The sequence below is a fragment of the Mustela putorius genome, unplaced genomic scaffold (genome assembly GCF_011764305.1).
Source record: "Mustela putorius furo isolate JIRA1106 unplaced genomic scaffold, ASM1176430v1.1 tig00003850_pilon_pilon_pilon, whole genome shotgun sequence".
Taxonomy (NCBI): Eukaryota; Metazoa; Chordata; class Mammalia; order Carnivora; family Mustelidae; genus Mustela; species Mustela putorius.
This window is the reverse complement of record NW_025422002.1, coordinates 9,177,358-9,238,131: the sequence shown is the minus strand read 5'-3', so window position 1 is coordinate 9,238,131 and position 60,774 is coordinate 9,177,358. Positions and strand designations below refer to the sequence as shown.

At 50.1% G+C, this 60,774-nt stretch overlaps 2 protein-coding genes across 2 annotated transcripts; one reads left to right on the top strand and one right to left on the bottom strand.

The window, feature by feature from the left end:
- The first annotated feature begins 22,861 nt into the window (after positions 1-22,861).
- On the top strand, positions 22,862-49,854 carry SSUH2 (ssu-2 homolog). The gene is made up of 12 exons (XM_004738428.3): positions 22,862-22,962; positions 32,543-32,641; positions 33,037-33,118; positions 34,639-34,768; positions 35,923-35,983; positions 36,982-37,106; positions 38,128-38,190; positions 39,726-39,811; positions 41,159-41,251; positions 41,819-41,924; positions 43,718-43,825; positions 48,314-49,854. Exons 1-12 carry the CDS (start codon positions 22,935-22,937, stop codon positions 48,458-48,460), a joined length of 1,128 nt encoding a protein of 375 aa, XP_004738485.1. The 5' UTR covers positions 22,862-22,934; the 3' UTR covers positions 48,461-49,854.
- Positions 49,855-53,009: 3,155 nt separating this feature from the next.
- LOC101683700 (protein phosphatase 1 regulatory subunit 14B-like) lies at positions 53,010-56,294 on the bottom strand. The gene is made up of 2 exons (XM_045063244.1): positions 56,243-56,294; positions 53,010-53,500 (listed from the first exon to the last, which is right to left on the bottom strand). The coding sequence occupies exons 1-2, from the start codon at positions 56,292-56,294 to the stop codon at positions 53,217-53,219; spliced, it is 336 nt and encodes a 111-aa protein (XP_044919179.1). The 3' UTR covers positions 53,010-53,216.
- Positions 56,295-60,774: the final 4,480 nt, after the last annotated feature.

Here is a 60,774-nt window from a genome sequence, read left to right as displayed (position 1 = left end):
CTTTGGAAGAAAAACAATATTGCATCTAATGTGTTTGCTGGTAAACTCAGGATATACACAATTTTTTTTTTTCTGATATTGTGGCTAAAAAGCACACTTGAAACTTTCCTCCCTAGTGCTCAGTCTTTGCCAGATCTCCAAAGGTGTTTTTGGAAGTCAAGCTTGACCTCGTGGCCAAGTCCATCAGTTACATCAAATGGACTTTAAAGATTTGTGGGAACAAATTATCTCTCTCATTTACTAAAAGCAAGTAAGCATTTTTGGTAAATTATTTTCCATTTTCATTAAAAAAATAAAAAAAGACAGCCTTGATGTTGCAAGTGATCTTGGATTTGTTTTGATGCCATTCTTGACCCAAGAGGGAAAAACTGGGGTAGGCAAGTGGATTGATACCATGTGAATAAAATGAAGATTCAATTTCCCTTGCAGGGGGGAAACCAAATTATTTTCATCTACAAGGCCATCGTCTTGCTTTGTTTTTGCTGATGTATAATCTGTTTATATATTCCAGGTGACATTAGAGGAAGCTGGTGTTTTTGGTTTGTTTCGTTTTGGTTAATGGCTTGAAGATGAGCACTGAAGGTTGTGAGAGCTCTTGTAGGCATCTCTGTGGTCTTGCCCCTCTCTGGTATCCTTGGATCATAAGATTTTCTTTTCTTTTAGCTAAGATTTGTCTCTGAATCAGAATCCCCTCTTCCCCAATTAAAGGATGTTGTGGAAGTTCCATTAGAGTTTGGTTTCAGTCCCAAACATGGAGGGTAAGAGACTGCAGAGTGAAAACCCTCCTGTCTCAACAGACGTTACCAACAAACACTGTCCTCGTTGGCTCTTCTGGATCCCTCGGATGGGGAACTAAGTAGATGAGTGTGGTCCTTATTAGCAACCCATTCTCCCTGCCTCCTTTTCCTCCCTGCTCCGCCCTCGATCCTCCCTTCTCTCCCTTTTCCTTCTCCCCATTTCTTCTCTTCCTCTTCCCTCTCTTTCAGTGGCTTTTCCTTTATGATTTATTTTTCTTTCTTACTCATTCCCCCCCACCCCTTTCTGTTGTGGCAACTGAAACACACCCAAGCTGAAGACATTGCAGCCAGCTTCTTCCCTTTTTGACAAGAAATGTTCCAGAGCATTGACTTAAAACACCGCCCCCACCCCCTCAGCCCTCAGTTGGATGTGAATCAGAATATCCGTGGGTGAGTGGTGGGGAGTGGGGTGGCTGTAGAGGTAGGGACCATGTGTGAGGGCTGCTCCTATGGAAGGCACTTGTAAAGGTGGGGTCATAGGTGCTAGATGCTAGAGAGAGTACAAGCTCAGTGTTTTTGTGATTGGCATCTAGAGAGGACTTGCAGGAATCAGAAGATATGTCTTTCTTGAGAAATGTTAAAAAGTCAAATGAGTGGTCATCTGACAACTTGTCTAGGTTTTCTTCTGGATGCCGTAATTTGCTGTTCTGTGAAATGGGAACAGTGGTCTTGGCTCCTTTCCTCAGGTCAGAGATATTATGAGGGTCTTCATCATGCTGCCCTTTGGAGGGCAACATGGTGAAGACTGTGCCAGGAGCCAGAACACTTGGGCCTTAGTCCCAGCTCTGCTATTTTCTTAGTTTGTCATCATCAGTGTGTAAATAGCTTCTGAAGCTCTCAGTTTCCTCATCTGTGAAATGGAAAGGTTGGGTTTCTCAAAATGGGATGCATTTTCTCAATTGAAAACTGTCTCCCCATCACTAGTGCTCTTGGCTTGTGTTTTTCAAAAGCAGGGCCTACCATTGGATCTGAAAAAAAGGAATTGCTTGAAAATATTGCTGAATGAATGAATGCTCACACTCAGGGACCCCAAGTATGGCTGTACTATATGCAACTCCAAGGGAAGAGGGCCACCGCTCGTGAAGACTACGACGGGAATCGGGTCCCTGTAGTTGGGCAACATGGTGGCCTGCTCCCAGTGGACAAGATTTCGGTGACCTGAAGTTGTCAGGAAGGTGAGACTCGTAGAAAATATAACACCCCTTATGCCCCTCTGACTAGTTTCCTTTTCTAGGTGCTACAGAACCACCTACCTGAGCTCTTCATCTCTCTCACCTTACAGAAACAGGCTCATTAATGCTTTCTCGATTAGCAGCAGCCATGGGGCTCTGTGACAGGACAGCTCAATGAACACAAACTTTGCATTGATACGGGCCAGAAGAGCTTATGAAATAATCTGACTCCTCAGTTCCTTCTGTTAGAAGCTACATTTTAGAAGTTAAAGAGTCCCTTACTTTCCAACCAAGGAAAATAGTGACAGCTTAGTCAGAAAGCAAATCCTCCCCCCCTTTTTTGGCCAAATACATTTACAAGAAAGCTAAATTTTCTCAGAAGATACACAATTATTAAATTTCCTATAAGTTCATCTGTGTGTCTTGTATAGATTACCTCATGCGTCCCCAGGGGTACCCATGGGAGCCACTGTCTGGGAAACCCTCCTAGAGTAAGGGCTTCCTGGGGAATTTTGGATCAAGGATTAGGTGACCGGTTAACAAATTCGTAGCGCCCCCTCGTGGAAGTTGCTTCTCTAGTTGACTGAGGAATATCTTGGATTCAGCTGAATTGGAGTTGTAGCCTTCCCTGCCACATGGCCATGGTTCTCGCTCCACAACTACCTTCTTCATTTTCTCTGCTTAATTTTCTTTCTTTTTTTTTAATTTTTAAAAATTTTTATTTATTTATTTGACAGAGAGAGAGAGATCACAAGTAGGCAGAGAGGCAGGCTGAGAGAGAGGACGAAGCAGACTCCCTGCTGAGCAGAGAGCTCGATACGGGACTTGATCCCAGGACCCTGAGATCATGACCTGAGCCAAAGGCAGAGGCTTTAAACCACTGAGCCTCCCAAGCAACCCTCTGCTTAATTTTCTTAATTTTCTCTTGACTTTATGTTCTTTTCTGTGTGTGTTTCTCACAAAGTCGCGGTGATGCTAGCAGAGAACAAAGGATCGGAGTACAGAGATCTGGACCTGGAATTAGTGCTCAGTGAAGGCACTTTCTAGGACTCTGCATGTGCCATTGCTATTCTGAGGGCCTCCGTTCTTCCGTCTGCCAAACGTGAGGGGGAAGGTGATTTCCAAGGCTCCTTGTAGCAGTGTGGTGCCTGTGCTGAAGCTTGGGCTTCATGGTCCGGCTGGTCTGGGTTTGCAGCAGAGCTTGACACTTGAGGCAAGTTCCTTTGGCTCCATGACCTTTAGCTTCTGATCTGTTAATTGGGGCTGATGATAATGGCAGTCCCTGGAGTTCAGGTGACTTTCAAATAGGAGCATCTTTTTTTTTTAATAATAAAATTTTTTTTTATAAACATTTAATGTGTTATTAGCCCCAAGGGTACAGGTCTGTGAATCGCCAGGTTTACACACTTCACAGCACTTATCATAGCACATACCCTCCTCAATGTCCATAATCCCACCACCCTCTCCTTACCCCCTCCCCCCAGACACCCTCAGTTTGTTTTGTGACATTAAGAGTCTCTTATGGTTTGTCTCCTTCCTGATCCCATCTTGTTTCATTTTCAAATAGGAGCATCTTTGCAGAGGCCTGGCTCAGGGCCTGGCACTTAACTTGCACTCTCAGTGGCTATCTTCATTAATACCATTGTGATCTTCCCAAGGTTTGGTCCATGGGATGGCCGCTGAAAGGAGCCAATCAGTTTCTAAGTGAGAGCTGCTAATATAACAGCGTGAATGTTGCCCCAGTACTTATTTTGCATTTGGAAAGATTCGAAAATGATTTGTTTATATCTATTTTTTAGTGGGGAATAATCGGTCCCAAACCAGCTCTCTCCAGAGCCTGGGGCCACCCTCCGCCATGTGGATATCATCAAGTCCCATCTGTGGATGAAGAGGCCGGCCGGAGACCAGAGTCAATGGTGTACGAAATCACATCGCCTGAGTGCGCAGTCAGAGCCGGGGGGTGGGGGGTGGGGGGGTGGGGATAGGAAGGGCGGTGGGTAATGATGTTGTCTCCTTTCACCGCCAAGGTTCTGCTCCCTATTCAGGAGCAGGGCAGACCATTCCAACCCACCCGCTCAGCCTTGCCCTTCTTCTGCACATCTGTTCCTCTTTCCTTCCTTCTTTTTCTCTAACAAAGAGAGTGCTGACGGTGTGTCAGCCCAAGTAGCTCACATGAATGAATTCATTTCACTCTCCCAACTGCCCCATGAGCTAGTTACTGTTACTGTGCCCCTTTTAAGATGGGGAAAGTGAGGCTCAGAAGTGAATTCCATGACTTGCCATAGGCAGCCAGCTGGTAAGAGATAAGATTGGACCAGGGCAGGCTTCTCTGGGTCCTCCACAGTCTACTGCCTTTGCTTGATTCTGTCTCTACCCCCCATGCATGGCTGAGAGCCCCCTGGATTTGGGGGAACCAGTCAGATTCTTTATTACCCATCAACTCCCCAACACCCCCCCCAACCCAAAGTATGACTGTGAGTCCAGGCACCCACTGGAAGGGAGTCCCCAGGAAGGACTGGGTCAGGCCTCCGACTGGATACTCAACCCTGATGTTTGTTAGCAGGAGGGCAGAGTGATGCTTGTGTCACATTCAGTGGGCACCCCCCAGGTTCCACTGTGGGGAGATTCTCCTTGGGCCTCCAGTGTTTCCTCATGCTTTGCCAGCAGAGGCCCTGTCTGTGCTTTATTCTGGATTGTCTTTCCCAGGATGCTGGTGCAGTGGACTTCCTTGGGAGGCAGAGATCGTGTCTTTCTCAAGAACAAAGAGCTTACTGCCCACTATACAACATTTGGGTTTCCTAAGCTCAGCATTGCTCTCCAGTAATGCAACCCAGTGCATGAATAGGGGTTACCTGGTTCTCTTTATGTAGTCCTGTGGGAATTGGGGTTCTGGGAACTGGGGCAAACATGCTGATTGTCTGGTTACCACTATTCCTGTGAGTAACAGAGTCCTTTGTCTCTGATCCAGGAATCTTGTGTCTTCTGCCAGCATCCATGAAACTGGAGGGCTACCTCATGAACTTGTAGCTAGGGTACCCTTCACAGTTCTTGCAAGATTTCAGGTTCATGATGCAGAGGAGGCAAAGATATAGGGTTTTAAAAATGAATCAGCCACAAGCCCTGCCCTTTAAGGGGTAGAGGGAAAAGACACATGGGAGAATGATGCAGGTGCTAAAAGGCAAACCGTTTCTGAGTAGATAAGGAAAACACTGTCTGGGACACAGCCTGTGAGTGTGGCTTGAGGGAGGCATTGGATTTTGATGAGGTCAGAAGCTGAGCTAGGAGTTCCAGGCAGAGGGAACAGAATGAGCAAAGGCACAGAGGTGTGAAGGTCAAGGGTGGTTCCGGGGATAGCAATCATTCCAAGTGTGCTGGAGCCAGGGATGCACGGCTGGAGCCAGAGATGCAGGCTGGCTGGGCTGGGCACTTTGTCTGCTCCGCTGGAATCCCCTGAACCCTTCCCCACCCTGCTGTTTGTTCTGGCTGGGTTGGCCAGCGGGAGGTACAGCAGGAGGTACAGCAGGAGATCAGTGAGTGGGAGGAGAGTGAGGTCAGGGGCAGCTCCTCTTGGCTCCCTGCCTGCACGGTGACCTTGGGCTGCCTGTCACTGCTCAGCAAAGTCACTCTTCCTCTTCCGGGCCTTGACCCAAGTCTCTGCTTCCAGATTTTTTCTGGACTCTCCCTTCCTCACCCTCTCAGGCCTAGGGGGTGGTGACAGCTCCGATACCACTAACCAGGTGACCACACTGACCCATGTGGTCCCTTTCTGTGTAACTGTTCCCATGAAAAGAAACGCTTCTTGTGTGAGATCCTGACTTGAGTGAGCCAGCCTTCCCTCTGGGGACCCAAATGATACAGTGGTCGATGGGGGCCGAGATGTCAGGTCAGCCCATGGAGGGAGTGCCTAAAGCCTATGAGACTGGTTGAGTGTATCCACTGAGCCTCCGTTCTTCCTTTGAGGTCCAACTCAGGTGTCCCCTTACCTGGCAAGACTCCCGGGACCTCTGAGCCTTCCCTTCCACAGCACTGAGTGCCTTATTTCACGTGTCTCCTTCCCTGTGTCGCACCCCTCTGACTGGGGGTCTCTAACTGACTTCTGTATCTCTTATGTTGCACACAGTAACATTGGATGAGTGGATAAAAATAGGGATGGGTGATGCCTGGATAGAGGGATGAAGGTGATCCCATGCCATTGAAGATTTGGGGACTAGGGACTGATGAGAACAGGCAGAAGCACAGATGGAGACCCTGCCTTCCAGCAGCTTCTAACCCACGTGGGAAAATACAACATGGACAGGGGACATCTCCAATCCCAAAAGGCCACTTCTGCAGAGGTACCCCGGGCCCAAGACAGTGGGTGTGATATGCAGCAGGAAGGAGCTCATTCTGCTTTGGACAGGGAGATCAGGGAAGGCTGCCTGGAAGAGGCAAGGTAGAGCTGGGCACCAAAAAATGGTGCCTCAGTTTGCTCAGGCTGCTAAACCAAAAACATAGACTGGGTGGCTTAAACAATATTTATTTCTCACAGTTCTGGAAGGTGGGAAGTCCAAGTTCAAGGCACTGGCAGATCTGGTGTTTCGTGAGGCCTTCCTCCTGCCTGTGTCCTCATATGGCAGAGAGAGGAAGTTGTGTTGTCTCTTATAAAGGCATGAATCCCATGACCTAATCACCTCCCAAAGGCCCCATTATCTAACACCGTCATGTTGGGGGTTAGGATTTTGAACTGGGGATTTTGTGGGGGGATGAAAATAAGGTAGGGAGATCTAGACTTCAAGAGGCTTTGAATTTGAAGGTCATGCTCAGGAGTTCATAATTTATCTTGAAGGACCTGGAACACCATTGAAATGGCCCCAGTGTGGTTTCTTAAAACAAAGCAAGGAAAACCAATGAAAGGTCGTGCTTGTTTTTTTGTTTTTTAGTTTTTTTTTGTTTTTTTTTTTTTTTAGTAACACATTAGGAGAAGATATTCTGGAAGAAAGAGCATAGATTTCAGAGTCAGGTAGACCTGGGATTGAACCCTGACCTCCCTGATGGCTAGCTGTGTGAGCTTGGACAAGGTACTTCACCTCTCTGAGCCTCAGTTTCTTTTTCTAGAAAATGAGGCTTGTAATAGGCAGCTCCTAGGGCTGCTGCGAATGACCAGATGAAAGCAACCTGCTTATCACACTGCTTTGTGGGTGGTAAACACTCTATTACTATTGTTACTATTAATTAGTATTCCTATGGCAGCCTTTTGGGTTTTGTTTTGTTTGTGAGAATTTGGCCTTGAGGGTCATGTGCATTGTCTGCGATGGTTTTGCCAGCTGTGTTTGTGGGTAACAGAAGGACGAATCTTGCAGCCACAGAGCTTTTTTTCTTGTTTCTTCTTCTTCTCTCTTTTTTCTGGCCCGAAAGCCCGAGATAGTGGAATATTAATATCGGTCTCTGGGGGCTTGACTCTGGGGCCTGGCGGGGCTTGTTTGTACAGCCTGAAATAGTCTGGCATTTGCCTTTCCAGTGGGCAGACTGCCAGGCCAAGGAGTGTGTCACCGCCCAGCCTAACAAAGCAGAACTATTTTTACCTTGGGGGGCCCAAGAATGCAGCCCCACCCGGCGCGGCGGCCGGAGCCAGTTGCAGGCAAAGGACGGTCTCCTGTAGGTGGCACTGGGAAGCCAACAGCTGGGCCCCTTGGGGACCAGCTTCCATGGCAGGCAGGCCAGGTGTCCCAGAAAGTCCTGGAGCGCCCCGCCCCTGCCTTCTTCTCTCAGCTGGGAAGTAGGAGACCAGAATTCTCACTCAGAGGGTTTCTGAAGTCGTCAGACGAGAAGTAATAGGGTTTAGTTTTATCCTCTAATATAATCTGACTGAAAGTAATACTGTGGCTAATAGGAATGACTTCCGCTTTCTGAGACTCGATCAGGCATTGAGCACTGTGTTGATTTCTTTACATACACCAGCTCTTGTCGTATCTCCATGAGGAACGGCCCCATTTTCCAGATGTGGAAACTGAGGCTCAGGGAGGTTAAGTGACTTGCTCAGGGTTAACCAGCTGGGAAGTGCTTTGGATCTCAAGCTTACTGGTTGCAGAGTAGATCCACCCCTCACCACGCCCCTTGCCTGTCCGCACAGTGGAACAAGAACGGGGAGGAGTCAGGGAGTCTTGGTCTTCCCTCTGACTTGGACAGCGAATCTGTGGCTCCTTCAAGCCTTGGAGTTCCTGCGGGGGAAATCATGCCTGTGTCCTTGGCCATGCAGGCCTGTGAGATCAGGGAGGATGGAAAGAGATTTGGAGAGCCCCAACAGCATGTTCATGCCAGCCGGTAATGCCCGCATACTCAAGGCTGAGTGTGTCACCATGCCAGTTCTCCCTGGAGCAAGGGGCAGGCTGGGGATCAGGATCGTGCAGAGCTGAATCCTCCATAAGTCACCTTAGAGGAAGCTTGTGTTCCCACCTTCCCACTCTCCCACCCTCCTCCCTCTGTCTCTCTCTTTTTGTCCATCTCTGTCTCTCTCCTTCCTTTCTCCCTCTCTTCCTTCTGTACTCACCTCTTGGTAGGATATAGCAGAAAGAGCCTGGTCTTTGGAGTCAGCCTTTGTTCTCTCCTCCTCTCCATCCATCTAACTCTCCCCATCCTTGTGTCCAGCTCCAGTCCCTCCTCCTCCAAGCAGCTTTCCATGACTTCCTTTGCTGCCCAGAGCCACGCACGTGGGATGCCTCTAGTCTGACCTCCCGTCTCCCTCGTTCTGTCTGTAAATATGGGGCCCCTCAGCAGAAGTGGCATCTCAGTGTTAGAAGACATTTCGAGTGTCCATGCCAAGTCTACCCAACTGGGCTGGAAGCTGCTTGAGGGTAGGGGCGGAGCCTTGTGCTTCTTTATATCACTTTGCATCACTCCCCTGCACACGGGCTCCAGGGTCTGTCCATCCACCCACTCAGCACATATGGAGGTGTCTTAGCTTAGGAAGGAAGCAGTTATAGTCCTACAGAGTGGTAAATCCGGGGAAAGAGGAGGTAGAAAGGTTTGGGGAGGCCAAGAAACCCACATTCGAGTCATGGCTCTGCCATTTCCCAGCTGTGGGAGCTTGGTCAAGTCACTTCCCTCCCTGTGTGCCTCAGCTTCCAAATCTATAAAACGGAGACAGTCATAATCCCTCCTACAAGGTCGTAGTGAGCAGTAGATGAGATGGTGTGTGTCAGGCACCCGGCACTTTCCCCTTTCTGTCACAGCTCTCCTACTCGGGCAGGGACACGGCGGTGGCCGGATGACTCTGGAATGACCCTTTCTGCATCCCTGGGTGTCTCTGGCTGGTCATGGAGAGCGGAGAGCCTGGGAGCTGAAATGATCAGGTTTGTGCCACTTTGGTCCTAAATGGGCTCTGCATCAAACTTCCAATCAGTTGACCTTTTCCATTTCTCTCTCACCTCTGGTCTGTATGGGGGCATACAGTTTCTATATGCTTCTCGGGGCAGTTTCTTAGGGTCTCCTTTCCTGCGACCAGCCCCCAGCCTCGTCTCTTGAGCAGAGAAACTGAAGGCCAGAGAAAGGGAACAGAGCCAGCCAGGTCATGTTTCAAGTTTGGATCCAAATCTTAGTTCAACTGATTGCTTTGGCTCTCCTGATGAAGATGGCATGGGGCCTGGCTGCATCCCTGACCTTCCCATTTTCCAAAGGACCCTCCTCCCCCGGCCTGCACACCCCGCTGCAAGAGGTCTCATTCCTCACGTGTTGTGGGACTACAAATACTACAATCTGTCCTGTGCCAGACCTTTTGTTCCCTTTCCTGCAGACTTACTGGTGGGAAAAGTAGCTGTTTAGTAGGAGATAAAAAAGAGGGAGGGTGTGTTGCCAAGAGATTTGGGTTTCTCAATTCTGAGCCTAAATATGAAGCCTTTTAAGTTGTGTGCTCTGTTTGAGATTTGCACTAACCCCGTCTTTCTCTCTCTTCAATTCTTATTTCCTTGGTCATTGTTGAAGTGGGACATGGATTATTAAAAACAAAAACAAAACCTTGCTTTCATAGCAGCACAAGCTTATATTTAGTTAGGAAAAAATTCCTTTGAAATTTGATTTCCCCTGCTCCACAGTTGTGCAAGGGGAAGGAGAAAAGTGGAAAAATCTGAAACGTTCCCCAGCGTCTTGAACTTGGAACAGAACAGAGAAGGGCTTTCAAAATCTTGGTTTGTGTCTGTCTGCCTGCGCTGCCCCCACCATGAGCCAGTGATCCAAGTTTTGGGCTTCAGAAACCATCAAGTGTGACCTCTGACAGACGCTGTATGGGGCTGCGGCTGCATTATTAGGCCGCCTGATTTGCTCTCAACAAAGAAGGGGCCAGCAGCCCTGTTGTCTCTCTGCACACTCAGCGTGAGGGGGCAGTCAGGAAACTGGCCTGAGGCTTGTTTGGGATTCCAAGGAGTTTGTGTGCGTAACTAATTCCAAGGGACTATTTTCAAGGTAGATGGAGTGCGGACTCATGGGGCCGGCAGGGCAACTCAGGAAAGCATGTTGGTGGTGCTGCTTCTGCTCCCCACTCACTGTGACCTTGAGGAGGACACTCAGTGTGACCTTGGGAAGAGCATTCACTTAATGTAACCTTGGGAAGCCCATTCAGTGCCTGTGACCTTATAAAGCGGTCACCCAGTGACCTTCAGACGCTTCACTGTAACTTGCAGAGACCACTCAGTGTGACCTTGGAGTGACAAGGTCGGAGACCTGCAGAGACAACTCATTCATGTTAGCCTCTGTGAACGTGGGCAAGTCATGCGCTGAAACAGTGAGGTGCTCACATCTCCCTCTGAGCCCCAGCATCTGTCTGTAAAATGAGGCAGTTATGGCAGTCCTGTTTTTCTGAATCTACCCTGGAGAGACACGCACACACCTGCAGGCATATCCACAAGGAAATTCTTTTTTAAAATCACAATGCTTTTTGTAATTACAAAAAATAGGAAACAATCTGGGAGTCCATCAAAAGGAGCATAGTTGAATGTGTCACGGCACCTTCCTACCATGGGATGCCGGGACATATTGGAAGGGGTGGGGCTGGGATACGGGGGACAATTCCCATAAATGTAATATTGAATGAAAGAAGCCAAGCACAAGAAAGGCAGCTGTGCCTTACGTTATAGCCCCCCAAGTCCATCCTCTGAAGCCCTAACCCATGGTGTGATGGTATTGGGAGGTATTACCTTGAGGAGGTGACTGTGCTAGATGAGATCTTGAGGGTGGGGCCCCCACAATTGGATTAGTGCCCTTATAAAACCAGAGAGCTCCCTGGAGCTAATCCCTGCCTTCTCTCCTCTCCCCATGTGAAGACACACCAAGTAGGTGGCTGTCTGCATGCCAGGGAGAGCCTCTCACCAGAGCCCACTATACTGGCACCCTGATCCTGGACTTCCAGCCTCTAGAACTTGCTCTTATTTAAGCCACCAGCTTCTTGTTAGGCCAGCCCGAGCTGACTAACGTAAGTACCTAGTCTATGAAGTTCAACAGCTTCCAAGTATATCAAGTTCATCAACAAACAAAACTGACCCCTGGACCAGTTACGGGAGTGGTTGCTCTTAGGGTGGGAGCAGGGGCAGTGGGTGGGTACTGGAAAGAGGCACAAGAGGGCTTCAGGGTCTAGTCACATTCTATCCTTGATCTTACCGCTATCACAGGAGTGCCTTTTCTTTGTGAAAACTTATCATTCATGCTTGAGATTGGTGCATTTTTATGATATGTGTTATACTTCAAGAAAATTTATGAAAAGAAAAGAACCCATTCAAATAAAAAACAATGATTATCAATAAAAAACAAAGGCTCATGAACAATATTTCAGTCATTTTTCTCTTATTGGTGTCCAGACCAGTACCTGCACTCAAGTCCTTTACATATACACTAAGAGTAAAATTTGCTACAAAATTTATAAAAGTGAACCTAATAAAACTATATATGCTGACACAGAAAGTTATCCATGATATGTTTTGTGCTTAATAAAAGGTGTCGAGTGATATTTATAGTGGTATTATATGATCTCATTTGCGGTTTTAAAAATTCTCAGTGTATGTACATGAATACATGTACATACTGTATGATACATTACTGATGACACTCTGTAAATCTGGGGACATTTAGGTGGGGAGGCATTAATTTTTCACTTTTATCTTGTGGGTTTGATTTTTTTCATAGTATTAAGGTATTTCTTTTTTAAGTATTAAAAAAGATCATTGGAGAGAATTAAAAGGGTGAGAGGAAACAAAGGGTTTGGAGCAGATGATGTCTAAGATCCCCTCGTCCTGCTCTGGGGTCTGTGATTAACACTGAACGCCCATGGGTCCAACAATATTGATGGCCAGGTTTGAATTGTATGGCACTGAATCTCTATTTGTGGTTTTTTATTTAGATCCACAAAGGCATTTAGCTTTGTCCATTCCTGTGGCTCTTTTTTTAGGTGTTTGTTGTGGATGCTTTCGCCAAGTCAAGATGGAGACCTGGAAGCAAGGTATAATGGACATGCCTCGGGATGGCCCTTCAGGGAGCAATTCCCACCTCAGAGAGACGCTGTTCACATGCTCATATCCATAAATAATGGCTGCCAGAAGAGTGGTTTGGAGACATGGGGGAGAGAACATTTGGTTCTGCCCAGGGAAATCAGGGAGGACTTCCCACAAGAGGGGGCATCTGAGGTGGTCCTTGGGGGACTGAGTAGAAGTTTGACAGGCAGAGAACAGAGGAAGGGAATGTTCCAAAGGGAGGGAAGTGCACACAAGGGTTTGGAGTCATGATGGCTTAGATGTTGGGGTCATGTAAGAGCATAGGATAGCTGAGAACTCATGGGTGGATCAGGGGAAAGTGTGACGGTTAAGGCTGGAAAAGCTGTTTGGAGCCAGACTGGAGATTTGGACTTCATTGTGATGGTAATAAGGAGCCATAGATGATTTGAAGCAGGAGATTTATGCACACTGAAGGAGGGAGCTTTTCTTTTCTCTCTCTCACCTTCCTTCTAGAAAGGGAGCCTCCAACCAGTAGCAATAAAGGACAGTCTTCATAGACATTGTAAATGGTCAGGATTATGTTGTGAGAGGTGGCAGACAGAAAGGTTTGCCAGTCTTGTGGATGTTTTATGTGGAGAAATGGAGAGTTGGTGAAGTCCTGCATGTTCCCGGTCCAGAGCTTGCCAGTGCGACTCAACGAAGGCCCAATTAATTACTTCACTTCTGGGATCCTCAGTGCCAAGTGTGAAGCATGTCTGTCGTGGAAGAAATCCTAGACTGGGGCTTGCTACTCACTGCCGTGTGACTGTGGGCTTGTCCCTTCCCTTAGTTTGGCCTTGGTTTCCCCAGGTGTACAGTGTGGCCGTAGAACAAAGGGATTTCTGAGGTGCCGGCACGTGTTCGTCACCAGCGATGATGACACTCTTCTGGCTGCTTGCCTTCCTTGCTGGGTGGCGGAGGGGGCAAGGGCTGATGATCGAGCACCCCTCTGTGTCCCAGGGCTAGGGGTTAGTGCTGTCCCGAGGCCTGAGAAGGCTGACCGTGCCTTGCAAAGCAAATCGAATTTATGTCTGAAAATTGCAGTGGCCAGATAGACTGGCCTTTTCAAGTTCCAAATTGGGTTTGGAGACCAATGGATTGGATTAGCCGGAAGAGAGGAAGAAATGGAGGAATGACTCGACACACGCGGACTTGCTGGCGGGCAGCCTTGCTCCTTGGGAGATTAGCATCTCTGACTGTTGCTGGAAACACAGTTTTGTCCTACCTGCCCTCCAGGAGCCAGGAAAGAAAACCTCCCCCAGGTTTTAGCCCAGAGAGGCCAGCAGCCAGATCACAGAAATGGTCCTTGTTGTTGAACCTGATGTACTTGGGGGTGGGCATCACCTTGGATCTGCTTGGGAACCCTGTGAGATGTGCCTTCCAGGGTCGTGGCTGGGGGCTGGACCCTCACCTGTTACCCGTCAATTTTCTGACCCTTTGGGGACAGAGCTCCCCCTTGTTGTCCACTTCTGAGGAAGCACTCTTAGCTCAGCATGAGAGCCTCAGGGTCATGGTGGATTCCCTCCTGCTGTCCCTCTAATGAGGCACGTAAAGACTGGGTTCCTCTGTTCTTGAAATCGTCAAAGTCGAGAAACAGAAACAAATGGATTTTTAAAAATTACTGATGATCTTTCTGTCTCTGCCTCCCTCTTTCTCTTCACAGATGGAACAAACTCATCTTTGGAGAAGTCTGCGCAAAAGTCCAGGATCAGGCTGATGAAGTCCCTGCGTGAGAATGTAGACTGTGAATTATGATCATCACATATTTCTAAAGCACCTGGTATTTGCCAGTGCCCATTCAGGGTGCTAAGCAGGCAGCAGGGAACAAAATGGACAAAAATCTGTCTTCACGGAGCCTACACCCTGATCTTAGGGTGATTAGAGAGATGTTAAACAGAGTAAATAGTAAGACAGTTGATGTGTTGGATAGTCATAAGTGCTATGAAGAGAAACAAACCAGGAACTGGGAATGGAAAGGTAGAGATTTGCTGGTGGTGATGGTGTGTGTATATGTGTGTGTGTGTGTGTGTGTGTGTGTGTGTGTGAGAGAGAGAGAGAGAGAGGTGTTCGATTTTAAATTGAGGGCCAGGGATGGCCTTATTGGGAAGGTGACACTTGAGCAAAGGATGGGAGAGGCAAGGGAGTGAATTGTATGGAGATCTGGAAGGGAATTCCAGGTAGTGGGAACAGCCAGTGCAAAGGCCCTGAGGTGGGAGTGTGCTTGGTGTGCTCCCAGCAGAAAGGAGGCTGGTGAGGCTGGAATAGGGGTGATGAGGGAGCAGGGCAGTGACAGTGGTAGGGAGAGGTTGCCCCTCACAGACCCTGGCAACGGCTTGGTTTTCAGTACTAGAGACATGGCAGCCAGGGAGGGTATTGAAAGAGGAGAGCTGTTCCGTGACTGGCTGTTATCAATGCATCAGTCTGAGGGCTCTGTTGACACGGGCTCTGGGGTTTAGGGGAGGAGAGGGCAACAGGAAGAACCACAGAGGAAGCCCCTGCCATGACCCAGATGAGAGGAGAGGGGGCTCGGGCATCAGTGGGAGCGAGCCATCAGAGAGTCATGTTGCTGAGACAACGGATGTGTCCGGTTGATGCAGCAGGGTTGTGGGGGAGGGGGTGAGGAAAAGAGAGGAATCAAGGGATGGGCATTAGGAGTTCAGTGTTGGACATGTGGGCTTTGAGACGTCTGTCAGACACCCGAGTGGATCCGTTTAGACACCCTCGTGGGGCAGAGGGTCTGGAGTTCAGGATGCTGTAGAGGTTGTCTCCCCAGGTACGGCTGTGGTGTGAAGGGATTCAGCATTGCTGCCATCTTCATGACCCACAGGGGCTGTGGGGCCCTGGCAGGGTGACATGGTGAGGAAGCCTGTCTAGGCTGCTTCTGGGGAAGATTTGCATGTGGGAGGTCAGTGGGGTGCTCTTGGGATCAAGCTGTATGAGGGAAAGTAAAGCTGCAGGGCAATCCCAACAGAGGCCTCAGCCAATGCCAGGAGCAGCTTGGGAGCCGGGTGGCCCTTCAGCGGCGACCTGGAGAAGGTCCCAGCTTTAGGCCTTGAGTAGTCAGTGCTACCTGAGCTGGCTCCTTGGGCAACCCTGGGGGGTGCAACCTGGCGCCCGCCCCTTGAAGCACCCTCTGCACGAAGTGTGCAGGCCCTTATAAGATGGTAGCAGGCCAGGGTCTGTTCAGAAAGTTGGTGAGTTTGGGGTTCCCTGGGGAGTCAAGATTGGTGGAATCTGGAAGCGGTGATGTGCCCATGATCCAGGTTATGTTTCTCTTGTGTTCCATATTTCCCCAGCTGAGTTCTGTGAAGTGAGTCTGCCTGGTTCTAGAGACTTAAATGTCCCCGACAGGCCCACCTCAATAACGTCCGCAGGGGGAAGGGGGAGGAAAAAAGGAGCAGAAGCCTGGAGGCGGTGAAAGAGAGAAGGAGAGGTCAGACCAAAGTGGCAAGGGACAACACACTCGGTGAATATTAGTGCCATGCTGAGCATTCCTCAGAACTTCCAGAAAGAGCTAGAAGGGATGCTGGTGGAAGTGTGGCTCTCCTGTTGTCAAGGAGACAGCGGTTCAGACTATTATCACTCAGTCAGAGAAGGGAAGGGTGGCAGGCTGACCTTCTAAAAGGACAAGGAATTACAACCATCAATTTCATAACTCCTCCATTGTTTCCCTGGTCAGCCAGGAAAAACACTGGGTAGCCAGACTTACAGGGACCAAGCTGTTTTCTAGCTTAGTGTTTGCAAACCCTGTGGCTCTGTTTTCCCCCAACTCCTTACAATGACATATAACAATGCACAGAAGTGTTTGTAGTTTCTGCATTAGGACCTTACTGCCAACAGAGCTTGCTCAAATCCTGGCTTTGCCACACATAAGCTGTGTGGCCTTGCTTAGGTCACCTTACCCTCTCTGAGCCCCTGCTTTTATATCCATAAGGAACTAAGGTAGGTAGGGGTTTTTGTAAAGGGTGAGGCAGGAAGGCACCCATGAAAGCATCTCCCTTCACTGTTGGCATTTGGGAGACATCGGTAGACCACAGCCTCACTTATTCGTCTTTGTGGTTAGGAGCCCATGCCTTTGAACCTGATATGTCAGTTTCCCAGGAGGGGGCTTGGATGCTGTGTTCCAGGAACCGCCCACTCGGGCAAGTTTCTTATTTGTGTCAAGACCATTCTCTTCCACTCCATCCTTGATTCCTGCCATGGAGACCACTGGTCTCCAGCCACCCAGCCTGCAGATAAGCCAGGAACAATGTTATCGCGACTGCCAGGCTCTCCTGGGCAGAATTCCTTTGTTGGGCAGTCTTGGCTTCTGCGGGGGTTCTGGGTGGATCCAGGGTTAGATGAAGGGCTGAGAGAGCCTGGGACAGGGCCTGGCTCCTAGTAGATGCTTAGTGTGGGTTCACTGGATGAACAAGTGATGGAGAGCTCTATGAGATGGTGGATGAGAATGTCACCTGAAAAGAGCAAGATGGCACTCACATATCCCCGCGTGGCATGGTGTGGGGATTGGGGGGCAGGAGGACAAGGCCGTCCCAGGAGTTAGGAGGCTCCAGATTGACTGCTAACTATGTGATCCTGGGCAACTCACTTCATCTCTTTGAGCCTTTTAAAAACATCTGTCATGTGGAACTAGGAATACCAATTTGTAAACTGTCAAGGGCTGTATAAATAGAAAAAACAAGTGTTGGTGAGGATATGGAGCAGCTGGGACCCTTGTGCCTTGTTGGTGGGAATGCAAAATGGTGCAGCTGCTGTGGAAAATAGTAGAGCGGTTCTTCAAAAAATTAAAAATAGAGCCACCAGGGCGCCTGGGTGGCTCAGTGGGTTAAGCCGCTGCCTTCGGCTCAGGTCATGATCTCAGGGTCCTGGGATTGAGTCCCGCATCAGGCTCTCTGCTCAGCAGGGAGCCTGCTTCCCTATCTCTCTCTCTCTCTCTGGCTGCCTCTCCGTCTACTTGTGATTTCTCTCTGTCAAATTAATAAATAAAAGCTTTTAAAAAAAAAATAGAGCCACCAGCAATTTTGCTTCTGGGCATAGACCCAAAAGACCTGAAGGTAGGGTCTTGAGGAAATATTTATAAACCCATGTTCCTAGCAGCAGGATTCATGGTAGCCAAAGGGCTAGAAGCAACCAGATGTCTATCGATGGGTGAAAGGGGAAAGAAAACGTGGTCTGTACATACAAAGGAATGTTATTCAGCTTTTTTTTTTTTAAAGGATTTTATTTATTTATTTGACAGCAAGGGCAAGCTAGCAGAAGCAGGGTGAGTGGCAGAGGGAGAGGGGGAAGCAGGCTCCCCAATGAGCAGGGAGTCTGATGCTAGACTTGATCCCAGGACTCTGAGATCATGACCTGAGCTGAAGGCAGATGCTTAACCAGCTGAGCTGACCAAGCATCCCACCCTATTCAGCCTTAAAAAGGAAGAAAATTCTACAACATAGCGTATAGATGAAACTTGATGAAGAAAGCCAGTCACCAAAGAACAAGTACTGTATGATTTCACTTACGAGGTACCTAGGGTCCTCAAATTCCTAGAGACAGGAAGTAGAATGGTGGGTGTCAGGGGCTGACAGAGAGGGGAACGAGGAGTTAGTGTTTAAAGGGGGCAGAGTTTCTGAGGATGAAGAAAAAGTTCTGGAGATGGAGGGTGGTGGATGGTTGTACAGTGTGAATATACTCAATGCCACTGAACCATCTACTTAAAAATGGTAAAGATGGTCAATGTTATGTTGTGTGAAGTTTTCTAAAACTACATCTTTAAAGTGCTATGCGACCACTACCATCTTTGTGACAACAACTTGCCTTCACTGGATTTGAGCCTTTTCATTTGCCTATATGAAAAATGGCTGAATCCTGAATAATTTAAAATTCTGGGTGAATTCTTGGTGCCATTAACTCATCCATGTACAGTTATGGCAGCACTTTGGGGTCAGAAGGGGAGAGGAGATATGGAACTGTTGACCTTTGTATTTGAACATCCTAGGGTTATTCAAGGTGGAGATGTCACCAATGGAGACATCTGTGACTCTAAAATGCTCCCCTAATTCTCATTGTGGTCATTACTGTTACCCTCATAAGATTTGTGTCCTTGAAGGAGGATCATGAAAACCCATGGGTTGACAAGAGAATGACCTCACTATGGTATCTTACCCACTATTATGTCTTCATCTTGAGCACAAGGAAGTACCCTTTGCCCCCATAAAAGGAAAATCCAAGATAAATGGGAGGGTAATCACATTAAATTGATTGTATCTATTGGTTGTATCTTGAAATAACTCTTGTAAGAAAGAACTAGGGATGCTAAATTGTTCTGAGTGGGTTCCTTATGTTGGTGTTTCTAAAAATGTAGACCAAGTGCCTAGGTGTCTCTGTCATTTAAGCCTCTGCCTTCAGCTCAGATCATGGTCTCAGGGTCCTGGGATAGAGCCTTGCATTGGGCTCCCTGCTCAGCAGGAAACCTGCTTCTCCCTCTCCCTTGCTTATCGCTCTCCCTGATGTGCTCTCTCACTCTCTCTGTCAAATAAATAAATAAAATCTGAAGAAAAAAAAAGTGCAGACCACCTGAGTTGGAATTGTCTCAGGCTCTTGTAAAAAGAGACACAATCCAGGGTTCTACCTCAGACAAACTTAAGCAGGATTTCTGAGGGAGAGGGGCCGGTGGGGGAACCTGGGAATTTGTATTATTGACAGACCCCTTAGTGACTCCTACTGACTGACTGAGAAACAAGAGTCCAGGGCCAGCCTGAGTGAATTCATTAGGAAGCCTGGAACAGACGGTGGCCATCTTGGGTAGCCACCCTTTCCGTGGGAGAAAAACAAGTGCGACCAGCAGGGGACTGAGGTATAGTAGTAGGGAACTGGCCAGCAGGAGGTGTGGCTAACCTGATCATTTCTTTAGTCTCAGAAGGGGCAGAATCTGTTCCCTTTTTGCTAGTCCGGAGATGGTAGTGGTGATCGACATATGGTGTGCAGGGAAGGCAAATCTATATTCAGAGTATCTGTTTCAGAAGAACAAATTGCTATGCCTTCCATGATGCAAGCGGTTAGATGTGATCAACCTGTCGCCAGGTGCCTGGCTGATCACCTCAGAGGATAGTGCCACATCGGGACTCAGGGTTCGGTCTTCACTGCCGGCCAGCTGAGCATTCAGGGGTAGCCAGGCCAGCGTCGGTGAGTGGAAGTCCAGGCTTAGCGTCCCTCCCTGCCGCTCGGACCCACACACCGGGCCGTGGCAGCAGTGGCGGAGCAAAGAGCCTGACTTGTGCCCACCAACGGGTCGTGCTGTCAACGTGATTATTTAAAATCCCCCTCTGCCAAAGTTACCCTTTGGTGAGCATTAGCATGGGATACAAATCTCTTCACATGCCTTCTCCATTCCGAGAAATCCATCAGCATCCCTCTTCCTCAAACCTCCTTGGCACCAGTTTTCCAGTAATGTTCCTCCCAAAGTCCTTGACCGTCCAGACAAACCATACTCCACAGACCGAGAATCAGTGTTGACCCTCATCTTGTGGCCATGTCTTCTTGCAGGCAAAATGCACAACCAGGTGCACCACTCCTGGTTCTGCATCTGGGAGGACTGCCCTCCACCTGTCCTCCCGGGATGCTCCGGAAAGGGACTGCCATGCTTCGGTGTCCGCTTTTGGCCTTCCAACACAGTTTACAACAACTCTGAGGCTGTAAACTGTTACACTGTACTACTCACTGCCACTTGGTGTGATCACCACCCTTCTGCCTCAGTCTTCTGCGGAGAGGCTCAATCAGATGGAAAGAAGCTCTATCCACTAGACAGCGGGTTTCTGAAAGCGGGGACCTGAAAGTGGTCCCCCGTGGCGGGCCAGCTCTTGGCATGCCGGCTCACCAGTGAGTGTCCTGAGATTCGATTCTGCCTCCTCTTGCCCCATGAGAGCTGCTGAAATACCTGAAGGCACTTGTTGAACCCTTCCTGTAGGCATTTATTTCTCTTACCATCATATGCAACCGTAGTCATGCAGTGTGATTTCTTGACTTCCTTCTAAAGCCTCCGACACCCTGCCGTGTTTCCTGCAGCCACGACATACCCTCAAGGCCCCGAGACCAACTAGTGAGGTTACATGGTCTTTATCTCCAAGAACAAACAAGCTTCACAGTCAGAGGCCGGTGAGTAGAGTCCGCTCTGGGACAGCGGTGTTCACTCAGCAGATGTTTCATGAGTACTTACCATGTGGAGAGCATGTGGTGATGGGTCACATCCACGAACTGCTGAGGACTGGTTCAGGAAGAAGAGCTCAAAGGAACCACTTCCTGGCATCAACAGCAATGATACCGAATGAATCAAAGAAGCCTGCTTGGTACTTCTCTTCTCCCACCCAAAGCCCCTTTGCTACTCATGGGAGGTCAGTATCTGTCAGTATTTATCTATCAGTATTAGCTTCGTGCTGGTCTGGGTCCTTGAATGAGTGATGCTTGTTCCTGCTGCCACCACGAATCCTAGGTGGCGATGGGTGCATTTCTGGCCCTCGGTCACTCCACACACTGTTACAGACTGCTTTCCTATCTTGATGCTTAAGCAAGATGAGAAAGGTCTAGCAGTTGGTTTTTTTCCTCTCCCACATATTTTAAGAGTCGTTTCTTAATCTACTGTCGTGAGATCTAACTCCTGTGCAGCAAGGACTCTCACTTGCTTTGATCTGCCCCTCCTCGTCCCGCTCAGGATTCTCTGCTTCAAGGAGCCTCCAGATTTCTGGTTTCTTTCATACTCTGCTCTGTTTAACATTCTGTTCCTTCTGTTGGCGTTTAAATAATCCCCAATGGTTGTTTCTTTCAAATGCCGAGACATTTATATATTATATAAAGGCAAGTATATACTGCAGCTTAAAAAGTACTTGAGGTATGATAGGGGTATATTGTTTTAGTTAAGCCACAAGTAGTACCTATCTATCTATCTATTTTATTTATCTATCTGTCTGTCTGCCTGTCCATCATCTATTTATCATGCTTAGGCTCAACTACACACACACCCACACACACACATAATGTTTAGAGTAAAATATACACACACCCAGGCACACACATTCATGGTAATTCTGTTGCCATGGAGAGAGTTCTACAATGGCTTAAAAAATGCTTACAGTCTAAAAGTGTTAGAAGACTATAACCAGTAGGGCACACACAGTTCCATTAAAAAAAAAGAAGACCATATTTATTCCTCAGGATCTGGGTCTTTCTCATGAACATGCAGTAATGAAACTTACATAACTCTCAAATTTAAGAAATCCAGTGGGCATTGAGTCATCTGCCTGTATTTAAGAAGTGTTTGCAAATCATTGGTACTGCTTTTTCATTTTTATTATTGCTACTAGCATTCTGTTGAGGGTCGGCAGTGAATGAGGGTGAAAGCAGCGGAGAGAGACAAATGGCACTTCGTGGGGCCTCTTGAGCCCCTCTGTGTGTGTGTGTTGTGGCCATCCATCCAAGACAGGCCACGGTCGGGTCAGTCACTGTACTTTCCCGGGTAAGTGCGACAGCCAGTCCTCACTCAGGAGAATCATGGGACAGACAGCCCCATGGCCAGTGCTGAGCTAGGTAAGCCCAGGCATGGGGTCCTTGTTTCACCTGTGGAGGAAGGCTGCCCTGCCAGAGATGGAAGAGGTCATTGCCAAGGATGCCAGGCAAGTGGTTCTAGCTCACAGCCATCTGCTCCCACCACCAGGAGACCCGGGTCCAGGTGTTCATTGTTTAGACTCACCCAGAGGAGAGGAGTGATCCTCCAAGTGTTGGGTTGAAGGAGTTTCAAACTCCAATGCAAAGGGCTTTGGAAGAGGCTTTGGAAAACCCACAGCTGCTTCACAGGAGCTAGGCTGGAGTGGTGGGAGCAGGGAGCACGCAGTCCCGGGTTGGGAGCCGGCTCTGCCCACCACGAGCTGCGTGGCTTTGTAGCATGGCTTTATGATCCCGGCCCCATTGCTTCCCCAGTGAGAGAAGGAGGTTGAGGCACATGATTTCAGAGACCCCACCCATATCATCTCTCCCCCAGGGGAGGGAACCTCTGCGTTATTACATTTCTCTGTATCCCCTCTACCTGCCCCAGCAACACTGAGAAGCCTGCCTCCGACTGATGAACGAGCCAGCACTGTGGTCAGGAGCTCCGACTTGAGAGTCAGATCAATGAGAGTTTGAGTCCTGGCTCCGGAAAATGGGCATCCTCAAAGTGGACAAAGGTGACAGAGGACACAGGTGACGAGAAGCACCCCATCAGAGCCCAACAAGTAGAAGTTCTTGTGACTAGGAGCTCCTAGGACCCCTGTAGATTGGGTCTGGAGCAGCAGCTCTGATGGACACTGTGCTTCCCCAAGATATTTCTGAAGTCTGTTGTATTCAAATCGGGTAACAATGGGCCCGGCATTCTGGGAGGGGCCGAGGGTGGTCCCTCCGATCCCAGCAGCCAGAGGAGCCCATGGGTAGGTCAGACACCTCCTAGGCTGGACGTCTGCACCATGGACAGGGATCTGAGTGAAGACGACAGTAAGTACAGCCGGCGGCGGGGCCGGGGCCGGGTTCCCGGGGCGCCCACATCTGTGGCCAGCACTGATTGAAATCTTCCCTCTGGCCTCTGTGCTGTCTTGGGTTTGGGTCTGTGTTACTGAGAGCATCCTTCCTTCCTTCCTTCCTTTCGTGTGGAAAGCCCATTTGCCTCCTGCTGGCTATTGTTCCACTATGTGCCTCTGGGCAGTGGAGGAGGATGGTAACAAGCAAGAGGAGAACTTTCCACCCTGTCCATGGTAACACCGTCCCAGGCTTGTATCTTTCAATCTTCTTTTCTCTGGCTGACCGTTCCCCACCCCTCTCTTGCCCCAGCCGCATGTGAGCCTGACTACCACACTTGGGCTCAGTTCTGAGGTGAGGTTAATTTGAAAGACATTCCTGGAAGGTCTTTATTCGTGATCTTCCTCTTGCCAAGAGGCATGAGTTCATTATTGCTTGAAAAACACAGTCCTGGTGAGCCCAACATTGTCATTCCTGGGACAGAAATACAATGGAATCTAAGGGCTATTGAAAGAGATGAAGACAGAGGTAGCATTTTAGGAAGAAATGTGCCATGTTTAAAGAAAAAAAAAATGTTTGATCCTGAATTTGGAAGGGGCAGTGTGGTAAAGTGTCAGATTGGGGATTGGGAGGCTAGACTTCGGGTCCTGGCTTTGCTATGAATTAGCTGTGTGATCTTGGGTAGGTCATTTAACCTCTCTGAGCCTCAGTTTCCTCATCTATAAAAGGAGATGGGGCAGGAATTCCTAATTTGAAGACCATGAAGGTGAGGGCAAAATGTTGTATGAATGTAGTTTTTTGGGGGGAGAGCGCAGTCCTCAGCTTCCATTTGAATTCTGGCAAGGCTTGTGACATTAGTACATTTTCATGGTTCCTGAACTTGGGGACTTTGAAGGTCCCTTGCTGGTCCAGCACTATTGTCTTTAATGTAGGTATCTGAAAGCTTTAAGTTTCAGAGCTGAAATGGGATATGAAATAAACCCATGTGAATCTCAGCAACACATTTAAAATTTTGTTGGAATCCTGTTTCATATTGAATTGGGAGACTGTACAGAGATATCATGTATTTGAGCTGGACTTAATCTGATCTCTGATATATTGGAAATTGTGTAGTCATAATTTTATAAACTTCTGCAAATAATGAAATACAATTTTTCCTCTTTGAAACACTGCTCATTAGCAGTCTTGTAGTTTACAGTAGGAGTTTCTTGGTAGCAATGGGCTAGGGTCGGATCTGGATTCAGATCCAAGCTCTGCCTCCTAATTGTTGGTTGACTTTGCTCAAGTCACTTAACCTCTCTGAGGTACATGTCTCACAATAAAAATATAGATCATGTCATCTGGAAGAATTGGTAAAAGATTACTGGATGTGAAGTGCCTCCAACATCACTCAGAGTTAAGTAGGCATGGAAGAAATGTTGATTCTAGAAAATTACCAGATTCTGTCCCCAGAGCTTGAAAATTAAACCGCTATTAATGACAAGTATTATCACCTGCCGTGTTTCTGTTTGGCACCTGCCTTTTAGTAAGCCAGGTGAGACTCAGGTTAACTCTTTAGTTCCCTTAAAATTCTAAATGCTAATCCTGTCATAGGGTCATCTTACGTGCTGGTTTCCAATATAATCAAACCACAGGTCTACTGCATGGGACAGAATTGTCCAGAAAAGATTTAGAAGCCATGCTGATGATCTCTGGGACCAGGTCAGTAGTTGTCCAGGTTTTGGAAAGGGAGCCCGCTGCAGGACTACATAATTGCAATGCCCCTCCTGAGGCAAGAGATGGCTGCCCACTTTGTCCCAGTTGAGTTACCCTCCTCAGGCACAAAAATGCTGTCCCCTTCATTTTCGAGTCTGGAATGTGGGCAGCTTTAGAGAGAGATTATATTCTTCCAGTGACACACTGTGGGACTGAAATTAGGCATGGATGGAGACATTCTGGAATGTGGCGTCCATGTGAAAGTAAGCACAAAGGCCTCTTAGCTCAGTCTTAGCTCTGATAGCATTTGGCTCCCGCAGCACCTCCCACCATTGGTGGTGATGCCTCAATGATGGGTTGGTCCCCCTTCCATAGCAGAGGCGGTCAAGTGTTCTTTCCTATGCTCAGTTGATCTCTCTTTCCCTGGCACTTCAACTCTTTGCTCTTAACTTCCTTCCACTCCTCCCCAAGCCTACTCAGAACAGGTCTGTTTCCTGTTTAAAATAAGAAGCCTTCAGAGTTTTTTCTTTTCTAGCATGACTAGGTCCTGTTATTCCGATGGGCTCAGGTATAATGTGGTTTCAATCACTCTTCTCTAAGAGGTCCTAACCCAGAGATGAAGAAGAAAAAAACCCCTCCCTTTTTCTAAAAACCGTATCTCTTATAATACAGCTTGTTTTAGTACAGACTGAACTCCCTCCCAGAAATGGTGTGCAAGAGAGCGTCTTCAAGTCAGACGAGCCTCATCCCCATAACTTGAGGAGGGGTCTTATGTGATTCGGACCATAGGACCTAGGTGGCAACTCCTTACTCCTGGGTGCTGATAGCTGGGGAGGGGGAGCAATGATCCGAAGCCACACCACTGTTACCACCAGTGACCCAGTGCTGAGAGATGGGACTCTTCCCTTGGTACCCTGGCCAGCTCTGCTCCCCAAAGACTTAGTCTTTAGTGTTCCTCCCAGCCCAGTTCTGAGTTGGAGAAGAGAGACTGGAAGAAGCTATCAGGGTAGCTTGATGGGAAAGATGCTGGGCTTTGTGGCAGGGCCCAGCTTCCAATAGCCTTGGTAACTGACCATGGGCCTTTTGTGTACATACCTTAGGAGGGAGGCAGGGCCACCAGGAGCACAGGCCCTCCTTGCCAACTTGGCCCTGACCCTCTTCCCAAGAGGGGGAAACTCTTAATGGAAAGATAGAGTGTCCTTTTCTCTCTTTTTTTCCCGAGTGCTCCTCCCAGTGACTGTATTCCCTGAGCCCTGTTGTAGGGAGAGAAGACCAGAGCCCTAAAGAATAAGGTGACTTTCCCCCCAGACTACACGGAAGGCTAGCTATTTGGTGCTGTCCTCGTGGCTGGGGGAATACAGATGGACGTACTGCTCTACCTTCTAGGTGTTCAAAGCCTTGTGCAGGAGGAAGACCTCAGCTGGGCTTTTTCTAAATAATTCTTAGAAAGCTGTTTGGTAGAAACAATAACAAAGAGCAGAACAGAGGACGGAGGGGCGCGGGGAGAGGGAAGCACGCCCAGGCAGGCTCTGTAGGAGGTCAGGCCTGGACCAAGTCAGCTTAAAGGAGGGGAGGGGGTGTGTCCTGAGCAGGAAGAGCCGGAACAAGGCCTGGGAGAAATGGCACAGTGTATGGGCCAGGATGAAGGCCAACATCAGTGTCCCAAAGTGACAGGCCAGCCCTTGCCGATCCCACCCCCGACCCCCGACCCCCATGGCCCTGTCTTGGCCTGGTGACCCTTCCTGCGAAGCAAGACTTCCACATTCCAACTAACTGAAGGTTTGTGGTAACATTCGCCGGGTTCTCTCTTGGCATGCCAGAGGGACCTGAAGATCTCCGAGGACAAATTCGCCCCGGCCTTCTCTTTGAGGCTGGTCTCACTCCCACTGTCGGCCTTGTGTTTGCTCTCCCAGATATGTTCTCCTTGTCTCCCGCACATCTGTCTCCTCTCAAGCCCCAAGCAGGCTTTTCTCTCTCCTCCCTACTTTCTGCTCTGCTCTTTGTCCCCACCCCCCAGCCACTGGGACTGTTTTCCCTTCTCTCACCCTGTTCTGGACAAGTGGGGAGGTTTTCTCCCCCCATCAGAGGAGGAGACTCCATGAGTACTATAGGGTCAGTTAATAAGAGAGGGCCTTCTCTGCTAAGGGCTGGAGCTCAGATGTTAGCCAGGCACTGTGGTGGGTGCCTGGGTGGCTCAGTTGGCCGGGGGCCTGCCTTCTGCTCAGGTCATGATCCTGGGGTCCTGAGATGGAGTCCTGTGTTGGGCTCCCTGCTTAGTGGGGAGTCTCTTTCTCCCTTTCCTTTTGCCACTTTCCCCTGCTTGTGCTCTCTCACTCTCAAAAAGAAAAGAAGAAGAAGAAGAAGAAGAAGAAGAAGAAGAAGAAGAAGAAGAAAAGGAAAAGAAAGCTTTAGACTTTAGTGAGCCACTGTGGTGTTTAAAAGATGTGTTGGCCTGGTCAACCTTTCTGGTCTTGATATGAGGCTCTTAAATAACATAGCCAAGACTCTTTTCTTTCTCTTGTGATCACCTGACTTTCCTACTTTTATTACTTTAAATTATGGTAAGATTCACATAACATGAAATTCGCCATCGTAACCATTTTTACCTGTGCTGTTGGGCGATATTAAGTACATTCCCATTGTTGTGCAACTATCACCACCACCGATCTCCAGAATCCTTTCCTCTCTAACCCCATTCAACAATTCCCCCCTTCCCTCTCCTCTTGGGTCCTGGCCAACCCCATCCTACTTGAGGCATGTGTGGATCTGACCATCCGAATCTCTCCTGTACCATCTTCAGCATCATTCGAATGATGATGCATTTATATGCGCTGACTGTATGTGGGAAGGGGGGGTTCTCTGTCTGAAAGGGGCTCTCACCCCTGTCGGAGGAGACAAGGGAGGAAACAAACAAAATGGGAACAAAACAAACAAAATGGCAGTGGGAAGCCATCTGGGTGGAGAGGTGGCCCTGCTTTTAGTGCTTTTAAGATGATTAGCGCTGGAATCAGAGGCAGAGGATATGGACTCCTTTTATCCTTGGAAATAAAGGGAATGGCATTTTAAAAAGAGGAAGTTAAAGAGGTTGTCCGTTAATTATACCTTGCTTCCCAAGAAAAATTCCTTTCTACGCAAAAGAGAAATTGCTTGTGGCTGGTGAGTACTACCTTAGAGACATTTTGCAAAGCTTTCTCAGCCGTCACTTGATGTCCTTTGTGCAGCAATAGGGTGTTCAGCAAAGTGGAAAGGTCATTGGCTTAGAGTTCAGATCTGAGACTTGTTTTTTTTTTTTTTTTTAAGATTTTATTTATTTGAGAGAGAGAGAGAGAGAGCGAGAGAGAGCGAGCATAGGAGCAGGGGGAATGGGAGAGGGAGAAGCAAACTCCCTGTTGAGCAGAGAGCGCAATGCGGGGTTCGATCCTGGGGCTCTGGGATCATGACCTGAGCCAAAGGCAGATGCTTAACCAACTGAGCCACCCCAGGCACCCCAGGACCTTAGTCTTAAGCACTCTTTTTGGCTCTGCTGTGAATGTGTGAGCTCGTCGCCCCAGATCCCTCCTCTGAGTCTCATGTGCTTCTACAAACAGGGAACACAGAAAAACAGTGGTTGTCGTTAAATACAGAAAAAGATCACACCCGTGCTGTCCTTTTATGAGCCACAGGACACGAGGCATGTATTAAGGTGGTGTGGCCCAGTTGCAACTCAGCCCCAAACCTGTAGAAACAGTGATGCAGCTGGGGTGGGGGGACCCCCTTCGGAGTGCTCCATGCTGGGCGTCACACAATGACCCGTGACGTCCACGTTCCTGTTGTGCCCACTGAGGTTGGCTCAGGAAATGACACATCTGCCTGTAGGTCAGCCTGGAGCCCTTTCTTTTTGTCCATAACATAATGGTGAGATTAATTTAGTTCTGACGAATTACGACTGCCCCGAGAGGTCAGGGTGACTCCTGGTTGATGGATGGAGCTCTGAGTTTCCCACCTCTTATTCTTCCCCTCTTCCTGCCTCTTTGTTTGGTTTCCAGCTGGTCGTCGCAGTCGTATGGCATTTCTCTGTCTTCTAGCAGCAGAGAGTCTGGATGCCCTAGCAGACCCAAGCCCTCCAGCTGGGTGGGGGCCCTCCCTGGGGAGAGGGCTTTGAAGGTCTTGCCTTTCTTTCTGTGTTTGACATTTTCACCTCTGGCTTAAAGGAGCACAAAGAAAGAGGAAGACCCTCCCTCCTTAGGTCCAAGGCATTGACTGAACGTTTCTTGAACACCAGGCTCAGGGCTGTGGGCTGTGTACACATTGTCTTATTAGATGGGTGCTAATAGCATCTGCTCTGTTTCACAGCTGGGGGACGGGGGATTGAGTTCTGCAAGGATGTGTGGCTGGCACAGTACCAGGCAGTCCATGACTCAGACGTATCAGAGCCCAGGTTCCTAACCACCGTGCCTCAGGAATTCTGATGCCGGAATTGGCTTGGCTGCAGTCCAGCCCTGAACCTATCCTGAATTCTGATAACCGGGCTCATGGGAACTACAATGACGTGCATGGGCTCTGGTCCCAGAAGGTTCAAATTCCAGCTTCCCTCTTTCTGACCCTCCCTCAAACCTATCCATGAGTGTCTAGGGCAGGGTGGCCAAAACACGGCTCAAGGGCCAAGTCTGACCCACTGCCTGTTTTTGTCAAGTTTTATCAGCATAAAGCCATGCTTACGCAGTCGTGCATTATCTGCGGCTCAGTTTGCAGCTGAGTTGGATAATTGAAACAGACCACAGAGCCCACAAAATCAACAGAGTTTACCACCTGGCTATTTGCAGGAAAGGTTTGCTGATCCCTGGTGGCTAAAATAGCTGAAAATGCTAATCCACTTATGGGGAGCAAACAGTATTCAGAACCAAGGTATGAATGATAATTCCCGATGAGTGACCACCTCTGGGCTTTCAGTACACGTCGGCAGGCGCCGATGTGAAGCTTTGGGCTAACGTCCCTTTGCATCACATCCATCTCCACCCCAGGTCTCTCACCTATTTCTGCACAGAATCATTTGTTGACAAAGATAAGCTTTCCTGCTAAGAGGAGCACTCTCTACATCTGCACACATGCTTCTATTTCAGCTTCCTTTGTAAATTTCCTGCAAGGAGAAACCGTAGAGAGGCGTATGCATTCCTTATTGTCAAAGGACTCAGACATTTCTAATTTGGGGGGAGTAGAAGAATGAGATGGTTCATTTGTCTAAATGACACCCCCCTCCTCCCTCCACGGTGCTTGGCCTTGGGTTTCAGCATTCCTCACCACCTGCCCTCCCATTTCCTGATAGCCTCAGCTGCTCCCACTTAGAACAAGATCTGCCGCTTCTTCCGGCCTCCGTTCTTATTAACCTTGAAAGGACAGGGTGTATTATTTTTATTTTTGTAGAGGGAAAGAGCTCTAGGCTTTAAAGAGCTGGGGAAAATTAAAAAAAAAAAAAAAAAAAAAGGAGGGATCTAGGGGGTGAGATGGATCAGCTGTTGACCAACCAGAGTGTGCTCAGTGACTTCATGTGATGGAATTACTTTCCTCTGACCGTTTATCATCTTACCCTTTAAAGTCAACTTCCCATGATCAAGTTGGCCACTGGAAAGATAGAGCTGAGGGGTTCTTGTCCTTCAACATGGGAGCTACAGGGAATGGGTTTGAGGGGTGGTCCAGTGGGATGGAACTGAAACAGAGAGCCTCTAGCCTGCTCTGACTTCACTGCTGTGCACCCTAGGACTACTGGAGTAACCTCTCTGAGCCTCAGACTCCTCATGTCGAGCGGACTTAGAAGTCCTGCCTTCTGTATCTCCAAGTGGGAGGGTGGAGTGTAGCAGCAGGATGGGGAGATGCTTTATGAGTTGTCCAGGGTTTCTAGGAGCCAATTCTTTCTTTTTTTTTTTTTTAAAAGATTTTTATTTGTTTATTTGACAGAGAGAGAAATCACAAGTAGGCAGAGAGAGAGGTGGGGGAAGCAATCTCCCTGCTGAGCAGAGAGCCCGATGCGGGGCTTGATCCCAGGACCCTGAGATCATGACCCAAGCTGAAGGCAGTGGTTTAACCCACTGAGCCACCCAGGCACCCTTAGGAGCCAATTCTTATCTTATGCTTTCCTCCTTGGAGTCTCAGGGCTATGGGAATCTCTGTCATAGCCTGGAAGATCAAGTTGAGGGCTTTTTTAAACTTAAATTTAAATTAAAAAAGTGAAGTATAATTAACAGTGTTCTCTTAGTTTTAAGTGTAGAAGATGAGGTTTTAACAGCAGGTAAATAGTGAGGGTTCTTCTGCAGGGGCTGCCTCATGGGAAGAACATGGTCTTTGGAGAACAATGAGCCTTGGTTTGAAGCCACCTCCATCACTTACAGGCCTTGTGATCTTGGGTGAGCCACAGCCTTTCTGAACCCTATTCCCCCATTAGGAGAATGGGGTGACAAGTGTCACTTTGGGCCATCTGAGAAGTAGACACCTAGAGGGCATTCCATGTGTCAGCGGTCCCTTGGAAACACATGCGGAGGAAAAGAGGAGCGGGAGCAGGTGTGGGCAGCGACCGCCTGTAGGACCACACTGCAGGGGGAACACTTGTGAGAGGAGAGCGGGAAACAAGGAGCCTCAGACTTCGGTGTGACTCCAAGAAAGTCTTGCTCAGGTCTGTGGGGAGTCCCAGGGCAAAGACTGCCTGTTAGGGGAAGCTGCATAAAGAAACACTCAGCATCTCAGTGCCTTAAGACAGCCCCCATTTTATTATAGTTCATGGTTTTGTGGGTCGGGAATTTGGGCAGGACTCAGCTGGGTGATTCTTCTGCCCCTTGTATAAGGGGTCTGTCTTCGTCAGTGTGAGTTGCTGTGACAAAACACCATAGGCTGCCTGGCTTAAAAGCAAACATTTATTTCTCACGGTGCTGGAAACTGGGAATCCCAAGATCAAGGCTGGTGTGAGCCTGCTTCTGGCTTGCAGCCAGCCGCCTTCTCACTGTGTACTCACAGGGCAGAGAAAGAAAGCCCTAGTCTCTTTCTTTTCCTGTCAGGGCACTAATCCCACCACGGGGCTCTGTCCTCATGACCTCATCTAAACCTAATTGCCCCACCAAAGGCTTCAGCTTGTAATCCCATTCCCTGAGGAGGTCAGGACTTCAACATATGAATGTGGGGGGTCACAGACATGCAGCCCATGACAGGGTCACTCCGGGGTACTCAGCAGGCAGCTAGCCTGGCTTGGTGGGGCCTCAGTGGCTTTGCTTGTGTGCGTCCCGTGTCTTGGCAGGATGGTGGAGTGGCTGGAAGGCTGGGCTCTGCTGGGCTTCTCTCCATGTGGTCTCCCCACTAAGGCAGCCTGATGTCTTACACGCAGCTCAGGGCTCAAGAGGGCCGTGTAAGACAGAGGCAAGAAGCAGAAGCTGTGGCCTCCTCATTGCTTCCTTCCACCGTGTTCCCTTGCTTGGAGCATTTTCAAGCTGCCCGGGGCCAAGGTGAGGAGATGCAGATACATGTCTCAATGAGAGAAGCATCCAAGAAGTGAGAGCATTGCTAATTCAGCATCTGTCCCCTGGGATCAGGGCATACGATCCCATCATTTCTAAAGCACCTGTCGTGGTGGCCGGCCCAGAGTAGGGACCCAGTGAGCAGGAGCTGACTTCCTGAAGGTTTTTCTCATCAGGATTACTCGTGCCCCTTCGGTCACACCCCACCCCATCCGTGCTTGCCCTACAGATGTGTTCTGTGTCCCACGGGTGCCTGAGGGAGACCGGCTTGGTGAAACTGTGAGTCCTTCCAGTAACACACCCACCCTTATTCGGCAGCTTCTGGGTGACGTCATCACTGCTGCCCCCCACCTCCCTACCGGAGGTTCAGGACTGCTTTCCTTCCACAGGTGTGGTGGACCTCAGCTTTGAGGCCGAGAGTCCGCTGGCACCCCCTGCTGAGCTCCTGGAGAGATTGCCCAGCTATGACTGGCTTCTTGAAGGAGGTGGTAAGTCTGTGAGGTCTTGGCTTCTGCAGTCTCTTGCTGGGGCTCATGCTGGCTGGGGAGACATCTCTGGGCCAGGCCAGTCCTGGGATAGCTCATCAATCCCGTGGGGGTCCTGGGAAGCCTCTTGTTCCCATCGGGAGGGAATGGGAGGACGGGGGGCCTCAGCCCTGTGTCCACAAACATTCTATGGCCATAGCCATGTGCTTTTAAGGCTGGAGTCATGATGCTTTGAGAACCATTCTTCTCGCATTAGATGCATTAGCGTGGGGGCTTCTTTTCCTTTGTCTCATTCAGCCTCACATTCAGCCACTTTCCTTCTTTCCTCCTTTCACCCCACAAACACCTGTGCCTTTGAGCTAGGCTGTTGAGTCCCTGACCCCTCCCCTCTGCCCCAGGACGGCAGATATTCTTCCCACCTCTGGAGGCTCCCGGGAGACCCTTGGAACAAAGGTGCTGGTCCTCATTCATGGAACACAGGTGAGCAGGGGTACCATCGCATCGAATGTTACCCTTGGCCCCCGAGAGCCCTCCTTGGGGATTCTTGGGTCCACGGATCTCAACCCTACTGGCGCCTCCGGATCCCAGACCTGCTGGATCAGATTCTTCAGGGACAGAGGCCGGGAATGTGCATTTTACCAAGCTCCCCAGGCTGTTTGGCTATCAAGCTGGGGCTGAGAACCAGAGTGTCGACCAGGGGTTGTAAACTGTAGCTCCTGGGTCTCATCAAACTCACTGCCTATTTTTGTAAATCAAGTTTTATCAGAACAGAGCCACGCTCATTTGCTTGCTTACTCTCTGGGGTTGTTTTTGTGCTACACCAGCAGAGGGGAGTGACTGAGGCAGAGACTGTATGGCCCAGGAAACCGGAAATATTTACTCTCGAGCCCTTTACAGAAGAAGAAGAGACCCAGGACTCTGGACAGAGCTCCAGCTTTCCAGCCTGCTTTGTGCAGAGAGAAAGTGGAGCCCCTCTTTCTTGGCTTGGTGGCTGTGTCCTGCCTCCAGGGAGACTTCTGGATGCTCCTGGCCCCACTGCTGCCTGGAGCGCCTCCCCTTCTCCTTCCTGGTTGCCCACCTCCTGTGCCCAGGGCAGACCCCACTTCCTCCATGGAGCCCCCTTGGCCATTCTGGGCCTGACACCTCCTGCATGCACACAGGTCCCTCTGGTCCACCAGGCCAGGGGTGCTGGTGACAACCCTTTGCATGAGAGGGTCTTACTGTTTGGAGTCGGGCTAGTATGGAGAAGCAAATGAAGAAGGAGGAGAGGGTTCTTGCTTTTTGGAAGTGTTGGCAGGAGAGGACTTTGCTAGAGGGGGCACGACAGCTGGGCCTCAGGGAAGGGTGTTCTAGGAGGAGGGGAGGCATCCAGAGAGAAGGTCAAGGAAGGGGCCACTGGTTCCACTGGTTGTGTCCCTTCACACCCACTGTCGCTGCAGCCCAGCAGGCTCACGGTGGTCACTGCGGGACCACCATCAGGTAGCTCCTGCCTGGGGTCTTCCTATGAACACTGCTCACAGCTCCTCTGGCTGAGGTCAAGGTCTCCAAGGACAGGCATGTGGTCTAGCCTAACTTTGCCTCCTTCTATTTGTGGGACATCTTCTGCATACCTCGGTTTTCCTCATCTGTAAAGTGGCAATTTTAAATGTAAATGTAAAATGTAAAATGTATATTCCATCTTTAAATGTGTGTATGTGTTTGAGTTCTGAGATTCTCTCAGCCCTTCCGTGAGCCCTGAGCTTCAGCTAAAGCAGTTTTGCTGTCCTCTAGAAAGAACTGTGTCCCCGCTGGGGACGTCTGTTCACACAGCAACCTGTGCCAGAGACTCCCTCCCCAGATGGAGCCCCGAGTCCTTGACCGCTCCGGTGGGCCACAGCCAGGCCCTTCCCGTTCTCCCGGCTTCAGTTTCCATCTGCATCGGGTGTGGGGGGGGGCTGGCCGGCCTGGAGGAGCTGGAGGCCCTTTCCAGAGACCCTGCTTCTGTGCTCTGTCCCCAGCAGAGTCCCTATGGTGACAGAGCAAATGGCTCGGGAAGCCCTTCTCAGCTTTGTGAGCTCCAAATGCTGTTACGGCAGCACGGCTGCCGGTGACCTCATCATCCAGGAGCTCAAGCAGCAGACTCTCTGCAGGGTAAGGGGCCTGGGCCTGGGGGGAACCCGGGGGTGTCTCAGACGTTAGGTCCAGGGTGGGCAGTGGTTTGTGTGATGTCAAATGGAGAAAGGAGTCTTGCGGGGGGTGCTTTTGAAGAGGAGTGACCCTGCTTCTCCGGTCTGGGGTCCACTGAAAAGCTCGAATGTGCTGGCGCTGTGGGAGGCACATCACATATTCATCTGAGGAGGTCCTCAGTAGGTACCCTACATGGTAGATAGGACGGTCACCTGTTCACAGGGAGGAACTGGAAGTTTAGAGAGGCGAAGTGTTACTTGCCCCAAACGTACAGCTAGAAGTGACAGAGCTAGGACTCTAACTGAGGTTTGCTGGCTCCAAAGTACATGTCCTTAAACACATGACTAACCAGAAGGGGTGGGCTGAGAAGCCTCTACCTAGTCTCCTTGATCCCCCAAGTCCCATCTGTCCCAAGTAATCATGTCTTCATTACCCTTGAGCCTGAAACTCTGGATAGACAAGGCCATGGGACAGATTTTAAGTTCACACTTCCTACCAACACAACCATCCTCTGGTGGGTGTACAATCACACAGAAAACACACAAGCCTTACAGGGAATGGTTAGAATGGGAGGCTGGGGGAAGAGGCTCCGGTGAGCTGTGTGTCCTTGGGCAAGTCAACTGGCCTCTCTGAGCCTCCGTTTCCTCCAGCGTCAAAGGAGGAGCCAGCTTATGTCCAAGACCCGTTCTTGTTTTGTGATTTTTGTGGATGAGATCAGGAAGGAGGCTCTCGACATCAGGCAGAAAAATTGCTCCTAAGAAGACGTTTGGAGAAGCTGACTCCATCGGCCTCCATTTATTAAAGGGCAATTGCTGCCCCACAGCGGGCCTTGTAGAACATTCTGGGTATAAAGAAATCAGAGGCTGACACTTCCGCATTTGTGAGCCAGTCAGGAGAGACTTCCTGGGGCTGACTGATCTCCCTGCAGGTGTCTGGGGGTATCTAGAGCAGAAATCATTCTTGCCAGCTTGTCCTCAGCAGCCTATGGTGCTGGGAGTGGGGTCTTTTGACTTCCCCTCTGAGGCTTGGCAGGTGGGAAGCTTCCTCGTTTTGTAGAATGCTGTCTTCCCAGAGGGCATGAGTGTGAACATGCTGTTTTTTTTTTTTTTCCTTTGTAGTATCGACTAGAGACTTTCACTGAATCCAGAATAAGTGAATGGACATTTCAACCCTTTACTAGTAAGTGAAATAAGTTTAATTGGGAGCAAATCTGACAGGTACTGGTGGAAAATATCAGGACATGTCTTAGCCACTAACCCTGAACAAGAGACCCTTTGGCTTGCAGCCTCGGTTTCCCCATCTCCTGTAACACGAGAGGGTGGGCTTTCATCTCGGATTTTCCAGTGCTAATCTCAGCAAATCCTTCCTGTCTGGGAAGTGGTTTGCAGAAGGACCTAAAGAAGTCCAGGGTTTGCCTTTGGTCACAGACAGAGGAAGCATGTGTGCTTGGACATCTGCCAGCCTTCAAGGCCACCCCCAGTGCCTCCCAGGGTCCCTAGGACCCCGTTCACTGTGCCATCCTGCCTGCTGCTGAACCCCTATGGGAGGCTGAGCATTCTCTCTGGGAAGCCCCATGCCCTTGCTTCTCTGCTGACCACTCCGGTTCATCCTTCAAAACTCATCTCCCGTGTCACCTCTTTCATGAAGCCTTTCAGGATTTCTTCATCTGCTGACCACTTCTCCAATAGAAGGAGTCAGTCTTCTGAGTTTATGCAGTTCTGGTCCAAAGCCCTCCGCATAGCTTGTGACATCGTATGGTGGTCATCACTGTGCCCTATCTGCTTGAATGGAGGTGCAGGGGGGAGGACGGAGGAGACGGGGAGGTTGCGGCAGTGATGGTAGTTCTTGTTACTGATCCCTCGCATGGGCCAGTCTGGTGCTGAGCATTTTTATGCCATCTATTTAATTTTCACTACTGCCCTCTCTGGTGGGTGCCCTATATTTCCCTCATTTTGGAGATCAGAGAGTTGACGTCAGAGAGGTAAGGTAGGTCTGTTCAACTCCAGCACTTGGGTGCTTAAGCGCGGACTCCGAGGGGCTCCTTCTCTACCTGTCCCATAGCCCAGAATCTTGCCTAGTGCCTGGCATCAATGAAGGCTCCATACTATTTGGTAAACGAATGAAAGCTTGTCCTTGTAGCTGTTCACCGGCCTTACAATGATCCCTTTCTGTGTCAGACCAGTCAGTGGATGGGCCGCAAAGAGGGACCTCCCCCAGGCTTTGGGACATCAAAGTCCAGGTGCCCCCGATGTTTCAGGAAGACACGAGGAAGTTTCAAGTCCCTCACTCATCACTGGTCAAGGTAACTTGATTATAGGCATCTTTGCCCTTCTCTCTGGGCTGGTTTCCTAGACAATGTCTATTTCCTCAACCTTTAACTCTCTAGAGAGGAACCCAGAATGCAGGCTGGTGGTTCATTCCTTGGCTATCAGTAAGGCAAATTCTAAGGAAACCCAGAGCGTGGACTACAACAGACCCACACAAAATTCCGTGCTTGTTAAGGAGTAGTCACAAGTGAAAGGATGATTCTGATTCCCAAACTGTCACCCGCTGTAAGCACTGAGTGTTCACATTCCTAGACCGGCAGAGTATTTTAGATTCATTTTTGTTTTTTATCTTTGCCTGACCGTAAACAGCGGAAGTGCGGAATGAAACAGATATAAAATAAAGCTCAAGCATTATTTGGATATCCAGCAAAGTCTGTAAGGGACAGAATTTGACTTCTGTCCCGTTTTATAGACGTATAATCACAACTCGAAGTGAGGATAACCTAATGGATTACAGAAGCACAGAAGAAAAATCTCCTATCATGTTCTCATTGCTGCTTTAGAACTTGATTCAAGCGTGTAACTTTCCTCTCTGAGTTTTTGTAGCCTCATACAATGAGAACTTTGTGAGGTCCAGAGAGGGTTCCCTTCTTTTCTCAAGAATGATTCAGGGATTAGATTCCAATAGCTAGCTTGTTGCCTTCCACAGAACTGCTGTGCATTTTTGGGGGGTGGGGGGGTAATCTATTCTTAAAGACCTCTTCACTACCCAATGGGCCAAGAACATCGGCTTTTGTGGATTAGCATGGAATCATGAGTTAGGACATGGAGCTTGGAGTCTGTGGACTCTTGGAGCCCACTGGGCTGTGGCCCCGAGGAGATGGCAGCATGATCTCCTTGGCTTGGCATTCAAGGCCCTTTGGAATCCTAGGCAAATGAGAATGGCTGTCTTCCCACTCTGGGCCTGGTGATGCCATGGGGTGGGTGTGGGGCTGGTGAAATCAGGAGGCGTTGGTGTTTGGGAAACTGGAGCCAAGGAGAGCATTTCACTTTCAGGAATGCCACAAATGCCATGGGCGTGGGCGTTACAAGTGCAGCGGCTGCCACGGGGCAGGCATGGTGAGTCCCGCCTGGGTGGCTGCTGGTGTTAATGATCGTGTGGGAAGAGGGTCCCCGCTGGGACGGAGGGCTGGGCTGGGGAGGCCTGGGGCTCCTCCACTAACAGTGTGACCTGAGGCAAGTCATCCTCCCTTTCTGGCCTCCATTTGCTTATCTGTAAAATGGGAAAGTTGGATTGGGTGTTTGCTACTGCCCTTTGTTCCCTTTGATGGTTTATGGTTCATGATTTTAATTCTTCTTTTTCTCATCTGTCTCTAAACATTCATTGAGACTGAGTGTCCGCTCAGTGCTGGGGCTCTGTAAGAGGACTCAGACCTGGGGGCCTCCCCACCAGGGACCCTCTGTCCTTGGGGAAGACCAACAGGTGACCAGCACATGTAGTATGCGGTGATGAGTCTAAGAAGGTGAAGTTCAGGCGGCTCCAAGAGACAGAATAGACAGGGGTCTTGGGTCAGTGCCTTAGGGCTGCTGTAATAAATTACCACAAATTGGGGGGCTTAAAACAAGCGGTATTTATTCTCTCATGTTTCTGGAGGCTGGAATCCAAAATCAAGGTGTGAGCCAGGGCTGGTTCTTTCTGGAGACCCTGAGCCACCCCACCAGCTTCTTGTCCCACGTCCCCTCAGGCCTCCTTGTGGGGGCCCACCCTAGTCCAACATGACTTTGTCTTAACTAATGACACCTGCCAAAACTATTTCCAAATAAGGGCGCATTCTGAGTTCTCGGGTTCTCCGGTGAAGCACTCTCTTCAGAACCCTCCAGGCCTGCTGACCCTCCCAGCGGGAAGCACACACTCTTCACATGTCCTCAGCTCTCCCCCTTCGCTCTGATCTGTTGGACATATATTGACCCCTTGCCATGCTAAGCCACACCTTCATCCACCTTCTCTCTGCCCACCTGCCCTTCCACACTTTGGATGCCCAACTTCCGCCTACTGTGCGTTCCTCTGCCTACTCACGTGCCACCTGTGGGGCCCAATGGCGGCTCTCCACCCTTCTGTCTCCTGTGCCCTCACTCCTGCCATATGCCTTCTCCTGGCCTTCCTGGACACCTACCTGTGGACTCTTTCTTCCTCTCTCCACCCCTGCTCCCCTTCCTCTCCTCCGTCCTCCCCCAGGCTTTTCCTGGAAGGTCTCCACAGTCCACTCTGAGCCAACTGTGGGAGCATAGCCTGGGGGACTTTCCAAGACCAAGCTCCTCATCCCCAGCCTGCCCCTCTCTTCCCAGTCCCTCTGGCCGTGGCCATTTGGTCAGGACGCAGTCTTGGGGGTTGTGGGGCTCCGAGAGGAGCAGGTGAAGATGGTGTCCCAGGAGAAACACAGATGTGAGTATGTCATGTCTCCGGCTGCAGCCGGAGCGGCGCAAAGACACACAAGAGTCACCCCTCCCATCTTCCAAATGAATGAGCTGAGGCCCAGGGAGAGGATGTGGCTTGTTCGAGGACACCAGGTTGGGATCGGAAGCGGGTCTCAGGGTGCCCTTTGCTCATCTTCTCTGGGAGGCCAGCGGGGGCTGAGGCTGTGCTGTGTCCGCAGGTGAGGTGCCCATCCTGCAGCGGAGCCAAGCGCAAAGCCAAGCAGTCCCGCAGGTGTCCGATGTGCTCGGGGTCTGGCAGGCGGAGGTAGGAGCGGGTCTCCCCAGCCCTGAGGTGAAGGACTCTCACTTGCCAGCTTCCTTGCTTTTCAGTGTCTGCCCTTCCGGAGGCCATCGGGTGCCCTGTTGTGTCACTCTTGTGCCCCGGAGTGCTGTGCCTAGCGGGTGCTCAGGAAATATTTGTAGAGTGGGTGAGCTTTCCTGCAGGCTTGCTATTTTGAGATGAGACTGGAACTCATCTGGCAATCTATGGGTCAGACGTAAAGAAAGAGTCACTGTGGAGAAGAAGGGAGGGGGTGCTTTAAGGAAGGGAGATGTCTTCCTGCTTATATGCTGGGGACACGAACACAGAAAACCACCTGAAGGTGAGATCTGTAACTCTTTGAGGATCAGAACCTAGGCAAACCCTTATTTATAACTCACTGCAGGGCCTGCACGGAGGAGTCAAGAACAGTTTGGTGATTGACTAAATAATCAACAAAGTTCCATCTCTGTTCACAGGGCTTTGTAAATAGTGGCTCATTGCATTTTGTAAATCATGTCCATAGTGTATTTATAAATCTTGAAAGAGAAACAGGAAACCCGAGAGTGAGACCTCACAAAGTTGTGTTGGTTAATGATACTTTTTGGCTCATTGAGGCCTAGGCCATCCTTCTAAGAAGGCAGCTAGCAAAGCTTTGGCAGACCTGCCACCTGTGGTAGGCAAAGAAGGTCTTTGATTTGGAAAGAAGCTCAGGTTTCTTTTGTTCAAAAATGAAAGAATCCTATTTCAAATGAGCTTAACAAAAAAAAAAAAATTCCGCCCTTGTAACAGAAAATTTTGGTATTATATTTCTGGGATGGCTTCAGGTTCAGCTGGATCCAGATGCTTAAACAATGTCACCAAGACTGTCACCACCCTTACCCTGCTTTCCTTTGTGTTGTCTTCATTCTCAGGCAAGCTGTCTCTTGTGGTGACAGAGGGGACAGCCAACAGCTCCAAGCTTAGTAACCTCAGTCAAAAAGGATATCCCTTTCCTGATAGTTTTATAAAAAAGTTCAAGGGCAGATCTCACTGCATTCCCCAGGGTTGTATGTTCATCTTTGTGTCAGCCACTGTGGCCAGACATATAGAATAAGCTAATGGGTTAAGCCCAGGTCCCCAGCTGGTCATAGAAGGGGTGGGGGCAAGCCCACAGTTCCTGTGGTCAGGTCAGTGGTCACCAAAGGGAAACTGGGGCATTGCCACCAGAAGCAGGAGGTCTAGATGGTGGGCAGGGGGAACCAATTGAGGCTCACTTTAGTCCACCTCTATGAGGAAGGATTTGGCCTGGGCCTTGTAGAAGCTGCCAGGCCCCTGACTACCCGAGTGGTGCTGACCTCATGCCCCTCTCAGGTGCAGCACATGCTCAGGGAGGGGCAGCAAGACCTGTGCCACCTGCAAAGGGGAGAAGAAGCTGTTGCACTTTATCCAGCTGGTCATCGTGTGGTATGTGGCCGTGTCTCTATACTGTGGCCCAGTGAGGTTGGCTGGGGGATTTGCCCAGGATTACTTTCTGCGGAGAAACTCCATTTGGCTGGGGCTTTCACAGTGCAGGGACCTGTGCAGGAAGAAAAGGGCTTCAGGCACCTTGGGAAGGGGAGAGGTCCTGGGAAAGGCTGGGGGTTGGGAGACGGGGTGGCTGGATGCTGGCAGGCTTTACAACAGACAGACCCGAGTTCAAATTCTGCCATTGCCGCCTTCTAGTGCAGGCAGCCACTCAAGCCTGGGCCTTCCCTTCTGGGTCTTAAATCCCCATGTCAGGAAAGGTTCCCATGCATTCCGGGTTTCTTCTGGGGGGTACGGTGTGAAGTGCTCGCAGGTGAGGACAAAATGAGCTAATAGAACAGAGCTCCAAGTACTCCCATTTCCCCATGATACAGGTGACGATGCTAATGAGCTCGCCCGAGGTCCCAGCAGTAGTAATGCCACCCTCCAGCCCAGGTCGGCCTCATTCCGAAAACATGCTCTTACCCCCATACTGTGTACACCATTCCTCATCCTTTCCCCTTCCAGGAAAAACAGCCTGTTTGAGTTCGTGACTGAGCACCGCCTGAATTGCCCTGGGGAACTCCTTGCTAAAGCCAAAGGAGAAAGCCTCTTTAAGGATGAAAACACCATGGTAAGGAGGGCTTCAAAGACCATCACAAGGGAAGCTGGGTTCCCCTCCCACTACACACCCCGCCCCCGCCCTCCCAGGGGGAGGGCTGCATTCTCCTGGAGAGGCAGGCTGGGCTGGAACAGGGCTCAACCCCTCCTTTCCTGCCCCACACCCTGACACAAACCTTGAGACCCTCTTCCCATACTAGGCACTATTGTAGGCTGTGGGGATACTGTAAAACCAAACGCTTGCCCTAGTGGATCTCATAGTCTGGTGAGGGAAATGGTAATAATGTTTCACTCCAATGTCAGACGGTGGTAAGAGTCACTGAAAACATGCAAGCAGGGGAAAGAGACAGGAATGGGTGTGGTTTCGGCTGGGGGCTGGGAAGTGACACGGGGGCGGGGGGGGGGGGCGGGCGGCAGGCAAAGACCAGGACAGTGCCCTTGGGGTGTGGACCCTGTGAATTTCTGGAGCCGAGGTGTCCAGCAGAGGGAGGCCTTGAGGAACAGCAGAGGGTGGGACAGGAGGGATGTGAGTTGCGCAGAGCAAGGACCTAAGACCCGAGAGGTGCCAGAGGTTAGATCATGTAGGGTCCTGTAGGGCAGGTGTTGGCAAACACTGGCCCTTGGCCTGCTTTTATAAATAAAGTTTTATTGAAACACAGCCATACCTGTTTGTTTACATATTATCTGTGGCTGCTTTCCTGCTGCAAGGGCAGAGTCAAATAGTTGAGGCAGAGACCTTATGACCTACAAAGCCTAGAATAGTTACTAAGTGGCCCTTTATAGATTTGCCAACCTCTGCTGTAGGCCTTGGCAGGGAACTTAAGTCTTTATGGGACGTCTGAGAGGGCATGTTTTCTCTAAGAGGGTCAGGTGCTCAGTTACCTTTTTCTTTTTTCTTTTCTTTTCCTTTCTTTCTCTCTCTTTTAACCATAAGTAGCCTTTTCACATTGGCTTCTTTGACTTTATAGTTTGTATTTTTAAAAAATTGAGGCATAATTAACATACCTTGTATTAGTTTCAGGTGTACCACACAGTGATTCAATATTTGTATGTGTTGTGAAATGATCACCACAATGTCTTATCACACACAAATTTTATTTTCTCATGATGAGAACTTTGAGGATCTAGACTCTTAGCAAATTTCAAGCATACGACACAATATTAATTACAGTCACCACGTTGTACATAAGTCCCTAGGACTTACTTATTTTATAACTCTGTCTGCACCTTTTATCACCTTCTCCCATTTCACACCCCACAACCACCAATCTGTTTCTGAATCTATGAGTTTGTTTTTTAGATTCCGCATGTAAGTGAGATCATACAGTATTTGTTTTTCTCTGATTTATCTGCTTTAGCATGAGGGCCTCAGTGTCCATCCCTGTCGTTGCAACTGGGAGGGTTTCCTGCTTTTTTATGGCGGAATAATCATCTTCAGCCTCCTTTCTTTGCCCCAGTCAGTCTGGCTTCCTAAAGGCTCAGCTCCGGCATGTCCCTAGGAAGCCCCGTCCCCCGCCCCAGTGGGACAGCGGCAGAGGGGTGCTGGGTGAGAGAGTGGGCTGCAGGTGAAGGAGTGCTCTGTCCACAGTCCCCCGTTCTTGGTTGGAATTCCTGAGGCTGGCAGGGTGGTAATCAAAGCCCCCTGGAAGTTAGACAATCCCCACCCACTCACCGGGTGGCCTCGGGCCCTCCCCCAAACCTGCCTGGGCTCCTTTTCCAGCCCCTATGTTATGAATCAGAGCCGCAAGGTTTCGGGTGCTGACACCCCGGGCTAGGCCAGCGAGGTGGGCTGCTTCTCTCCTGCAGGTGTACCCCATTGTGGATTTCCCGCTGCGGGAGATCTCTCTGGCCTCGCAGAGGGGCATCGCGGAGCACAGCGCCACCCTGCCTTCCCGCGCCCGAGTCCTTCAGCAGGTGAGTGCGGTGGGCACTGGGGGCTGTCGCGAGGCTCTGGGGGCCGGGCTGGGGCCCTGAGGGTGCCGACTCTCTGGTCACAGGAAGGAATGCGCGGTTCCCACAGCAGGGGTCCCCTTCCAAAGAAGGGAGCAAAGGCGCCAGCTAGGGGAAGGGTGGAGGAAAGGAGTCCCAGTTTCGGAAGTACTAGAGACTGGCCAGAGGCCGTGTGGCCGGAGGGCAGAGAGCAGAGCAGTGTGGGGCCGCGGGCAGGTGGCACCCCTGGGCGGACGCCTGGACGTAGAGATTAGGATTCTTATCCTGAGAGCAAGGGGAAGCTACTGTAGGGTTTCAAGCAGGACTGTGGCTCAGCATGATTTTGACTCTAACCCCGTGGGTTAGAATCTTCAGAGAGGGAGAGGGAAAGTTCAAGACTCGGGGTCCTGGGGAAGTCTGGCACCGGGGGTCCTGCCCCTCAGAGCCCCTTTTCTTGTCGGGGGATTGGCTTCAGGCCTAAGGGTTGCGTTGGTGCTGTGTTGGGATGGCCACTAGATGGCGGTGGTGCCTGTTTAGGTTTTGAGGGGTTGTGGGAGCACGGGGCTGGGGCGGGGAGCTGGGGGTTGGCCAGAGAATAGCCAGCGCTGGAGCTCCCTGAGTCTTGTAGGCTGGGCTTATATCCTGGTTTTCTGTGTCTCACTGTGGTCCTGGACCAGCCACTTCCTCCTCCCGGAAGTCCGATTTCTCACCAGTGAAAAAGAGATGTTTCCATCACCTCAGGGTTTGGTAGAGATGCAATAATTTGCTTTAAATGCTTGGAACCTGGTACTCAAAATGTGCCTTTTCTTCTGGTCCCTTTTCATTGAGTATTTCTCTTTCTCTCTCTCTGCACATCTCCCCTGTCTGCAGGAGAGAGAAAGGTGCATTTAACTAAAAAGTAATGATAGCCATCTTGGAGCGGCAGTGGGCCTCAGAAAGCATGGATTTGGGGCACTACAAACGTAAAGGCCTGCCATGGCTGGTGCTACCATGGTAGGGAGAGCCGCCTTATCCAAAGGGATGGGCCACCACTCATCTTGGTGTAGGCGCAGGGCAGCGATTTCAGACCTCTGAAACTCCAGATTTTTTTTTTTTTAAGATTATTTATTTGACAGAGATCACAAGTAGGCAGAGAGGCAGGCAGAGAGAGAGGAGGAAGCAGGCTCCCTGCTGAGCAGAGAGCCTGATGCAGGGCTCCATCTGAGTATCCTGGGATCATGACCTGAGCTGAAGGCAGAGGCTTTAACCCACTGAGCCACCAGGCACCCCTGAAACTCCAGATTTTTATATGACATCTTCCAATTTTTCAGTACAGAGAACAAAAATTTAAAAACGCTGGGAATACTGAATGGACTGGTGGGTTGGCTCTGGCGTGCCGGCTGCAGTCAGCTACCCCCTCCTAGCCCCAACCCATGCTGTTTCCAGCTGGAAGAGTGGAAGTAACTTACCTGAAACCACACATCTGCTTAGTGGAAGAGCCCAGGGGAAGAACCCACTCCCTAGCTCCAAGCCAAATGTTATTACTTGGTGCGTTCAAGATACACAACTCCTTGGAAGCCAATGCGGGTTTATGGGGGCATCCGCTGAGGGGGAGTTGGGGCCAGACACACCGCTAGGACTGGTCGCATCCCAGGTTCATGCATGCGCATGGCTCCAAGCTGCGCTCTTCCCTTCTCAGGGTCTCAATGTCCTCATCTTTAAAATGAGCTGGGTTGGATGATGTTGCCTTAGGTTGGGGGCTACAGAAGCAGCTTCAAGATGAGAGCTTATGTGCAGGACATTTATGAAGAAAGTGCTCCCAGGAGAAAATTGTGAAGGAGTAGGGGGGCCAGAGCCAGAGGAGGGGGGAGCAGAGGTCACAGAATGGCGCAGTGTGGCAAATGTCCAGTCGCTGCTCCATCCCGTGGGAGCTCTGAGTACCAGGTAACTGTGTGCCTGGAGATGAGGGGGCTGGCCTCGTGATGTTTGGCACCATCCAATCATTGGGCGCAATTTCCCAGGCCGGCTGTGCTCCTTGCATGTGAGGGGATTTCTGTATCTCAAGGACAGGACCCTGCGGAAGAACAATGGTCTGTGAGTAGCAGAGAAGAAGCAGATGTGCAGGAATGTGGGTGAGAGAAGAACAGAGTCTGTGGAACCCCCCAGAGCATCATCCCATCATCCCTGTGGGACTTTGCTCTTGCCTCATTAGTATTAATGGTTTGGGTCTCATGAGAGCCCCCAGAACTGGGGTATTGATTACAGGAATGGGAAGAAGATAAGGGCTTGATTTTAGCAGCTTGCAGACACTGGTTATTCTGAGATTCTTTTACTTCTGAAAGTGACCCTTTGAGTCCTTTTTGGGCCCTTGATTTGGCAGCTGGGGCAACTGAGGTTGAAGAGGGCAAATGAGCTGCCCAAGACCACACAGTGTGTCCGTGGCAGCCCTGGATCTTTGGGACTGTCCCCTACAGGACAGTCCTGTCTTGGGCAACACAAGACCCCTGTGAACCAGTCCCAGAGCGGGGAAGGGTAAACCAGGGGCAGGAGGATGGATTTTATTAAAAGGAAGTGCCATGGGAGAAAACAGCTCTTTTGTGAATCTTTCTGGACCTGCATCTGTAGACAAAGATGCTTGCTGATATTTGGTTCAGGACTGAGAACTTAGCACATGGAGTCAGCCTGAGCACACACCTGTCATGGCAATGTGTCCCCTCCCCCCATTCCAGTGCTCTCAGACATGGAAACTGCTCTCCTGGGGGATGACCAAGGCGTGCCGACTCATCTGTGGCTGATTACGAGGCAGCCACCTGATGACAGCTGATGTCCTAATCAATCCGTAGCCTCAGACCTGGAGGCCTTTTGAATCCAAAGCAAATAGAGGCAGGAGGGGTTGGAACCAGTATCATTTTCCATTTGATCTTGGCAGAAAACTCTGGAAACGAGAGTGACCATGACCCCACTGCCCAGGTGCTTGGAGCAGTGATGTAGGCTCCCGCCTTCTCTTGTCTCCTGGTGCCCATTTTGTGTCTTCTATAACAGAAAGAGGGTCTTCTGCCTTTGATTTCCAAAATTACCACTTAGACACCACTTTCTGTCATATGGAAAGTCTCCAGATCTCATTTGGTGATCTCAGCAACCCTGTGGCCTAGAAGCTTCTATCCCCATTTCCTAGAACAAGCAAACTCTAGATCAGGCAGGGACCTTCATGGAAGAGGCAGTCCTTGACTCTGAGTCCTCTCTTCTGCCACAATGTCACACTGCTCTTCGGCTGCCCCTCCTGTCCAGTGGGGAGCATGCTTCTCAAAATGCCCTGCCTAGTCTGTTTCCCCTTTTCCAGTGGCCTCTGGACCATCACCTATGGTGATAGGACTTGGGGACAGGACTGTCTCCAAGGAGTGAAACTTCCTGAAGTAAAAAGGTCTAACCCTGGGCCATCCACACCACCTCCCTCTGGGTTTGTGGACCCCTAGATGTGGGTCTGGGACAAAGAAGCCTTTCATGTAGAAGAACTTTGGGGTTTTGATGCAGAGCCTGGACCACGGGACATCCCTGAGGAAGCTTAGCTTCGGTGTTGAGGAGTAGCTTTCCTCTGCACCCAAAGCAGAGGAAGGAGGGTATTTCAGTAGGGTTCCAGTGTTCTCCTCCCAAGGTGGTCTTCCACATTCCATTGGGGGTCCCACAGTTTTGGAAGAGTAACTGCTCTGAGAAGATGCCAGAGCGCGAGAGGCCTTCAAAGGAAGGTCAGTGCAAGACCATGGTGAGGTACGGAGTGTCCTGAGAAAAAATGTCTGAAGTGGACCACCAGATTTTGGAATTTCTTTGATGTCATTGTTTTATTTTAAAATTTAATTCAAATTGTATAAGTTACTCCCTAATATCTCCATGGCTGTATTAATATAGAGATGGTTAAAATGACTTTATCTTCCACCTTTCTCCGCCCTTCCTCCCCATCTAAAAAGTAACACTTCTTTTTTAAGATTTTATTTATTTATTTGATAGAGAGAGATCACAAGTAGGCAGAGAGGCAGACAGAGAGAGAGAGAGAGAGGGGGAAGCAGGCTCCCTGCTGAGCAGAAAGCCCGATGCGGGGCTCGATCCCAGGACCCTGAGATCATGACCTGAGCTGAAGGCAGAGGCTTAACCCACTGAGCCACCCAGGTGTCCCCCAAAAAGTAACGCTCCTGAAAGATGTCCTATTTGCCTGGAGGCTTACCGTACATCCCGGGACTCCCTTGGGGATGACTGTGTCCCCACTTTGTGAAACGTAGCATCAGATGGTGGCTAAGGCTGAAAAGTCCGTTTGGAACAGAGTTTAGTGTGCATGAAGGAGTGTAGTAGGAGATACACCTAGAAAGGCACACGGGAACCGAAATGCCAACTCCAGAGTGTGAACTTCACCCCACAGGTAGTAGGGAGCCACCGAAGGTTCTTAAACAGGCAGATGACTTGACTAGAGCACTGAAGTTTTTTCTTGGGCAATTGTTTCCCCAGCGCCAGACCATTGAGCTGATCCCCCTCACAGAAGTGCATTACTGGTACCAAGGACAGACTTACGTCTACTACATCTACGGCACGGACCACAGAGTGTACGTGGTCGATTACCCTGAGCGGTACTGCTGTGGCTGCACCATCATCTGACGGGACCCAGCCATCTCCAGAGCCGGGAGTTTACTCATCATTGGCTACGTCGGACAATCCTATACAAACCCTGGGTGTCCTTCTAGATACTTCAGCTTATCATGTCAAATCCCTGGTCTTTCCAGAGCTTCTCTGGTGGGATCCATCATGCATTTAACCTACAAGAATTCAGCTAGGCACATTTCTTTAGAACACTGTGGACCATGATATGCAAATGAGCAGTTACACCCTCACCTGCCATGCCCCACCCCGGGATTCTGCATATTCCTTTCAGTTACTGCTGTCCCCTGTGGAGTCTGGCCAAACGGCTGGTGGGGTCCTGCTCACAGGAGCAGCAGCATTTAGACAGGTGTCCAGCTCCCTTGGGACTGCATGGAAGACAAGGGGAAATTGAGACGTGAAACGGGACGTGAACCAGGAGGACAACCTTCCAGGCTCAGACTTTGTTTGCCTCCCATGCTGGCTGAACCTAGCTGATGCCGCACGCTCTGCACATGCGGGACGCTGAGGGCAGGATGAGGTCCGTGCTTGCCTGCCCAGTCCCTCTGGCCCCTGGGACGGTGGTGGCAGGGGAAACCGAGAGAGAGAATACCCCGGGACTCCCTTCCTCCTCTTCCTCCTGAAGCTCTCTAAGTCCGGGAAGCCCCTCTGAGCCTGGTGTCCTTACAGCCCACCTCCGTGGGGCTCCAGCAGGATGCTGCTGCGTCCGGGGCCATTGTACCGATGGCGGGCACGGGCTTGGGTTGTTGCGGTGCTTGGAAGGGACACTCCTGGCATTTGGTGAATGCAGAGCAGGAAAGCTGGCTGGCTAGCGCTCTGCGCAATGAAGCTCGCAGATCTGCCCCTGACAGTCACGGAGACCTGGTTACCCAGAACCTCCTCGAGGCCTGCGGACTGCCCTCATCTCACTTACCGCTCAGCTCTGCTCTTTGATTTTCCTGTTTGGTTAGGAACTGCTCTGGTCCTCTCTCTTCCCTGAAGTCCAAACTAGAAACTCCCTGCCGACTTCATTACAGCCCCTCACGCGGTCCTGCCTTCGCCGTCACAATTTGAAATAGGTGCAGTACAATGTTACTTTCTTCTCATTTCTCCGTGCTCTTTCAGCTGGGGCATTAAATTGCTTTTGTGTTTGTTTGTTTGTTGTTTTTAAAAACATGGTATGTAAGTGGATCATTTTGGGTCATTTTGGGATAAAAAAAAATGGGAGCCTCAAGTATGTTAAGGTTGTGGCCTACTGACCTGTACTTGCTGTTGATGTGTAAACCATGAGAGAAAAATCCAGCGGGAATAAAGTGAAGCCAAAGGGACGCTGTTCCCGTTCAGCACCAGGGGGTCACTGGCCCCTGGGCCCTTAGTCCCTTAGGTTTTGGCAGAAATCCCAGATAAATCCTGGATCCTACAGCCATTGCATAACTCTTATGTGTTTTTCTTTGTAGTGTTACCTATTTTTATGGCCTTTGCTGCAGCCAGGATATGACTTAATTTTCTATTTCTGTCTCTTTCTATCATCCCAGGACTGAGTTGGCTGGTAGTGTGTAGCCATAAACCTAGTGGAAGTCACTGGGGGATAGAGAGTAGAACACGAGGACAGCCCTGACCCCAACACTGGCCACCACGGCCTGAGGCTCTGGTCTCAGTCCTGTTTCATTTTGAAAGAACATCGGACCCAAGTGATTCGCTTTGTCTTTATTGCTCTGCCAAAGGAGAACACTAGCCGGGCTCCTCACTAGTCACTGATGGTCAGTCTGCCAGGGGGCCAGAACCATGCTGGGCTTTGTGAGGGTTTCACGGAGATTGGCAGGCTCTGCCCCAAGACTACAGGATAGTAGGAGGGAATGTATGCAGAGGGATATGAAAGTGAAGGTAGCTTTAGAAGATGAGGATACCTAAGACCCAAATCAGTGCTGGTGATTACAGGTGATGGAGACTCAAACTGACTTAAGGAGAAACAGTCTTTGATTAGTTCTTATCTTTTAATAAAGTTCATCAGCTTCAGGTACAGCTGGATCCAGGGATTTGAAGGATTTCATTCAAACATGGACTCCCTGGCTCTCCCGCCCTCTGCGTTGACAATAAGACAGCTACCAGCATCCTGGAATTTCATCATATGAATTCAGTGACCCCTGGAAAGAGGGGGCTTCAAGCTAATTGGCCAAAAAAGCAGGGATCCAGGAAAGGTTCTCAGTTGCTCATTTGGGTCACATGCCCATTCTTGAACCAATCCCTGATCAGCAAATGCAATGACTCAGTAGGCCAGCCTAGGTCACATGGTACCCCTCCCCTCTTGCTGGGCTCAGCCTGGAGCTATCAGAAGGGGCCCGGGAAGCTGGGCACCTGTCTTCTAGAGGCACAGACAGAAAGTGCTGAGTTTGTTCAGGGATGGTGCTCAGGAGTTTTCTATATCCTTTGCCCCAAATGACATCTTAAGCCAAAGAGGTGAGACTGGGACTAGGTTCTTTCCCTGCCTCAGCCCTGCACTTCTCTTCCTGCTTTTGTTGGGACTGTAGGACTGCTCCTCCTCTGTAATTTGGCTATTAAAGTAAGAATTTGGACTGATCTTGGTGTCAGGGGAGGCATACGGTCCTGGAGTAAGAGAGGGTATATGTGTGCGTCTGTTTGTGTGCACATGCGTGTGTATGCATGTATACATGTGTGTGCATATGTATATGTGTGTATTGTCTGTGCATGGGGGAGTGTGCACATGCGTGTGTGGATGTGTATTATGTGTGTGCACGTGTAGGTGTGAGTGTGTGTATCTGTGTTGTGTGCATGCGGTGTGTATTGTGTGTGTGCATGTGTACATTGTGTGTATGTGTGCATGGGGCGTGCGTGGGATAGTGTACACATGCTTGTGTGGATGTGTAGGTGTGTGTGTGTTTGCCAGATGGGGAGGACACTGCTTAGAAGGCAGGAAGGACTTCCTCCCCTGACCTGGTGGTTTTCCTTCCTTCAATCCAGGTCCCTGTCATTTCTCTGGAGTTCCCAATACCTGGCCTTCCTCATGGGGTTAGCTTGTTAAACCCACAGCCAACTTCAGTTTCTAGATCCCGTGCAGCCCTTGATGTGGAGACTGAAGACAGAACCGTGTCCCTCACAGTCAGGACAGACAGCCCAAGGGGGGTTCTGTTGCTCAGCAGTGGACAGCCTTTGGGCGGCAGCAGCTGGACTCCACCAGCTCCTGGCAGAGTTCCCGGTGCCAACTGGGCACTTTGAGGGCTCAGGGATCGTGGACAGGGCATGGGATTAGGGTCCTATACCTCCAGTTGAAACTCTGGCCCTGCCTCTTCTCAGCCATGGGACTCGCCACTCTGCTAACCTGGCGGAGCCTGCTTCCTTGCCTGGGAGATGGGGACGCCACCGCTTGCCTTGCGGGGTGGTCTGGAAAGGGACGAGGTGTGCCGAGCTCAGTGGCAATAGCTGCTCAGCGCTGGGAGAGGCTGCATCCTCCCTGAAGGAAACTCCTTTGGGGGGCGGTACTCAACCGCTTGTCAGGGGACCTCTACAGGTGCCGCAGTGACTGTGCGAGCTGTCTTTCCCGCAGCTCCCCCTTCCTTCATCCTTCAGCTCAGCTCCTCCACCCCTTCCGCAGAGGTGTTTCTCCTCACCCTCAGCTCAGGCCAGATCCCGCCACCCCTCCTCTCGGAGCTGGGACCTCAGCAGAAATTACAAGCCTTTTCCAGGCTTTCACTTGTATCCGTCCCCACGCCGGTCCACCCAGCGATCCCGTGGGCAGGACGGGGTTTTGCTCGTCACTGGTTGTCCCAAGTGCCCTTAGTAAATACTACCAAGTGTGACTCAGTGACTGAGAGAAGGTTTAGGATACGGATGTAACACAAGGAATATTTAATTCCAGTCACCAGCAGCTGTGTGGTGCTGAGTAAGTCCTTTTCTCTCTTGGGCTTTAGTTTGCTTTTCGTACCATGAAGAGTTGGTTAGATCCCTTTTTCCTTTTCTTTTTTTATGGCACCCCCGTTTCCTTCTCCCCCAGATAAGATCTTACATGGGGCCCAGATATTTAAACTCGGCTCACACATCAAGTGGAGTTGCTGTGCCTGAGGTGTGGGTCGGGACCCAGAGCCGCCCCTGGTGCCTGCTCCCTCCTCACCGTGAGCCTCCAGGGCCTTGACGCCCACTTGAACATGGCCAGGCCAGGGTCTCTCATGATGTTCTGGCAGATGGTCTCCATCTCTAACAGACCACAGGACACTCCTGGAAACTTTTTTTTGTTTGTTTTTTTGTTTTGTTTTTAAGAGAATTAAACCCTTGATGGGAGCTTATTTTCTGATGATTTCTTGGAGTAAAAAATGTAGATAGGCAAGAAAGCACTACGAATATTCTGTCTACTGGCACTCTAGCCAGTTGATAATTCTTCTGTATTTTGTCTGGAGCAGAAGGGCCCTGGGACATTCAGATTTAAGGGGTGTCCTCTTTCTAACTTGGTCCCTCAGCTAGAAGAAAGGGTTGCTACTTGTCTTTTTTTTTTTTTTGCACCAAAGGCATATCCTAGCTTTATTAAAGGGCCGCGCCGCAGAGTCAATATAAAAACACAAAAAGTCCCATCAGTTTAATAACAATAAAAAACCCCCAAAATGGAAAACTGAGGGGGCAGGGAAGAGGCCCCTGGGCCAGGGGCACGAGGAGCCCTGCTCATGGCACCAGGCCTGGCCACAGGGCCCCCCCGGGTATTGCTGTTGCTACCAGGTCGGGGGGCAGCGATTGTCCTGTGGGAGCCACCATTCACCGGGGTCAAGGACCCTTATTTCTTCTGGGGTGTGCTCAGCTTCTGCATGCCCCGGATCTTGTCCAGCAGGCCAGAGATGAAGGCCTCAGTGGGTTTGTAACAGTCAACCAGCAGCTCCTTGACCCTGGCAGCCCGGGTATCATCACTCTCCATGTCTAGGAGTTCGTCCACATCAATCTCCAACTCTGGGATCTCCTCCTCCTGGCAGTCGTAGAGGCGAGTGAGCTGCTCCAGGATCCACTCCTCCAGGTTGAGGCGCTTCCGTAGCTCCTTGCGGACGTACTTCCCTTGGCGCCTCACTGGGGGAATAGAATCCCCTGGGGGATTCTATGCTTTCCCCCCCATTTCAGCTAACTGAGATTTTCAGTTAAAGGTGTGACTAGGATATATGGAGCTGATATTTTAGGCCAAATTTAGCCACTGTCATTTTAGTAACAATAGTTTTTGTCCCATGGTCAGAGAGTCAGGCATGACTTTCAGGGAGATGGGACACGGTGGGGCTCCTGTTGGGGAGATAGCACAGTGTTGACAAAGCCACATGGTGTGGCCTCTGTAGTCACAGCCTGGGATTCCCATTCTGGCTCAGCTACAGTTCATCCCTGTGGGCTTGTGGACCTTTGCTTGCCCAGAGGTCCCATCTGTCAGATGGATGCACTGTGTACTGACTGCTAGGACTGTGGGAGACAAAATGAATTGTGCATATAGTTTGTATGGCGTATGAGTCCTCAATGGTGTGAGAGGTTAGTATGAGTATATACAGGAAGAGGCAACTGTTGGGAGGAAGAGATCAGACCCTTTGCTTGGGGGGTAGATCAGAAGGAGGGTGCTATTGACTGAGTGAAGATTTGTATCCCCTCAAAATTCATACAAGATCCCTAAACCCTGAATGTGATGCTATTTGGAGATGTGGCCTTTGGGAGATAATTAGGTCCTAAGGGTAGAGGCCTCATCAATGTCAGAAGAGTGCCCTTACAGAAGAGACAGGAGCCCCTTTGCCATGGGAGGGATATAATGAGAAGACCACTGTCTATGAGCTAAGAAGCACACTGGTCTTCCAGACCCTTGGTCTTGGACTTTCAGGCTCCAGAAATATGAGACATTACAGTTTCTTTTGTTTCTAAGCCTCCCAGTCTGTGGTGCTCTGTGATAGGCTCCCAGACTAAGGCAGTGGGTGTCTAAGTACAGAGTCTGAGGCTGTATCCTTTGAAACAGGGCAGCGATTTCCAAACGCTGGTCTGAGTGATGGGACCTGACTGTACCAGCATCCCCTAGAAAGTTTGTCAAAGATCCAGGTTCCTAGTCTCATCCCTAGATATTCAGGCTCTTGACGGCTGAGATCCTGTAGCCTTAACCAATGCCCCAGAATGATTCTTGCGCATGGTCAGAACAGGAAATTGACCTTTGGAGTAAAAACGATTGGGCTTTGGAACCAAAATTTTCCACCTTAAATTTCAGTTGTTAACTCACTGTGGACTTACCTTCTCTAAGCCTCAGTTTCTTCTGTGAAATGGGGACAGTCCCTGCCCTACTTACCTCCAGAGTTGTTGGAAGGTTCACATGAGTCACGGAGTGTGAATGTACTTTGCAAACAAGCACACCACATATATCTATCTCTTTCTTACTACGGGTGGAAAAGACAACTTCGATGTTTTCCAAGGCTTCCTGCTGCTCTCGACCCTGTCCACCAGGGGGCAGCAGGTGCACACAAAGGAACCTTTGGAACAGTTTCTCCCGCCAGTAAGCTCCTTGTCGGGTGAAATCAGAACTCCAGGAAGACTGTTCTCAGCAGTTTCGGGGCCATGGAGATGCTTGCAAGGCCCGGGCCTCAGGGAAATCAAGGTATCTCCAGAAAGTATATTTAGTATATTTATACTAAATGTTCAGAGTCTCCTTCCAGAAGGACACTGTATGACTGACATTGAGGAAGCCAGGCTTGAGATGCCAAACTGGAAGCCAATGGTCCAGGTCAACACATTAGCTCTTGAATCCAATTCATTCATTCACTCACTGACTCATCCGTTCATTCATTCAACAGACAGGAACTGACACCTGGGCTGTGCTGGGTACTAACTAGGCCAGGCACAGGGGAGACGAAGGAGAATCAGGCACTGAGCGAGCCTTGAGGACTGTTCTCAAGATAATGGTGAACATTACTGGAGCATCACCCATGTGTCACATGCTGGTCTTGGTTCTTCCTATGTGTTAACTCATAGAAGGCCTGCCAGGGAGGTGTTCTTATTACCTCCACTGGACAGAGGAGGGAACTCAGGTCCGGAGAAATTCAGTCAAGGTCCCATGGGGCACCTGGGTGGCTCAGTCAGTTCAACATCTGCCTTCGGCTCAGGTTATGATCCCAGAGTCTTGGGATGGAGCTGGCGTCAGGCTCTGTGCTCAGCGGGGAGTCTGCTTCTCCCCCCTCTTGTGCTCGCTCTCTCATTCTCTCTCAAATAAACAAGTAAAATCTTAAAAAGAATACACCAAGGTCCCACTTTGAGGGGAGGAGCAAGGATTTGAACATGGGCAGTCTGACTCCAGAGCCCATGATCCGGCTGGTTTAGCAGGGGAGGCAGACATGATAATGATGATTTAACAGTGAGAGCTATAAGAGACTTGTGCTTTAGTCCCTCCATGTTCCCGGGCAGGCAGATGATCTCTCACTGAGCTAGGCAGTGGCTGGGGAGAGGATGCCCCCAGGGGGTTTGGGGATTGGAGGATAAATACCCCTGCTCCCTAGGGTGGGACAGTTCTGAGCTGTGTCTGTATCGCCCTCTGGTGCTCCCCAGTGGGACTGTGCTCTGAGTGGTCCCAGCTGTAGCTGCTCAACAATGCGTGCTCCCTGCCTTCCTACCTGCTCTGTCTCATTTCTCTACACTCCTCCTGGATGCTGAGATTGTCTTCCAACTAAACTATCTCCATTGCAGCCCTTGGCTCAGGACCTGCTCTGGAGGGAGTTCCGTCCGGGACACCTATCTCCCTGAAGTTTGCTCCTTTAAGGAGCAGAGAGTTGGATCCAGTTCACAGCTGTAGCCCCAGCCCAGAACCTGCCAGGGCCGAGTGGCGGGGACCTGGAGGCTGGGGAGACATGGGGGACATCGCTTTGGCCCCATGGGAAGCAGTAAAGGCCCCTGGGAAGAGATGACATTTGAACTGCGGAATCTGGATCCTCTCTCCCCGACTTATCTCATTATTAAATTGCATTCTCCCTCATTGATTTCCTCCTGACCTTTGGTATCCACAAGCTTCCCTGAGGTCTCCTAGAGCCGTGATCCCCCCCACACCCCCAAGATTCCAGGGCCCCGCTGAGCCTTGCATTATCACCTCAAAGCATTTTCTTCCCATGGGTTTATCAGCACTGTGAACCAATCAACAGCTTCTGCTTAGCTTTCTTTAGCTATCTGGGAGCCCAGGTCACTTTTGGGGCCCCAGTTTCCATATCTGTAAAATAGGGAAGGTAATGCTCCCTCAACAGTGCTTGGGAGTCTCAGAGGGGTAAGGTGAGGACAGGCTGTCGGCTCCAGGGCTTCCCTGGGAAGTCCCAGCACAGCGCTGTCATCTTGTGCATGAAGGTGACTCAGTTCCCACCTGCTTATCTACTCCCGGGTCCCCGGGTGCCAGGCGGTCTTTCAGTCTGAACTTTGCCCTCCCTCATGATGTGCTGGGTTCCCGGAAGAAATCGGAAGAGATGCTCTACTGCTTGCTTGTTTCTCTTGGATGCCCCCTATACTCAGTAGAAATCCAGGCATCTCCTATTAGGGACACACGGCCAAATTAGCAATCCTCCAGACTCTGTCCAGGAGACCTAGCCCTACATCTGGACCTGATTATGCTAATAGAGCCCTCATCTCCTCCCACTGTAGTATACTACCAAGCTCTGTGGGGTTCCTATAACCTGGCCTTGGGAAGGCATCGTGATTTCTTCCGATTCGTGTTTCCCCTTTTCACTGAATGAAACAACTAATAACCATGGAGAACATTTATTAAGCCTTTACCAAGGGCCAGGTGCTGTTCTTACCATTTTAAGTGCGTTTGGCCCTACATCTTCTTAAGGATCTTGTGAAGGAAGGATGGTTTTATCCCCATTTTACAGATAAGCAGACTGAGGCCTAGAGAGTTTAAATCGCTTGTGCAAAGTCACAGAGCAGAGAAGGGCAGAGCCCTCCTGTCTGGCTATCCATCTTGAGTGTAAAGGCTGTGTGCTAGGATCGATGGTGAGCTGATGTGTGCGTGTAAGAGGGGGAGGGGTGAAGTGTGTCGAGCAGCTGACAGCCTGAGGTGGGGTGGGCAGAGCAGCATGCCGGTCCATGGGTGGCTGGAACAGCTGTGGCTTTTGGGAGGCCCCAGCCTGGCAGCTGCTGAAAGGAAGTGCATTGTTCTTCTTGGATAGAAATTTGGGGCCCAAGTTTCTCTGTGGCCAAAGCTGACTTGGCCTCTTCTCGAGGTGGGTTGGTCCCAGGTCACCTCTTTAGCCACACCCAAAAGCAGGAACTTTGTTTTGGAATGCAAGTAGCTGTCCTGCCCTTGGCTTCCTGTTATGTGTCACAGTTGGGGCGGGGTGGGGGGGTGGCCACGGAGCCCTGTGTGGTCCTTCTCGCTGCCAATAATGCACAGGGCTAGAGTTACTCATACATTATGCGATATATGATATATGTAGTACACATACATGGCATATATATGAAAAACTGTAAAATCACCCCCACGTTTGAATCAATCCCAACTATGCTCTTTCTAGCCTGAAGACCTTGGCTCATCAGTTTCTCTGAACTCAGTCTGCCCATCTGCAGAATGGGTTATTAGTAGTAGCTCCTCCTCCTGAAGCTATTTGAGCACTAAGGGTATGTAATGCCTGGAAAGCCCTGAGAATGGGGTCTAGCAGCCACTCCATCACGATTACTATTATTAATCCAATGTCCGTGATCATGATTGTTTTTCCTGTTATTTCCGTGTGGAGATCATTGTGGGGCTTAAATGACTTAATGCATGGCACACCATAAGTTCTCACTAAAGGGCAGTTTATTGTTTTGTTATTTTCTTTTGCTACGTTGTTTTACACTCATTTGGTCCTCACTCTGGATCTAGGGGAAAGCTAGAATTCCTTTACTCATTTGAAAAATATTCAGAGATGAGTGAAAAAGCGAAATATCTTGTTCCGGGTTTCTTAAAGAGTAAGGGTCAAAGTCATGCCTGAAATTCGAAATATTTGGGCTCAAAACCCTACATCATTTTTAGGCATCAAAGACTCCTTTAAACTATCCTCTGGTTATATTGAAAACCACTGTTTAAACCAGCTCAGCTCCTACCTGTTTATTTAGGAAACACCCTCCTACCTACAGTCTCAGTGTGATGTACTTAGTCCTTTGAGGCCCATTTCTTAGAAGACCCATTTCAAAGATAGAAAAACTGAAGCTCAGAGAGGTTGTACTTCTTGCCCAAAGTCATGCGGTGGGTTGGACCAGAGTCAGGATCTTCTGGCTTCTCCATCTCCAGCACAGAATTGAAGAGCATTCCTTTAAGACCAGAAGAGGCTCAGGTGTCCTAGGAAGCTCATATTGACACAGGCGTGGTCCTTCTGTCCTTGCCTGCCTTCCCTGATCACCCTTGCCATTGATTCTGGCTCTGTCCCCTCTTGTAACTAATGACTCCTGTGGAGCTGTGTCCTAGAACCCAAGCCTGCCCCCAATTCCCACTGCACAGACCACGTTTGGACATCCCGAGCCTCCTGTCCCACCATCTTATTGCTGGCCATCCTTAGGTTCAGCTTCTAGGCTCTTCTCCCAGGTGTGGGAAATCTTGCTACCACCTGTCCGCATGTGGCTGAGCTGGGATGCTCACCCCTCACCTACTGCCTCCCCCAGACCAAGGCAGGACACTCAAAGACAGAAGAGGAAAGGGTACAGAGGGGAGATGTTGCTGACGCCACCAGCAGAGTGACTCAGATCCAGCAGAAAGACAGCCTGGGTGTATGTGTGGGGACCGGGACACTTAGCTGTGGGCACCAGAAGCCTGGCTCACCCTGGCGGAAGCAGTCTGTTGGCCTGCAGAATCGGAAAGCCTCAGGGGTTTTCTGGCCGGGGGCCGGGGTGTACCCAGAGGTTCTAACAGTGCCGTGGGGAACCTGTGTCTCTCCACCTCTTGTCCAGCTGCCCACCTTCGTTCCAGGCTTAGGCTGACTCTCTCAGCAATTCTTGCAGCCAAGAACCCATGGCTTTCCCGGTTATTCCAGAAGACGTTCCAGTTCTGAGACCAGTGTGGCCAGATGACCCCGTTTGGGCCAGCTTAGTGCCGATGGCTGAGGCCCTGGTGATGAAATGAGCTGATGAGCCAAGGCTTGATCTGGGGAGGGGACCAGCCCCATGAAACCCGCCTGGATCCAGGAGAGAAGGAGAGAAGGCCGGTCCCCTTAGGATAGTCTGGTGCTGTTCCCAGAAGGGGAGGGGACTCTGGGCAGCCAAATAAGCAATGGCCAGGGCAGCATTTGTATACACTCTTGATATGGGCTATTCCCCACCCAATCTCTTTCATCCTGACGTGGTGAGATTGGACCTGTTCAGTGCCACACGTGATAGGAACCTGGCTACACAGTTTCCTTGGAAGGTGCAGGGGCTGGGCTGGAACTCTCTGTCTCCAGCAGCCTGAGTTCAGTCTGGAGCTGGGTGGCCAAGGGGAGAGCCCATCACTCTCCCTCCTTCGCATGGTGCACTGCCCATGAAGGACCACCCTGTCTCATAGCCGGGAGCTGGTTCAGGAAGAGAAAAATCCAGTTGCTTCCAAGGGACCTACGCTGTCTTCAGATGGTGCCGAATGTAGCCTCCTCCCTTAGAACAATCGAGTGAATGAGCACAGGCTGGGCACCTGGGGCTGGCGCGGGCTGGCTAGGACAGCGATGGGCAGACTGGGCAGGTGGCCTTGGGTCTGCGGTGGTTGGTGAGCAGGAGGGAATTTAGTATCTTGCAGGGGACCAGACAGATCCCGTGATGCAGCCATGAACATCCTCCTGGCATTGACTCTTCTTTCTCATCCCTCCAGCTCAGCTCTGAGACAATTTTCTCATAGAAAGAGTCACTCAGAGGCTGTCCGTACAGCTGCGGAAAAGCTTCCTCCGCTTCTGCGCTGGAGCGGAGAGCTAGAGACGCTCTGGGAGAGAGACGCTCCAGCAGAGAGCTGGCTCCGCGAAGGGAGGAGATCTGTGTGGACAGACACATGTTTATCCAGATGAATTAGGGAGGACGATTTTGTGTGTGTGTGTGTGTGTGTGTGTGTGTGCGTGCACGCAACACTGTCCCAATAAGGTTTTGCAGCTGATAGTGAGCCGGAGGGCACAAGAGGAATGACAAAAACGTGAGCTGAGCTGAGCAACTGATCTGCCAGGCTGCTTCTGGGAGAGGGCCCTGTGTGGCCAGGAAGGAATGCTGAGATGCCCTCTTGCAACAGTGAGCGGGGCAGCTCCCCAACAGCCCTGCGTAATTAAGGAGGGAAGAAGTTTGACGTTGAAGTTGAGGAGGGAGTGGGTAGTTTGGAAAGCTGACCGCTGGGGCGCAGGAAGGCCGACAGACAGGCAGACAGGGAGAATAGCAGT

Excerpts from the sequence above, each read along its gene's own strand:
- SSUH2 (XM_004738428.3), top strand. The coding sequence starts at position 22,935 with ATGGACAGGGATCTGAGTGAAGACGACA. Across the intron at positions 34,769-35,922 it reads AGCAGCAGACTCTCTGCAGG|TATCGACTAGAGACTTTCAC; the intron begins GTAAGGGGCCTG and ends TTTCCTTTGTAG. Across the intron at positions 38,191-39,725 it reads GCTGCCACGGGGCAGGCATG|GTGAGGTGCCCATCCTGCAG; the intron begins GTGAGTCCCGCC and ends CTGTGTCCGCAG.
- LOC101683700 (XM_045063244.1), bottom strand. The coding sequence starts at position 56,294 with ATGTCCCCCATGTCTCCCCAGCCTCCAGGTCCCCGCCACTCGGCCCTG. Across the intron at positions 53,501-56,242 it reads CCGCCACTCGGCCCTGGCAG|TGAGGCGCCAAGGGAAGTAC; the intron begins GTTCTGGGCTGG and ends CTATTCCCCCAG.